This window comes from Henckelia pumila, unplaced genomic scaffold (assembly GCF_033568475.1).
Source record: "Henckelia pumila isolate YLH828 unplaced genomic scaffold, ASM3356847v2 CTG_80:::fragment_1, whole genome shotgun sequence".
In the NCBI taxonomy this organism is placed as follows: domain Eukaryota; kingdom Viridiplantae; phylum Streptophyta; class Magnoliopsida; order Lamiales; family Gesneriaceae; genus Henckelia; species Henckelia pumila.
The window spans coordinates 915,991-988,079 of NW_027331883.1; the positions used below are offsets into that span (position 1 = coordinate 915,991).

Sequence of the window (72,089 nt, forward strand, 5' to 3'; positions counted from 1 at the left end):
ATAATATATACACACATTCCACTCCATTCCAGAAAAAAAAGTGGCCAACACTCCATTAGATATTCCTCCAAGTTTTCTTTCAATTTTTGTGGAAGTAGAAAAGGAAAATCTCAATGCAAAATTCTCTAAATATTCTAGTGCATATTTAGAGCGGATCTAGATCGTCTAGTCGTAAACCTAATTCGGATGCTTGAAGTGTTGAATCCATTTTGAGCAAGGTGTGCTCTTGGAAGCTTGTAGATAGTGTCTACCACTTCAAGAGCCTAGTTGTTTATCAACTTGGTTGGAGCCATAAATCAATCTTTGAGATTGATAGGTAAAATTCTAAACACCCTATGGTTGTTTAATTTTTTAATACTACACAAGTGCTCGGATCTCTTTTTGTTAAATTTTTAAAATATCCGCTGTGTTTTCGGGTACGAGTTAACCGATCACCTTCAGATGGTCTACAAGTCAAAAATTGACCCAAAATATGGTCTACAATTCCAAATCATTCATAAACATGTGTCAACTACTAAAACATTCAAATGATGATCCAAAATATGTATCCACAAGTACAACCCAAAATTTTCACAAGGTACATATAAATAGTAGTATCTTCACTTCTTTGTCATAACTAGTATTTTACCCGTGCGATGCGTGCGATGCACAGAATATTATTTTAATAATTAACGATAAATATTAGTAAGTATGAAAGTTTGAAAAATAAATAAAATACAAATTGGCTAAATAGTTATGTATTGTACAATTAGAAAACAAATTCTTCCCACAAAGTATATGATAACTTATTGTTCTTGACAAAAAATAAATATAAAAAAAATAACTCACCGCCAATAAAATGAGAAAGATAAGAAAAATGGAATTTAAACTAAATCTTCAATGAAAAATTTAATAATTTTCTTAGTTAAATTATCTATTTTGGAGGGAATCTCTTGATACCATTTTTTCAATGTCTAGAAAAAAAATTAAAATGATAAGAAATGTGTTAGATTAATAAAACATAAGTAAAAAATTACAATTAATAAAAAACTAAAAAATAAAAAATATATATATAATGTGATATATTCATAAAGCAAGAAGAAAAAAACGTAATAAAAAGTTTTGTTTTATGGATGACATCCACATTTTTCAAATCTCTAAAAATCTTGAATTCAAACATCTTCGAAAGAAAAGATCATCAAAAATCTCGCATACATGTGTTTTAATTATATAAATTTGATTTTATATTTCAGTTTATTTTCTGCAACAATTATGTTTTTAATAGCAAAATAATGACTTTTTTTAGGATTGATTACACTTTCTCTATGAAACCATATTTTCATTGTTGCATGTATACGTGAATCCTATAAAATAGAAAAAAATATAAATTATACTCACATTTATAGATAGATAAATATCAATATGAACAATATATATGCACATCAACATCATGAAATATGTGTTTCAAAAAAAATATCATGAAATATGCATTACAACATGAGATCTCCCTTGTTTTGATCGAATATAGATCGTAACAACAAAAAAATCGTAGCTTAAACACCCAATTAAAGATTGAAGTGCCGACTTCAAGGATAACTCTAATCAAAATAAAGGGGTCATTTGTATATTTTGATTGAATTATTATATCATTGTTTTGTATTTGAACACTATTCATATATTACATGTGTGTTCAAATCAAATGATAATTTTCTTGTATATATGGTAGAATTTTCAAAATTTCATCAATAAAAATGGTAAATAGTGATATGATATGTACATAGACACACGCATAAAAATTATTAAACATTTCACACATATATATGGTAAACTAACAAAATTTTATTGGGTAGAATATTACATTATATATATCATTTATGGAATATTTTTCATATATATTATAAATATATCAAAATCTGAACTAAGCAAGTTTTCAGACGTATTTAGCTCAATAAAAAATGTGTATAGCGTTAATATCTATCTCTTTACTTTTTATAACATAATTATATTTTGAATTGAAAATTGTTATATTGTAATATTTATTTACACAAAAACTCCCGCGAGACGGTTTTACGGATCAATTTTGTGAAACGAATCTCCTATTTGGATTACCCATAAAAAAGTATTACTTTTTATGATAAAATATTACTTTTTATTGTAAATATGTGTAGGATTGACCCGTCTCACGAATAAAAACCGTCTCACAAAATTTTTACTCATTTATTTATAGTATTAATCATTATCTAGTTTTTATTATTACTTTTTTGGCTAATTAAATTTTTGTAAAGAAAGTAAATTTGAACCAATTATTTTTGCACATTATTATAGATATATATCTATTACTATTATTAATGTGAGAATAGTTGAAACTAGTGTCTCATCCGTGCGCTGCACGGTTTGAATTGTGTATAAAATGATTAAGAGTGAGAGAGAATGATAATTTGAATATGTAACTAAAATTAAACACAATAACCAAACTAACTCTAATTAAAATAAGAAATTGTGTAAAACATATTACAAAATTTGAAAAACTTACTTAAATACAACATTTGTAGTTGAGTTACTTAAATAAGAAATTGTGTAAAACATATTACAACATTTGTAGTTAAAACATCACATATTAAAATTTTAAGATATTTAGTATTTGTAAGTTGTAACTCTAGATACGGTGACTTACAACTGAACCAATTTTTTGTTCTTTTGATATTTATTTACTTATTTTTTCAGGTTTTTAAATTCAAGTATGCATAATCGTTGGATATGTGGAGATAAACATTTGTTTAGATATCAATATATTTTTCTCAAAGAAATGTTTTTTGAAACATAAATAAAAAATTTTAAGTTTTAAAATTTTTAATTGTATTTATCAGAAAAGATTGTATGAATCTTGTTGATTTTGAACCAGATCTGATAATTTATAATCTGATCTACAAATTTTTAAAATTTTATTCATATTTTTCTTTAATTTAAATGATGGCGGGATCATTTTATAATTGTGGTTTTGGAGTGGAGAATTTTAGTTTGTAATTAAATAGTAAATATAAAATCTAAATTAACACACTAAAATAATAAAAAGTGAAAAAAAAGTTTTATTACAAATTTTGGAAAACTTCCTTAAATACAACATTCGTAGTTGAGTTTTTTTCATTGCCATCGTCATCACAAATTAGAATTTTAAGACCCATGGGATTGGTAACTCTGGATACAGCGACGTACAACTGGCCATGACTGAAAACAGGCTTCCTCAAAAAAATCCCCACATGCGAGAATGATTGTCCTTGAATTTTGTTAATGGTCATTGCATATGAAACAATTAAGGGAAATTGTCTTCGTTGGAACTTGAAAGGAAGTCTTGAATCAGATGGAGTTAACGACATTCTTGGAATAAGCACTTTATGACCCACATTAATTCCGATAAGAATTTTTCCTTCCAAAACATGGTTTCCAAGCTTCGTGATAATCAATCTAGTACCATTGCATAATCCAAGAGAATGATCTATATTCCACAACAACATAACTGGAGTTCCAATCTTCAAATTTAGCTCGTGGTTCGGAACTCCAGAACATCTAATTCCATTTAAGAATTTTGGAGTATGCAAATCGTGAAACATATCAACATATTTCTCTGAATGACACGCCGAATCCGAACTTAAATACAGCCTTCCATCCGAATTGTTCATTGATATCATGCATTCATTTATGGACTAAACAACATCAAGAGTCGGTGCCAATACAGCTCTCTGTTGGAAGTATGATGTATCACTTACTGTGCTACCAAACAACGGATATGTACTCTCGACGATTGTTGCGATAGGGTCTTTGAAATTTTTAAGTAAAAATTCATCTGGAATATCAATCATCGTGCAGCCATCATTTGGTTCATTAATTTTTCCGTCTCCTATGTTTGCAATCCAATCCGAAAATCTCTTAATTTCATCGACTTCCTCATTAGAGACCAAATTATAAAGTCGCATATTCTTAGTCAATCTCAAAACTGTGCAATGTCTCCACAGAAACGATGAATTAATAGTGGCGTGAACAATGTATTGCCTACTACCCTTCGGAATAACAGGTAAAATATGTCGAAAATATCCGCCAAATACAACTGTTTTGCCTCCAAAAGGGAAGTGAAAGCTTGAAGGATTTGCAAATCTCATTATGTCATGCATGCTTCTATCTAGTGATTCAAAACAAAACTTGTGCATCATTGGAGCCTCGTCCCATATGATAAGTTTGGATTTCGCAATAAGCTCCGCGAGAAGACTCCCCTGTTTGATATTGCATGTTGAATCTTCGTTAGGATTGAAGGGAATTGCAAAGCGGGAATAAGCAGTTCTTCCACCAGGCAGAAGAAGAAATGCAATACCACTGGATGCCACGTTCAACACAATTTCTCTCTTTGATCTCAAGGCTGCCGAAAGAGTCTTCCATATGAATGTTTTTCCAGTACCTCCATAACCATACACAAAGAATACTCCACCGTGGTTTGAATTAACTGTCGTAATTATCGTGTTATATACATGATTTTGGTCACTATTTAATTTTTTTTGGGACGATCAAATTCTTGTAAGCAAACTCTCATATCAACCCTCAACTCATCGTGTATTAATCTGTTTCGCGAAAACTGGAAATATTTCTCACCGGGAAATGGCATTGATGGAAAATCATGTATACTCTTTCCTGATGTTTGCAAAATCTTCTCAATCTCCACGAATGCATAATTTCTAATTTCGTCATCATTTAATTGCAATTCTGTAGAATAAGGAATTTTTTTTATCAAATATAAAAAACTTAAAAACAAAGGCATATTATTACTTGATGTTTACCTTGGTGATTTAGCGTCACGTCTTTTGTACAAAATATCATCTGATAAATATTTCCAGCAAGACTCCCAAAATATTTCAGGCCGGCTAATGTTATCCGATGACAACAGAGTAGCAAAAAGAACTCTCATTGATTGTGTTGAAGGCCATTCACTTGCCTCGACAATACCGTCAATATACTCTTTGTCATCGTTTAACAATCCTAACCCATAGCAAGCATCGCGGAAGGACTGGTACTGAACACCATTAACAAAAAATATATCTTCATAGCAGGTGGCACCACGTTTGACATTCAGTAGACATCTTAGATGGTACAGATCACTACATCCTGGTGGGACAAAAAAAATACGTCCAATTGAAAATCCACGTTTTATGGGAGCCCATTCACGTGTATCTTGCTTCCAGACAAATTTCATTGGAAATTGGGCATACGTTAATTCTCTTGCCTCGGGATATTTTTTATTGGATTTGAACCAAGCTAGAAACATGCTTTGATTAACAGTAGTACGATGAAGAACATTATCGATTTGATCCAAATCCAAGAATACAACATTTTGTTCGTTCGGAAGATGAAAGCTCAATCGCTCAACTGGAGGATCTTTGTACTGAATATCGAATCCAAGAATTCTCCAAGCAGCCTCACATGGGGAAATTTATGTGCAATCGTAGTACATATTAACTTCGTCAACATGATTCCCTGAGTTCTGATCTGCCCCACTCTGATAAAATGATGCAGTCGCACGATCATGTCCCTTGTTTATATATTTGAACAGATACTTGATGGCTCTAGATTGGTTACACCATTCAACATTCATATGAGCACCATATCGAATAAACAGATAACGATTATGGGGAACGACATATCTATTATCGAGATGAACATCGTTCTTAAGAATAGTTCGCTCATTATCTCTACGTCTATAAATAGGGTATCCATTCTCTTCCATTGATGTGACATCGACAAACTTTTTCGAAAAATGCTTTGTGCATCGACCATCTAACATGCACGGAGAATTCTTTCTTGCATCACCACATGGACCATGAATCATGAAGTCGCGTACAGCTGCGTAATAAACTGGGTCCTCTTTCTCATCTGAAATTTCTGCAGAAATTAGTCCATCTATTGCCTCTGGTCCAGGAAATTTGTCTTCTTTGTGGAGGAACAACAGAATGTGCGCGTGAGGCAATCCCCGCTTTTGAAATTCTATCGTATATATAACTGCAATGTTGTTAAAAAAGAAAAATTTTTCTTATTAAATAAGTACAATATTTATAAATCAAGATAAAGGTACAACTATAAATAAAAGCATGAATAAAAATATTATTACCTGCTTGAACATTACCGAAGATTTTGTTCTTGCGAAGATCTTTGATCAAGCCATCTAACTTAACTTTGAATATTCTACACACAATATCAGGACGATATTCAGGCTTCAAACCCCTAGCCTCAACAAACTTTACAATTTCGGGCCATTTAGGATTACATGTAAAAGTTATAAACAAATCAGGGTATCCTGCCCATTTACATATAGCCATCGCATCTTGGTAGTTTTGTATCATATATCTAGCACCTCCAGTAAAAAAATATGGCAATATAATCCGTTTTCTCTGCGTAACTGCATCTTTTTCCCCACGCAAAAGAGCATCGTGGAGGCCTTTGTACATTTCACATCGAAGTTGCATCTGATGCATCCTAATATACGTCAACCTCGCAGATTCGATCATTGTGTATGCATTGACAATAAATTGCTGGAAAAGTCTTCTAGAAGACAGAATCATCGATGATTCACAATCCCTTTCATGTAGTCGATATGCGAAAAATTCTCTCATGCTAACTTTTTTTCTCCCCCCAGAACTTGAGCTAGAAGCAGACAAAAGAATATCTTCTCTGTATCCATCTTCACCGCATGGGAAAAGCAAAGGATATTGAAGTCCTAAATACGAAGCATGCAATTCATTGATGCGTTTAAGTTGCCCGATCTGGGTTTCTACTAAAATATCCCTATCGCCCAGAGATTCATCAAAATCTCCGACGACCAATGCAGAAACTTCGGAAGTAGATGGAAGATTGTATTTTCTTGCATCTCCACTTCTTCTACCAATCAAATTTAATCTCACATCAGATCGTCCTTCTTGCACCATTCTTTCCTTGACCATCCTAAAAGACTTGACCAAAACATTATTGTCATCTAACATTGACTTCAAATCACACACTATTTCTAAATGGAGGTCTTTCTTGTCATTATTCTGCCTGCGTGAATAAATAATGAATAAGCTATTTATTGTTACAATGTATACCATTTGAATAAAGGACATAGCTTTCCTCTACGTCTCGTCTATTAACAGCATATAGTAAGTATCTAAGTGAGTATTCCCATTTACGTAATTCGAGTTTATTTGATTTCTATTTGTTTTTTTTTGTAAATGCCTCAGGTATTTGTTGAATTGACCCAATGAATATATGTTATTGAAGTGATTGAATGGTAAAATTTTGAACTTTGAAGCTAGATTTGGTGTTTATGACATGGGTTTTCGGGATTTTTTATTTTTCGCACCAGTTGGTGGAGTTACAGTTAAATCTAGAGAAACATTGATGAATGATGTGAGATTGTTTCCGGTGTTCACCAATATGTATAGCCGGGTGATTCGAAAATGCATTTTTACATTACATAATCACATGCCACAAGTTCCAACCTTTTATGAAAACTGTAACTTTTAATTTTTCAAACTCGGCACTTTCTTGAGCATCCAACAGGAATTCGATCCTTGACATTTGTGTTGAAACATGTATTCTGGACTTATAAGTTTTAGTCACATTTATGCAATAGGCTACTTTCTGTTTTCGACGCCTAAACTGAATAAATAATTCAAAAATGATTTTTGTGTTGCATTCTTGTTGTCAATTAGGTATGGTTGGTTTGAGTGATTTGATTTTTTTGGTGACTCAGTCTATGTTTTTGGGATCAGCTTGATTTAAACCTATATAAATTATAAACTGTACATTCTGGGTGTTGTTACTCTGTACAATATCTTTTTATTCAGAAATTTTTTTACTATATTGTGGGTTTTGTTACCCTGTACAATAACTTTTTACTCAGAAAAGTTTTTACCACCTTCATATGGACAGTGTTAGTTTGTTCTGTGCTTGATATGGTCTTTTTATGAATCTACCGGAATTTAGCAGGATGAATTTGAGGAGTTTTGTGTTAGTGCTCATTTCCCCAGCAACACAAACTCTTTCTTTTTGCCCTTTGGTTAAATCTTTTTTCTTTCTCTGGAATTTTTTTATTGTATGTTTAGCACATAATCACTGATCCTAGGCTCATATTTTGGAAATTTTTTTTAAAATGCTGTTGTGTTGATTCTTGCAGGAAAAACTAGGAGTACATCAAAAAGGCGAGGCAATAGACGTATCAAAAGAAGATGAATCATTGTGCACATCAATGTAAAAATGCTCTATGTAACCTAGTTCAAGCCAATCCATGTATACCCGTTCAAAAGCTTTCTCCCCACCTTTTCCCTCTAGATAAAAGTAGCATTAAAGAAGAGTTCAACAAGTCTCTACATGTCATCTCGTCACTTGACATTAAATTCCGCCAAAACTCAGGCTACTGCCACCAAAAGTGGTGATGGTTCCTCAAATGGAGGGGCTCTTGGAGATGAAAAAGGTGTGGGTAAAAGAACAGACATAAAGAAGATCCTGATCTTGGAAGCAGGGCCTATTGTAATAGGGCAGGCCTGCGAGTTCGATTATCCAGGTACACAAGCCTGCAAGGCTCTTAGAGAAGAGGGATATAAGGTTATCCTTATTAATTCGAATCCGGCCACTATAATGACGGACCCTAAAATGGCGGATAGGACTTACATTGAGCCATTGACACCAGACTTGGTTGAGCAAGTGCTAGAAAATGAGAGACCTGATGCTGTGTTGCCCACTATGGGTGGTCAGACGACACTTAATCTTGTTGTGGCACTGGCAGAGAGTGGCGCACTTGAGAAATATGGTGTGGAGTTAATTGGTGCAAAGCTTGATGCAATCAAGAAGGCAGATGATAGGGATTTGTTTAAGCAGGCTATGAAGAATATTGGACTTAAGACGCCTCCTTCAGGGATTGGGACTACACTTGAGGAATGCTTTGATATTGCCAACTTGATTGGGGAGTTCCCCTTGATTATCAAAATTTCATAACATTACTTACAAAAAAAAAGTAATCATATTTTGTAACATGATTACAATTGGGGGAAATTTTATTTATTTATATATTTATTTTAAATCTTTTATACTTGTTCTTTTGTGATTTTCAATACATTTTTTTAAACTAACTATTTAAGAACTTAATACAATAATAAAAAAATCTATAATCACTTTTTTTAATATATATATATATATATGGGTTACATATACTATCAAAATTTGTAATCGATTTGTTATATTTAAGCTTTTTATTTAATACAAATGGATTTTGGGAAATGGTGATATAAAATATAAATCAAGCTTTTAAATACTTTTTTGAATTATTTTGAAATAAATTTTATCTAAAAAAAAAATCAGATGAAAAGAGAACAACCCAAAACCCTCGCCCAGAACTCCAACACTCGCGCACAAAGAGCAGCCAAGCCCCCTTCTTCGCCTTCCTCTACGTCTCGTCCATTAACAACATATAGTAAGAATCTAAGTGAGTATTCCCATTTACGTAATTCGAGTTTATTTGATTTCTATTTGTTTTTGTGTAAATGCCTCAGGTATTTTTTGAATTGACCCAATGAATATATGTTATTGAAGTGATTGAATGGTAAAATTTTGAACTTTGAAGCTAGATTTGGTGTTTATGACATGGGTTTTTGAGATTTTCTGTTTTCCGCACCAGTTGGTGGAGTTACAGTTAAATCTAGAGAAACATTGATGAATGGTGTGAGATTGTTTCCGGTGTTCACCAATATGTATAGTCGGGTGATTCGAAAATGCATTTTTACATTACATAATCACATGCCACAAGTTCCAACCTTTTATGAAAACTGTAACTTTTAATTTTTCAAACTCGGCACTTCCGTGAGCATCCAACAGGAATTTGATCCGTGACATTTGTGTTGAAACATGTATTCTAGACTTATAAGTTTTAGTCACATTTATGCAATAGGCTACTTTCTGTTTTCGACGCCTAAACTGAATAAATACTTCAAAAATGTTTTTTGTGTTGCATTCTTGTTGTCAATTAGGTATGGTTTGTTTGAGTGATTTGATTTTTTTGGTGACTCAGTCTATGTTTTTGGGATCAGCTTGATTTAAACCTATATAAATTATAAACTGTACATTCTGGGTGTTGTTACTCTGTACAGTATCTTTTTATTCAGAAATTTTTTTACTATATTGTGGGTTTTGTTACCCTGTAGAATAACTTTTTACTCAGAAAATTTTTTACCACCTTCATATGGACAGTGTGAGTTTGTTCTGTGCTTGATATGGTCTTTTTATGAATCTACCGGAATTTAGCAGGATGAATTTGAGGAGTTTTGTGTTAGTGCTCATTTCCCCAGCAACACAAACTCTTTCTTTTTGCCCTTTGGTTAAATCTTTCTTCTTTCTCTGGAATTTTTTATTGTATGTTTAGCACATAATCACTGATCCTAGGCTCATATTTTGGAATTTTTTTTTAAAATGTTGTTGTGTTGATTCTTGCAGGAAAAGCTAGGAGTACATCAAAAGGGCGAGGCAATAGACGTATCAAAAGAAGATGAATCATTGTGCACATCAATGTAAAAATGCTCTATGTAACCTAGTTCAAGCCAATCCATGTATACCCGTTCGAAAGCTTTCTCCCCACCTTCCCCCCCCCCCCCAGATAAAAGTAGCATTAAAGAAGAGTTCAACAAGTCTCTACCTGTCATCTCGTCACTTGACATTAAATTCCGCCAAAACTCAGGATACTGCCACCAAAAGTGGTGATGGTTCCTCAAATGGAGGGGCTCTTGGAGATGAAAAAGGTGTGGGTAAAAGAACAGACATAAAGAAGATCCTGATCTTGGGAGCAGGGCCTATTGTAATAGGGCAAGCCTGCGAGTTCGATTATCCAGGTACACAAGCCTGCAAGGCTCTTAGAGAAGAGGGATATAAGGTTATCCTTATTAATTCGAATCCGAACACTATAATGACGGACCCTAAAATGGTGGATAGGACTTACATTGAGCCATTGACACCAGACTTGGTTGAGCAAGTGCTAGAAAAGGAGAGACCTGATGCTGTGTTGCCCACTATGGGTGGCCAGACGACACTTAATCTTGCTATGGAACTGGCAGAGAGTGGCGCACTTGAGAAATATGGTGTGGAGTTAATTGGTGCAAAGATTGATGTAATCAAGAAGGCAGAGGATAGGGATTTGTTTAAGCAGGCTATGAAGAATATTGGACTTAAAACGCCTCCTTCAGGGATTGGGACTACACTTGAGGAATGCTTTGATATTGCCAACTTGATTGGGGAGTTCCCCTTGATTATCAAAATTTCATAACATTACTTACAAAAAAAAAAAATCATATTTTGTAACATGATTACAATTGGGGGAAATTTTATTTATTTATATATTTATTTTAAATCTTTTTTTTTTACCCTAAAAAAAATTTCATTCAACAAATAGTGGAGTTATTACAATCAGAAATAAGTGCATCAAAAATAAAGGTAGGAGAATCATAAAAAACACACAGACTAGCATGAGAATTGGTCGCCCGAGCAAGTAGATGAGCAACCATATTCGCTTATCTCCGTACAAATTGAACTTTGTAAGTTCGATGTCTTGAAAGATAGGAACAACATTCTGCAATGATTGTTCCAAACTCACCGCGATCTATCCGAGTTGAAAGTACCGCATCAGCTACCAGCTTGGAATCCGTCTCAAATATGACATATTGAATCTCCAATGAAACATCCTATATAATAGCTTTGAGCAATGCCTTTGCTTCGGCTTCACGTGTCTCTAATAGCCCATGATAAGTTTCCATCCGGCACATCATAAACTCTCCCATATTGTCCCTAATGGCAGCTGCAATTCCAATGGAATGAGTTTCCTTGAAAATGGCTGCGTCGACATTACATTTCATCTAACCCTCTTGTGGTTGCTGCCAGTGAACTCTGTTCTCATCTGCACTCGCGCACAAAGAGCAGCCAAGCCCCCTTCTTCGCCTTCCTCTACGTCTCATCCATTAACAGCATATAGTAAGTATCTAAGTGAGTATTCCCATTTACGTAATTTGAGTTTATTTGATTTCTATTTGTTTTTGTGTAAATGCCTCAGGTATTTGTTGAATTGACCCAATGAATATATGTTATTGAAGTGATTGAATGGTAAAATTTTGAAATTTGAAGCTAGATTTGGTGTTTATGACATGGGTTTTCGGGATTTTCTGTTTTCCGCACCAGTTGGTGGAGTTACAGTTAAATCTAGTGAAACATTGATGAATGGTGTGAGATTGTTTCCGGTGTTCACCAATATGTATAGCCGGGTGATTCGAAAATGCATTTTTACATTACATAATCACATTCCACAAGTTCCAACCTTTTATGAAAACTGTAACTTTTAATTTTTCAAACTCGGCACTTCCGTGAGCATCCAACAGGAATTCGATCCGTGACATTTGTGTTGAAACATGTATTCTGGACTTATAAGTTTTAGTCACATTTATGAAATAGGCTACTTTCTGTTTTCGACTCCTAAACTGAATAAATACTTCAAAAATGATTTTTGTGTTGCATTCTTGTTGTCAATTAGGTATGGTTGGTTTGAGTGATTTGATTTTTTTGGTGACTCAGTCTATGTTTTTTGGATCAGCTTGATTTAAACCTATATAAATTATAAAATGTACATTCTGGGTATTGTTACTCTGTACAGTATCTTTTTTATTCAGAAATTTTTTTATTATATTGTGGGTTTTGTTACCCTGTACAATAACTTTTTACTCAAAAATTTTTTTACCACCTTCATATGGACAGTGTGAGTTTGTTCTGTGCTTGATGTGGTCTTTTTATGAATCTACCGGAATTTAGCAGGATGAATTTGAGGAGTTTTGTGTTTGTGCTCATTTCCCCAGCAACACAAACTCTTTCTTTTTGCCCTTTGGTTAAATCTTTCGTCTTTCTCTGGAATTTTTTACTGTATGTTTAGCACATAATCACTGATCCTAGGCTCATATTTTGGAATTTTTTTCAAAATGCTGTTGTGTTGATTCTTGCAGGAAAATCTAGGAGTACATCAAAAGGGCGAGTCAATAGACGTATCAAAAGAAGATGAATCACTGTGCACATCAATGTAAAAATGCTCTATGTAACCTAGTTCAAGCCAATCCATGTATACCCGTTCGAAAGCTTTCTCCCCACCTTTTCCCCCAGATAAAAGTAGCATTAAAGAAGAGTTCAACAAGTCTCTACCTGTCATCTCGTCACTTGACATTAAATTCCGCCAAAACTCAGGCTACTGCCACCAAAAGTGGTGATGGTTCCTCAAATGGAGGGGCTCTTGGAGATGAAAAAGGTGTGGGTAAAAGAACAGACATAAAGAAGATCCTGATCTTGGGAGCAGGGCCTATTGTAATAGGGCAGGCCTGCGAGTTCGATTATTCAGGTACACAAGCTTGCAAGGCTCTTAGAGAAGAGGGATATAAGGTTATACTTATTAATTCAAATCCGGCCACTATAATGACGGACCCTGAAATGACGGATAAGGCTTACATTGAGCCATTGACACCAGACTTGGTTGAGCAAGTGCTAAAAAAGGAGAGACCTGATGCTTTGTTGCCCACTAAGTGGTCAGAAGTCACTTAATCTTGTTGTGGCACTGGCAGAGAGTGGCGCACTTGAGAAATATGGTGTGGAGTTAATTGGTGCAAAGCTTGATGCAATCAAGAAGGTAGAGGATAGGGATTTGTTTAAGAAGACTATGAAGAATATTGGACTTAAGACGCCTCCTTCAGGGATTGGGACTACACTTGAGGAATGCTTTGATATTGCCAACTTGATTGGGGAGTTCCCCTTGATTAACTTAACCACTGGAGAGAAAATTTCGGTGTTATCAATGTCTTCTCTTTGTTGAAAGCCTTTTACAACAAGTCTTGCCTTATATCGTTTGCTGCCATCAACTTTTTCTTTGATCCGGTACACCCACTTGTTGTGTAATGCCTTCTTGCCTTCCGGAAGTTCCGTCAACTTCCACGTCTGATTGGATGACAGTGAATTCATCTCATCTTCCATGGCTAACTCCCACTTGGTTGAATCATCATTTTGCATTGCTTCTTCAAAGGTTTCCGGTTTACCTTTATCTGTCAGCAAAATATAATGAAGTGCAGGGGAGTATTTTTGAGGTGGTCTGATTGTTCTAGAAGATCTCCTGAGTTCAATCACCGGAGTTTGTGGATCAGCTTCTTGTGCAGTTTCTTCTTCCTGGTTACTGTCCTCCGACTCATTCATAGGAATATCTATCAATGGCACTTCATTTGTCTTTTTAACTTCAGGACATTTATCTTCAGCTGGAATGTCTGATTTGTCCTTGTACAAAACTTGCTCATTGAAAATGACATCTTTGCTCCGAATGATCTTTCGATTTTGGTCATCCCAGAACCGATAACCAAAATCATTATCCCCATAACCAATAAAGAAACACTTCTTTGATTTCGGATCAAGTTTCGTTCTGCTAGCTGAATCGATGTGAGCATATGAGAGACAACCAAACACTTTCAAGAATGAAAGGTTTACTCCTTTGCCTCTCCAGTCCTCCTCTGGTATTCTGCAATCAAGTGGTACCGAAGGTCCTCTGTTAATCAGATACGCTGTAGTGTTAACTGCATCAGCCCAGAATTATTTCGGCAGTCCATCGTGCAATCTCATGCTCCTGGAACGTTCATTCAGGGTCTTGTTCATCCTTTCAGCTACACCATTCTGTTGAGGAGTACCAGGAATGGTTTTCTCCATCTTGATCTCGTTCTGTGCACAATACTTCTTAAACTCAAAATCTTCATATTCACCACCATTATCAGACCGTAAACACTTCACTTTCAAGTTGGTCTCATTTTCAACCATGGTTTTCCACCTCTTAAAGGTTTCGTAAACATCAGATTTATTTTTCAAAAAATAAACTCAAACCTTCCTGCTCGAATCATCAATAAATGTGACATAATATCGTGAGATGCCAAGGGATGTCACAGGAGATGGTCCCCATACATCAGTATGAATCAACTCCAACTTTGCTGATTTCGGTTCTCTACCGCCTTTCGAAAATCTCCCCCTTTTTTGTTTTCCAAGAACACAACTTTCACACAATTTGCGTTCGACAGTTTTTAACTCCGGTAGCTTCCCTTTTGATATCAGCATCTTCATTCCCTTCTCACTCATATGTCCAAGTCTACAGTGCCATAGACTTGAGTTAGCTCCAGCATCCACAGCTGCTAACATGTCTCTGCAACTGGAAGTCATGTAAAGGGTTCCAGTTTTTTGTCCTCGAGCAACAATCATGGCTTCTTTACTCACTTTCCAAGAGCCATCCCCAAAGGTCACTTTATGGCCTTCGTCATCGAGCTGTCCTACTGAGATTAGATTTCGGGTCAACTTTGGTACATGCCTCACTTTGTTGAGTTTTCAGATAGACCCGTTTGACATTTTCAAACTGATATCACCCATACCAGCTATTTCCAAAGATTTTCCATCTTCCATGAAAACTTTTTCGTAATTACCAGCAATGTAATTACTGAATACCTCCCGATTTCCAATGGTATGAAATGAAGTTCCCGAATCCATAACCCAAGAATCAACCGGGCTTTCCATAGATAGTACTAAGGCATCATTTACATCCTCAGTAACAGCATTTGCATTATTCTTGGGTGATCTGCAGTCATTTTTCATGTGACCAGTTTCACCACAGCTCCAACACTTCAATTTCTTTTCGAATGTGTTTTTGTCTTTTTCACTCCTTGATTTTGATCTGTCACGCCATCGGTTAGAACCTTTTTTGCTACTCCTGCCTCTACTTCTGTTTTTGAGATTTAGGACAGATCTCGATGATGTTGCTTCTCCTGAATCCCTTCTGCGAACTTCTTCACCAAGTATTCGATCTCTGACATCATTGAATTGTAACTTTCCTTTTCCAGCAGAATTGCTAAACGCTGCCCGCATTGGCTCCCTAACATTTGGTAAAGACGCCAAAAGAATAAGTGCACGAATCTCATCATCAAATTTGATTTCAACCGATGTTAGCTGGGAAACAATCGTGTTGAATTCATTGATATGTGCTGTCACCGAAGCACCTTCCTCCATCTTCAAGTTGAATAACTTTTTCATGAGGAACACTTCATTATTTGCTGATGGCTTCTCGTACATGTCCGACAAAATGGACATCATCTCCTCCGTGGTTTTTGCTTCCGCCACGTTGTGTGCCACGTTTTTTGTTAGGGTCAATCGTATTACCTCTAGCACATGTCGATCAAGGAGCTCCCACTCATCATCCTCCATCTTTTTCTGGCTTCATCCCGGATAGAGGTTGATGTAGCTTCTTGCTATACAGATAATCTTTAATCTGTAACCGCCAGAATGTGAAATCTGTACCGTCGAACCTATTTATTCCAGGTCCCGATCCGTCATTTCCGACCATCGCTTCTACCGCCTTAATAAAAATTTCAAAAAATCTTTTTTGATGTGGAAGATCAGACAAGGCTGCAACCACAGCGCATACTCAGAATTTTAAGAAATGTTTCACCAAGGCTCCCAAACACCGTAACAGCTCTGATACCAGTTGTTGTGGATCAGACCGAAGTGAACATGACGATAATAAAATTGCGAAATAAAATAATCTACAAGAACACCAAAGATTTACGTGGTTCACCCAATATAGGCTACGTCCACGGAGCTGCTGCAAATCTTTATAACCGGAGAAATATTACAAGTGTATACAAAACACTATATCTCACCACACCCAAACCTCGAGTATTACCGAGAAAATATTTCTCTAACTCACACAAAAGATCACCGAAAAAAAACAACTATTTTTTTTCTCTCTTTATTTTCTTATCTAATGTTAATACAAAATAAAAGAATGAGATACAATAATCGAATAAGAGAGCTTTATTTATATGGGATCTTGTCATTCAGTTTCGATAATATTCCGATGTGAGATTTTTTTTTTTTTTAATATTTTATTTAATGTGGGCCACACCCCATTAAATCTCACATGCCTAACAACAATAACATCTGCTTTCTAGCCACGGAGATTGGTGTAGGGAGAATAGAGGCATGTCAGAAATAGTGCTGGAGTATTTTGAATCATTCTTTACTTCATCTTGCCCATCCAGAACTGAGATTGACAGGGTTTTGGAATCAGTAGAACCGAAAGTTGATACGACAATGAACAATATTCTTTGTGCTAGCTTCTTTCACGGCAGTTGAGATCAAAAAAGCTCTTTTTGATATGAATCCTGATAAACCCCCAGGCCTGGATGGTTTGTCACCTCTCTTCTATCAAAAATTCTGGGATATTATTGGGCAGGATGCATGTTACGGATGTAGTGCTACGAGTGCTCAATGATGGTGAATCTGTAGAGGTATGGAATGAAACCTTGGTTACTCTCATACCCAAAATAAAGGATCCTATGCTTGTGAAAGATTTCAGGCCGATTAGTCTTTGTAATGTATGCTATAAAATTATTTCTGGGTCCATCACTAATCGACTCCGGCTGATTCTTACCAAGCTTGTTGAAGAATCTCAGAGTGCATTCATTTTGGGCCGTCTGATTACAGATAATATTATAGTGGGGTTTGAGATCTTGCACTGGTTGAGGAGCAAAAAAACTGGTCGAAGTGGTTATGCTGCCCTCAAGCTGGATATGAGTAAGGCATATGATCGGGTGGAATGGGATTTCCTGCATTTGATGATGGCTCGGTTGGGTTTTCATGATAGCTGGATCTCTAAAATAATGAAATGTATGAAATCAGTTTCGTACTACTTCAGAGTGAACCAGGAAGTAGCTGGACCTATCAAACCGAGCAAAGGTCTACGGCAGGGTGATCCTCTATCTCCATATCTCTTTGTTTTATGTGCTCATGGTTTATCCACCTTATTTAATGTGTATGAGTCCAGGGGATTGTTCAGAGGGGTAAATATCGCGCCAACCAGCCCTTCAGTGTCTCACCTATTTTTTGCAGATGATAGTCTGGTATTTTTTCGGGCAACAATGGAGGAAGGGCAAGGGTGCGTGAATGTTTGTCATTGTATGAGAAGGCTTCGGGGCAATTAATAAACTATGATAAGTCAGCGCTTTTGTTTAGGCCCAACACTAATAGTCTTCTAATGGATACAGTTAAAAATATTCTGACTATTCCGGTTGTTCAGAGACATGATCTGTATTTGGGATTACTGACAGTATCAATGAGAAGTAAGAGACTACAGTTTAAATACTTGGTGGAACGGGTGTCGAATCGGATACAAGGATGGAGCAATAAGTGGCTTACTGCAGGGGGCAAGGAGGTTATGATCAAATCAGTTTTACAGCCAATCCCTACTTATGCGATGTCAGTGTTTTAAATTTCATATTACGATTTGTGAAGATATAGAAAGAGAATGTGTGAATTTCTAGTGGGGAGTGGAGAATGGTAAAAGAAAGATGCACCGGAGATCGTGGGATTTTCTTTGTAAGCCCAAAGATAGGGGTGGCCTGGGATTCAGAAAATTACATGAATTTAACCGAGCCTTACTAGCAAAACAGCTTTGGCGACTAGTGCGTCATCCGGAGTCTCTAGCTGACCGAGTTCTAAAGGGCAGATATTTCAGACATGGGTCGGTAATGACGGCAGACTTAGGCAGTATTCCTTCTTAGACCTGGAGATCGATTACGTGAAGCAAGGATATTCTGGTGAGTGGTCTGGTATGAAGAATTGGAGATGGAAAATCTATAAAATTATTTGAGGATAATTGGGTACCGAGTATGCAGAGAAAAATTGGTGAGCCAGGGAAACCTTAGGAGAGAGGGGACATAGTTGACACTCTGATCAAGGATGGAGCATGGGATGTGGAGCTCATTTCCAATAGCTTTAACCCTTATGTAGCTGGAGAAATCTTAAAAATTCATCTCCTAGAGTCTAGGGTGAGCGACTCCTTATTCTGGAAGTATGATACCAAAGGGCAGTATACAGAGAGGGATGGATGTCGATTACAGAATTGGCTATTCTCCAGTCCGAGTCACCAGTCGGTACACCCTAATGAAGGATGGTGGGATTTTATTTGGGGTCTTTTTATTCCTCCAAAAGTCCGCCTATTTTGGTGGAGTGTCTCACATGATTGTATTCCCACTAACCAGAATCTAGCGAGTCATCATGTTCCGGTTAGTGCATGTTGTAGCCTGTGAAATTTTTCGTGGGACTCCACTTGCCATGCCTTATTTCACTGTAATGCAGTCAATCACTTATGGAAGCAGACATCATTTGAACACATGATCAAAAGGGCTAACCCGAACGGTACCTTAGAGTTCTGTTGGTGGCTAAAGGAGAATATGTCTTAAGGAATAATTTGAGTTTGCAGTTCATACCTGGGCAGTATGGAAAGCTAAGCAGAAGTATCTACATGAGGAGAGGGGAAAGCCTATGGTGGATAATGTTACATGGAGTGCTGCCCTATTAACTGATTTCTGAAAAGCACGAAAAATGGAGAAAATCACAAATGCTGGAGAGAGGGGACGACCAGAACTTAGATGGATGCCACCGAGTTCGTGTTTACTCAAACTTAATGTGGATGCGGCTGTCAATGAGGACATGCATCTCTACAGTATCAGTGGTGTAGTAAGGGATAATCAAGGCAGATTGTTGTTGGCATTTGGAAAGCAGCTTAATCAGCCTATTTCATTGGTACATGGAGAACTTCTGGCAATCGGGGAAGGTATTAAGTTACTTTATGATAGGGGTTTTTCTGATATCCAAGTAGCAACAGATTCTCTTCTAGCAGTGCAGGCAGTCACATCTGGACAAGAGGATATTGGGTATATCGGCCTTTTTGCTGCAGAAATTCGTGAGCGGCAGCAGAGACATGTGATCTTTGGATTAATACATGTTCGTAATTCAGCTAATAGAGTAGCTCACTATTTGGCTCGTTTTGTTTTTTTTTTTCCCTTTATTTTTGTTTAGATGAATGACGAATTTCCTTTTTGGTTGGTTAGACTTGTAATAGAAGATGTTGATCAATAAAATTACGAGTTTTACCGTCAAAAAAAAAACTTAATATATTCAAAATTAATTTATCCGATTAGAAATTTTTGGATATTTAAATTACTTAACTTTAATTATAAATGAATATATTAATTTAAACAAAGCTAAGCAATCATTATTTGCAACGACCTTAGATTTTTCCAAGTATTTTTTATTTCATCGTCTTTTCATTATATTGCTACTAATATTTCATTTTCTAGAATGTTTTCCAGGCAACTTTCTCGTTAAAAAACTCTAGATGATAAAACTGTAAAACTCAATCCGACTAATGAAAAAAAAATTATTTTTTTATGTCAATGTATTATTTTTCACTGCACATATATGACTTGGGTCAACCCGTTTCACGGATATAGATCGGTGAGATCATATCAATATGCCTACTTTATTTAAATATGTTAAAATAGTTATTTAATTAAATATTAAAAAAATATAACACATTGAAAATTTTTGTATAAAAACATAATACGAAGGTTTTAAATAATATAAGGTACATATATTTTTTTATTGTTTGTTATTTTATACTTTATTTGTATATAATTTTATATAATTTTTAATAATAACTTGTGACACATTTTTAAAATATTAAACTTTTTATTTTAAGTTGACCTGTAAAACTTTCAATTTTTTATTCAAAAAAAAAAACTTTCTAATTTTTATTTTTATGGAAATTCACAATTTTATAATATAAATAAAGAAACTAAATGTATGGGTAACTTTAAATTAACTACATAAATGGAGTGTTATTAACTTAAATTAATAGTATTTTACACCCGTTGCTTATAGAAATAAGGTATAAACCCTAAGTTGTATTCACGGGCACTTCATAGGATCACAAAATCTGAAAAGAATTGACTAAGGCACCGTTTGATATAAATATATTATTAATCTATATATAATTTATCTTATTTAATTTCGCGTCCTTCTCGTCATAATATTTATCTATCTATTAATTATTTATTTTACATCAATCAAATCATTAATTATTTATCTTACATCAATCAAATCATTAAATTTAAATTCCTATTACCTTTATAAATAATAATATTCATATTTTATATACTATTTAAAAAAAAATGATAATTTATCATTTTTATATAAAATTTAATCAATCAAATCAAATAAATTATAATCTATCAATCAAATAAAATATTATATTAACTATCATTTCTTATTTATTTTTTATTACATTATATTAATTATCTATGTATTATTTATCCTATCACTCAAACCAAATGAAGATCCATATGCAAAATAGCATAAGATTAAGAAAACACAGCAGGCATAGTTATGGCTCCCAGAGCCTACGATATACAAGTCCAACAAGAACTTACAGAAAAGGTAAAATCGATGGCAAGACATCGCTTATAAGTGTGATCTTTCTTAAGAATGAGATGAAATCGACTGTAACGTTCCGCTTCTCTCTTTTTTCTTGTCGATGTCGAAGTAATCTTGCAGAGCTATCATCTCAATCTTGCTGCTTTTTAAACTTTTAATGGCTTCAGCAGTAGCCAAAGCTCCAGCAACAGTAGTAATTATAGGAATCTTGTAAGCCAGAGCCATCCTTCGCAGCTGTCTTCCATCGATTTGGTCAAGTTGGTCACCCGAACTTGTGATCACCATCATCTGAATTTGCCTGTTAGCAATCATATCACCGGCATGAGGCCGTCCCTCGTGCATCTTCAACACTCGCTCGACTGGAAAACCTTTGGAATCAAGGACATGGGCTGTGCCAGAAGTTGCAACAATCTTGAAACCAAGTTCAAGAAAGGCTCGGGCAATTGTTGCAAGGTGGGACTTGGTCAAGTCGTTTAAGCTGAGAAAGAGGGTACCAGAAAGAGGTGGCTTCTGTCCAGCAGCTATTAACGCCTTTGCGAATGCAATTGAGTACTCATAGTAGATGCCCATAACCTCACCAGTACTACGCATCTCTGGACCTAGAATAACATCAGCTCCTTGGAATTTCTCGAATGGGAGAACGGCTTCTTTAACAGACACGTGCTTTGGAATAACCTCTTTTGTGAACTGCAAGTCCTGGAGAGATTTCCCTGACATAACGAGAGCAGCATACTTGGCCAGTGGATGACCAATAGCCTTGGATACGAACGGGACTGTCCTAGATGCACGAGGGTTAGCCTCAAGCAAGAAAACTTCCCCTGAAGCCGTAATTGCATACTGACAGTTCATTAATCCAATCACATTCAACCGCTTTGCCAATTTTGTTGTCCAGTTCCTAATTGTTTTTAAGCATGAAGATGACACAGTTTTTGTGGGAAGTAAGCATGCTGAATCCCCGGAGTGGACTCCAGCCTGCTCAATGTGCTCCATTATTCCACCAATCACTACGTTACCATGTGAGTCAGTGAGCGAATCGACATCAATCTCTATAGCATCAGATAAGTACCTGTCAACAAGAACAGGACGCTCGGGATCCACCTCAACTGCAGTCTCAAGATAAGTTACAAGTTTTTCATCACTGTAAACAATTTCCATTGCCCTGCCTCCTAAAACATAGGAAGGTCGAACAACAACAGGGTAACCAATGTCTGCCGCAATAGCTAGTGCATCTTTTTCACTCTTGGCTATTCCTCCTTTTGGCTGCTCTATCTGTAATTCCTTCAAAATTGCATTAAATCTCTCCCTATCCTCAGCAGCATCAATAGAATCAGGGGATGTGCCCCAGATGCTAACAAATCCAGCACCACTTCGAGACTTGGGCTTGTGCTCATCTAAATAATGCTGAATAGGAAGAGCCAGTTTTAGAGGAGTTTGACCGCCAAATTGGACGATGATGCCATCAGGTCCTTCCAAGTCAATGACATTGAGAACATCCTCCACTGTGAGAGGTTCGAAGTATAGCCGATCACTGGTGTCGTAATCTGTGGATACTGTTTCTGGGTTTGAATTCATCATGATTGTTTCATAACCTGCATCCTACACAGAGAGAATTCCAAGATTAGAAGATGACAGAAAAGTAATAGCTAAACTATCTACAATCTGATGGAACAAAAATTTAACAATAAGATACATGTCCCTGAATATATTTTCACACGCAATTTCCTATAACATACATTGACTTGTAAATTGGCATTTCTTCACTCTTGCCCAAAAAGAAATTATAGCTCAACAAGTTTATAAACAAGCATCTTTTGATAAGGGGAGAAACTTATATAGAGCACCAATCAATTAAGATGCACAAACCTGAAGGGCAAATGATGTATGACAGCAGCAATAATCAAATTCAATCCCTTGTCCAATCCGATTTGGTCCTCCACCTAAAATCAAAATCTTTTTCCTTCGAGAGGGAGCTGATTCACACTCAAAGTCATAGGATGAATACATGTAAGGGGTATCAGCTTCAAACTCCGCGGCACAAGTATCAACCCTTTTATATACTGGTTTAACCCCAAAAGATAATCTCTTCAATCGAACTTCTTTCTCGGTGGACTTTATGGCATAAGCAATCTGTTTATCACTAAACCCTCTTTTCTTCACTTCCCAGAAGTCATCAACGGTCATTTGTGACAAATTCCGAGCCAAAATATACTGTTCCACATCTACAAGTTCTTTAAGCTGAGTGAGGAACCATTTATCAATAAAACTCAGTTCATGGATATCATCCACCTTCATCCCCCTCTTCATTGCAGCATATATAGAATGGATGCGATCTGGGCTGGGCACCCGTAAATTGTATTTTAGTTTCTCCAAATCCCAGTCAAGTTCCTTGACTTGTGCACAACCCCATCCAGAATACCCACATTCAAGTGATCGCACAGCTTTTTGAAAAGATTCTTGGAATGTTCGGCCCACTGCCATGGATTCACCAACAGACTTCATCTGGGTCGTTAGAATCGGCTCTGATCCAGGAAATTTCTCAAATGCAAACCTAGGTATCTGCATTTGCACAAAAAAAATTAGATGATATTAAAATTAATGAAGGAAAACAAGAAGTAATAACAAGTGCATATGCCAGATATCAATGAAAAATAAGAACGTCACCTTAGTAACAACATAGTCTATTGAAGGTTCAAAACTTGCTGGGGTTTTCTTTGTGATATCATTAGGAATCTGATCCAATGAGTAACCGACTGATAACTTGGCGGCCATCTTGGCTATTGGGAAACCAGTTGCTTTTGAGGCCAAAGCTGATGATCTTGAAACTCTAGGATTCATCTCAATCACCATTACCTCTCCATCTTCAGGATTAACAGCAAATTGAACATTTGAACCTCCACATTCAACACCAATTTCCCTAATAATAGCAATAGAATAATCTCTAAGTCGCTGGTACTCCTTATCTGTCAAGGTTTGTGCAGGGGCCACAGTGATGGAGTCCCCAGTGTGAACTCCCATTGGATCGATATTTTCAATCGAGCAAATAATCACCACATTATCTGCTAAATCTCTCATAACCTCAAGCTCATACTCTTTCCACCCCAACAAGGACTTCTCAACCAAAACCTGAGATGTCACACTAGCAGCGAGCCCTGACTTACATATGGCCTCGAATTCCTCCCTGTTATAAGCAATCCCGCCCCCTGTCCCACCTAATGTGAATGCAGGACGGATAATCAAGGGGAACTCCCCAATCAAGTTGGCAATATCAAAGCATTCATCAAGTGTAGTCCCAATCCCTGAAGGAGGCGTCTTAAGTCCAATATTCTTCATAGCCTGCTTAAACAAATCCCTATCCTCTGCCTTCTTGATTGCATCAAGCTTTGCACCAATTAACTCCACACCATATTTCTCAAGTGCGCCACTCTCTGCCAGTGCCACAGCAAGATTAAGTGCCGTCTGACCACCCATAGTGGGCAACAAAGCATCAGGTCTCTCCTTTTCTAGGACTTGCTCAACCAAGTCTGGTGTCAATGGCTCAATGTAAGTCCTATCCGCCATTTCAGGGTCCGTCATTATAGTGGCCGGATTCGAATTAATAAGGATAACCTTATATCCCTCTTCTCTAAGAGCTTTGCAGGCTTGTGTACCTGAATAATCGAACTCGCAGGCCTGCCCTATTACAATAGGCCCTGCTCCCAAGATCAGGATCTTCTTTATGTCTGTTCTTTTACCCACACCTTTTATGTCTGTTCTTTTACCCACACCTTTTTCATCTCCAAGAGCCCCTTCATTTGAGGAATCATCACTACTTTTGGTGGCAGTAGCCTGAGTTTTGGCGGAATTTAATGTCAAGTGACGAGATGACAGGTAGAAACTTGTTGAACTCTTCTTTAATGCTACTTTTATCTGGGGTAAAAGGTGGGGAGAAAGCTTTCGAACGGGTATACATGGATTGGCTTGAACTAGGTTACATAGAGCATTTTTACATTGATGTGCACAATGATTCATCTTCTTTTGATACGTCTATTGTCTCGCCCTTTTGATGTACTCCTAGATTTTCCTGCAAGAATCAACACAACAGCATTTAAAAAAAAAAATCCAAAATATGAGCCTAGGATCAGTAAAGATTTAACCAAAGGGCAAAAAGAAAGAGTTTGTGTTGCTGGGAAATGAGCACTAACACAAAACTCCTCAAATTCATCCTGCTAAATTCCGGTAGATTCATAAAAATACCATATCAAACACAGAACAAACTCACACACAGGGTAACAAAACCCACAATATATTAAAAAAATTTCTGAATAAAAAAATACTGACAACAAGAATGCAACACAAAAATCATTTTTGAAGTATTTATTCAGTTTAGGCGTCAAAAACAGAAAGTAGCCTATTGCATAAATGTGACTAAAACTTATAAGTCCAAAATACATGTTTCAACACAAATGTCACGGATCGAATTCCTGTTGGATGCTCACGGAAGTGCCGAGTTTGAAAAATTAAAAGTTACAGTTTTCATAAAAGGTTGGAACTTGTGGCATGTGATTATGTAAAAATGCATTTTCGAATCACCCGGCTATACATATTGGTGAACACCGGAAACAATCTCACACCATTCATCAATGTTTCTCTAGATTTAACTGTAACTCCACAAAATCCCGAAAACCCATGTCATAAAACACCAAATCTAGCTTCAAAGTTCAAAATTTTACCATTCAATCACTTCAATAACATATATTCATTGGGTCAATTCAACAAATACCTGAGGCAGCAAGTGAAAAACTTAAAACTAAAACAGAATCACCAAGTTCAATGTAATTGTAAAGCAAAAACGATACCCTTACATATTCACCGAACAAAATGACGCTGAACATCAAACGACCGACGTTATTTTTTTCTTAAGCAAGCCAAAACTTAGATCTACAAACACAAAAAGCATATCTACGAACCGCATATGAAAACAAGAAATAAAGAGTCCTAAAATGAAGCAGAGTAGCCCAAACCTGTAGCGAAAGCGGTCGAAGATCTGCAAACCAGTGAATAGACCAAACACAAAACAGATCTGAAAATATTTCGAAATATATGTAAGTAAAACAAAGAGAAAAATAAATAAAAACAAAATCGTTACCTTTTCGTAGTGTTTAAATCAAATAAGGGGAAAAAAACACAGACAAAATCGATACCCTTATGCAGTTTCGGAGTCGGGAAGCCGGTGGAACAGGGATCGATCAGCCGGTAATGAGGAAAACGGCAACAGAAGCGACGGGGAGAAGAACGCGAAAAACGTAACAAGTTGCAGAGATAGGAAGAATAATCGACGAGGCGAAGAGATTGCCGTTTGGTTTCAAAAGTCCGGCCAAAAAAACATTTTTTTAAGTGTTTTTTAGTTAACAAAGTGTTTGGTTGACCAAAAAAGTGTTTAAATAAGCACTTTTTAAAGTTAAAATTAGAGTTTTTTTAAAAGCCAAAAATTGTAGCTTTTAAAAGCACTTATTTTAAAAAATCTCTACAAAATCCAAACGGGCTCAAAGGCAAAACCTAAAAGAAAACAAATTAGGCTGGAACTTGGAACGATAAAATTTCAACTTTTGAATCGAAAATTATTGTATTAATGTATAAGAATATGAAAATTTTCACATATATATAAAAAATTAAATGAAATTAAATATTAATTATAACATTCAAAAGTTTATATAGTGTATTTATGGAAATTTTCAAATATATATAAACATAACGAATTAACTGAAATTAAAATTTATTGATAACAACTAATTAAATTTCAAATTTTTAACTGAAAATTGGTATGTTACTATGTATATCATTTATGAAAATTTTCACAAATATATGAACACAAAAAATTAATTGAAATTAAAACAGTGATGACACAAGATCAATATTCAAAATGTGAACGGAATATTGATATATTATCATATATAGCGTTTATGGAAATTTCCACACACATACATTATGGACAAAAAAAAATTAACTAAAATTAAAAATAGTGATAAATCCGATGAAATTTCAAATTTTGAACAAAAAAATTGGTACATTATCATATATTTTATTTATGAAAATTTTCACTATGGACATAAAAAAAAATTAACTGAAATTTGAGACATTATTATATATATAACATTATGGATATTTTCACATATATTTGGATACAAAAAAATTAAATGATTTTTTTCTAAATATTATCAAAATTTGAACCGAAAATTATTATATTGTCATATATGGTATTTATTGATATTTTTACACAAAAGAAACTAATTGAAATTCAAAATAATGAAAATATCCGATTAAATTTTAAATTTTGAATAAATAATCATTATCATCATCCTCAATATATATATATATATATAGCATTAATTAACATGTTTCCTTTTTTAGTAAATACATTTTGGCGGAAAATTACTATATTTAATAAAAACTCAGCTTTTATATATTACTAGTATTCCACCCGTGCGATGCACGGTGTGTTATTTTTATTAATTAGTTGTAAAAATTAGTAAAAATGAGTGTTTGAATAAATAATTAAAATACAAATAAATTAAGGTTGAGTTTGGATAAAATGATTTGAAATCTTTGGATTTAATTTTATTTTCATTGTTTAGATAACTTGCACAAAAAAAAAAAATTCAAAGGCATTTTATATTTATTTACACCAATGTTTTCATAACCGAACGTTGTTCAAACCGATCTTCTTTAAAAAAATGGTCCAACGGATCGCTTGCTATAATTGATTTAATCACAACGGATTTCAAATTCTTAGAATATTAGAATCATTTGAAATTCATTGTGGTTAGAGGGTGTTTGAGAGATCTTATAAGCTCTTTAAATTTTTTTTGGTAAATTTTTTTTATAAAAAAAAAAACAGTTTATAAGATGTCGAAATAAGTTGTTTGACATCTTATAAGATGATTTTTTTAAAAAAAAATTGTTTCACCCCTACTTTTTAAGAAAGGTCTTATTTTAATATTTACTTCTCCATATTATCTTTGTATATTTTGTTAAATGTCCTCCACCCATTTTTCACATTAGCCTAAAAAATTAACAATCACCCATTTTTCACATTAACCTAATATAATAATAATAATTTTATTTTTAATATAGACATTTATGATAAAATTATAAAATTATTTTTGTGTATATGTAATTACTTACATTACCTTCATAGTATTATATATTTTTTGGTAATTTTGACAATAAAAAGATCTCACAATATTAAACATATCAACAACTTTAAGTTGTTTAAAAGAAGTTCATCCAAACATCTTAAAAGTTTATTTTTAAAAAAATAATACCTAACTGTATAGACGCTCCTATAATAGCTTATAAGATTTTACAATAAGTTTGATACATGCAATACTTGTATTATATAAAACAATTAAAGAAATTTTTTTTTAAATGTTAAAATGAATTTTTTTTAGTTTTTAAACTTTAAATACCAAGATAGAAAAATAAAATATAAAAAAATGCTAATATAATTATATCACGTAAAAATTTGATAAGATGATACAATAGTATAAAATGTTCTTATATTACTATAATAAAAAATTAATAAAATATTATTTTATCAAATTTTTAATTTAATCATAACAATGTAATTATATCAAAATAACCACCCTATTGAAAGTAAAAATTGAAATTTGTTTGATCATGAAAAAGATTATTTTAAATTTTGTTTAAACGCAATTATATTTTTTTCTGTAATTAGATTAAATAGTCTATCACTTGTAATATTGTCTTTTTTGAATCTCTGTTAGCAAAACAACGCACCTATTAAAAGTCACAAAAAAATTATTTTTACTTTTTTTTAAATTCAATCATATTTTTATCTATATTTTAAAATATTTATATAAAATAGTCTATCACTAATAATATCATCTATTTTTTAAAATATCTGCTACGTAGATCTATATATGCATCAAAACAACCACTTTATTGAAAGAAAAAATTAAATTTTTTTTTATAAATAAAAATACTATTTTAAATTTTGTTTAAATTTCATCGTATTTATATATATATTTTAAATTTTTTAGATTAAATAGTCTATCACTAATAATATCATCTTATTTTTTAAAAAAAATAAGTATTATCATAATATGTAATTTTAAATTCAACATTATCTTTATTTGTATTTTTAAATTAAATAATAATGTCTCTACTATCTTTAGAAAGTTCTATTTTTAACAGATTTGTATGCTTTTGTATAGATAGATTATAAAAAAAATTCATAAATTGTTTATCACACATAATATCATTTTTTTTATATTTGTTGCGTATATATATATATATGGTCAAAACAACCACCCTATTAAAAATAAAAAAATAAATTTTGTTTGATTACAAAAAATACTATTTAAATTTTTTTAAATACAATCGTATTTTTATATAAAATATTTAATCTAAAAATTTTACAATATCACTCATAATATCATCTTTGTTTTTGAATATGTGCTGCCCATATGTATATCTACATATAAGCAAAACAACCATCATATTAAAAACAAAAATTAAATTTTGTTTGATCACGAAAAATACTATTTAAATTTTTTTTAAAAGTTAATTGTATTTTTATCTATCATTTAAAATTTTTAAATTCAATAATCTATGTTTCATAATATCATTTTTTATATGTATATATACTAAACAACCGTCTTATTAACCAAAAACTAAATTTTGATTGATTATGAAAAATACTATTTTAATTTTTGTTTAAATTAAACCGTATTTTAATATATATTTTAAATAAAAAATTTAATTTTTTTCATTATGAAAAAACTATTTTAAATTTTGTTTAAATTTAATAGTAATGTTATCTGTATTTTAAAATCTTTAGATAAAAATTTCTGTCAATTGTAATATCATTTTTTTATTTCAATATTATATTTATCTATAATTTTAAATTTAATATTATATTTATTTGTATTTATCCATTTACTATTTTTTGAATGAAATTTTATGCGGAAAAATTATATTTTTCTTTTTTTTAAGTATATTTTTCTGTTTATATATATATATATATATATATATATATATATATATATAGATTTTTATTTTCAATGTCAATACATGAAAAAATAAAAAATATCTTTTAGCATTGAAAAGATAATAAGGAAACAATTGTATTGTTGAATTGGCAAGATTATCTTGAAAACGTGTATAAGCCTTATTTTGACATATATCTTTTAATATTAAATCAATTATTTTTAATTTTAAAAAAAATTATTACAACTTGTATTTCCTTTTATAACCAAACATTTTGGCGGGAACTTTCTAATTTTGGCAACAACTCTGTTTTTATATATACTAGTATTCCACCCGTGCGATGCACGGTGTGTTATTTTTATTAATTAGTTGTAAAAATTAGTAAGAATGAGTGTTTGAATAAATAATTAAATACAAATAAATTAAGGTTGAGTTTTGATAAAATGATTTGAAATCTTTGGATTTAATTTTATTTTCATTGTTTAGATAACTTGCACAAAAAAAAAAATTCAAAGTCATTTTATATTTATTTACACCAATGTTTTCATAACCGAACGTTGTTCAAACCGATCTTCTTTAAAAAAATGGTCCAACCGATCGCACGCTATAATTGATTTAATCACTAAGGATTTCAAATTCTTAGAATATTGGAATCATTTGAAATTCATTATGGTTAGAGGGTGTTTGGGAGATCTTATAAGCTCTTTAAATTTTTTTTGGTAAATTTTTTTTATTAAAAAAACAGTTTATAAGATGTCGAAATAAGTTGTTTGACATCTTATAAGATGATTTTTTAAAAAAAAAATTGCTTCACCCCTACTTTTTAAGAAAGGTCTTATTTTAATATTTACTTCTCCATATTATCTTTGTATATTTTGTTAAATGTCCTCCACCCATTTTTCACATTAGCCTAAAAAATTAACAATCACCCATTTTTCGCATTAACCTAATATAATAATAATAATTTTATTTTTAATATAGACATTTATGATAAAATTATAAAATTATTTTTGTGTATATGTAATTACTTACATTACCTTCATAGTATTATATATTTTTTGATAATTTTGACAATAAAAAGATCTCACAATATTAAACATATCAACAACTTTAAGTTGTTTAAAAGAAGTTCATCCAAACATCTTAAAAGTTTATTTTTTAAAAAATAATACCTAACTGTATAGACGCTCCTAGAATAGCATATAAAATGTTACAATAAGTTTGATACATGCAATACTTGTATTATATAAAACAATTAAAGAGAAATTTTTTTAAATGTTAAACTGAATTTTTTTTAGTTTTTAAACTTTAAATACCAAGATAGAAAAATAAAATATAAAAAAAATGCTAATATAATGTATATCACGAAAAAATTTGATAAGATGATACAATAGTATAAAATGTTCTTATATTACTATAATAAAAAATTAATAAAATATTATTTTATCAAATTTTTAATTTAATCATAACAATGTAATTATATCAAAATAACCAAAATTAAGAATTCGTGATAAATTTCTATCAAATTTTTAATTTTGAAACAAAAAATTGATACATTACAATATATATAGTATTTATGAAAATTTTCATATATGTACACAACAAAAAATTGAAATTAAATTAAAAAGTATTGATAATATCTTGTCAAATTTAAAATTTGAATAAAAAATTGGTACTGCATCATATATTGCATTTATAAAAAATTTCAAATATACATAGACATAAAAAATTTAACTAAAACTAAAAAGTAGCAATAAATTCCGATCAAATTTCATTTTTTTAAATTGAAAAATGTTACATCGTCATATATAATATTTATCGAAATTTACACATATACATGATTACAAAAAAATCAGAAGAAATTATAAAGTATTAATAGCATCCTTTGAAATTTTAATGTTTAAACCGAAAATTGGTACATTATTATATATATAATTTACAAATTTTTTTTTTACATATTTAACCAAAAATTAATTGAAATTATAAAGTATTGATAACATACTAACATCCAATCAAATTTCAAATTTGAACAAAAAAATTGGTATATTATCATATATAACATTTATGAAAATTTTCACATATATATATGAACATAAAATTTAACTGAAATAAAAAATAGCGATAATATACGATCAAATTTCAAATTTTGAACCGTACATTGGTACATTAAAAAATTTCAAATTTTGAATCAAAAATTTTAAAATTTTGAAACATCGGATAAATTTTGAACAAAAAATCATGATATAAAAAAATTTGAAACCTAAAATATTGAAACAATCAATAAAATTTTAAAATTTGAAATATCCAATCAAATATCAAATTTTGAACCGAAAATTATCATATATATACAATTAATCAGAATTTTCACACACGTACATAATTGACTGAAATTAAATTAATAATATTTCAAATAAGTATTTTAAATTTTATTTATAATACTTATTTTATTTAATGAATTATAAAAATTCTTAAAGACGGATCAAATTATTTAATACAATTTTGTTATTATTTTTTGTATAGCTGGTAGTTATTATTGATAACATGTATATGTTGATCACGATTCACACATGCAAATATATTAATATTTTTTTGTTTAATATTATTTCAAAACCAATATATTCACATAAATATATGAGAAATAATTATGAATGTTATTATTTTTTAAAAAAATACATCAATTAAATAATAATAATAATAATAATAATAATAATAATAATAATAATAATAAGAAAACAATCGATAAACCTAAAATAAAAAAATTAATGAAATATTATAATCGATGCAGATATTTAAAGTTATTTTATATTTTCAATGTTCTTAATTTCAATCTCAATATGAATTTGGAAAGTTTTGAAATTAATTTTATATTTGGTTGGTGAATATCTCTTACTATTATATTAAAGATGTGAGTCTCATACTAATTTTTTTTGGTAAGTTGGTATGAACTTTTCTAATTTTCAAATAATTCCTTACTATTTTACAGAAAAAAAACAATGAAAAAGTAGATAATATTCATCGGTAAAATCCACATTTCAAAAAATAACTTCCCACATCCATTTTTTTTGTATATGCAGTTATTTTTTCTCTCTTCTATTACTTAGCCTTATATTTCTCTTTCTTATGCAAAACAAAAAGAGAAAACCAAAACTAACTCAAGTTTTGAAACACTATATCAAATATGTTTAAATTAAGCACAAACGCATTTATCACATTTTTTGTTACACACGTGTGTGCCAATGTTGCTAGTAATTAATGGAAAATTTTGCATATATATAGGCATAAAAAATTAGCAAAACTCTAAATATATATATATATATCATTTATGAAAACTATATGCAAGCATATATAAATGTTTTAGGTTGTGTCGTAAGTTTTTTATTATTAATTGGACATATATATACACGATATTTAAATTATTTACGATATTTTTGGTAAGATTAATTTGTATATGGACACAATAAATCAATTGAAATTAAAAAACAAACATTGATAAAAGTAGTAAATATAAATTTATTTTTACAAATTTAACCAATAATATTATTAGTATTATTTGAACCGAATACATTATCTATAACCTTAATCATCATATTATTATTATTATTTGAACCAAAAACATTATCTATAGTTTTAACAAAATTTCATCCATAATTTTCATTTATAGTAAGTATGTTTTGGCGGGAAACTACTATATTTAGTAAAAACTCTGCTTTTATATATATATAGGCTAGTATTTGACCTGTGCGATGCACAGAGTATTCTTTTTATGTATTTTTTGACAAAATTAGTAAATATGATTGTTTGAATAAATAATTAAAATACAAATAAATTAAGGTTGAATTGAATTAAATGATTTGAAATCTACCAATATAAATGTATTTTCATTGTTTAGATATCTTTAAAAAATAAAATAAAATTCATCTTGATATTTATTACACTATAATTTAGCTAATCACAACGGATTTCAAATCCTTAGAGTATTTAAATCAATTTAAATTCATTGTGGTTGGAGGAACGTTTGAAAGAGTTTATAAAGTTTGTAAATTTGTTTGGAAAACTATTAGAAAACCGTTTTAAACGCTTTAAATAAGTTATTTGATATCTTTAAGATGTTTTTATAAAAAAATTTGTTACACCCTATTTTTTAAAAAATATATTATTTTAATATTTTACTTCTTCATATTATCTTTGTATATTTAAAATTTTATTATTTTTTAAGGAATTTATTTATCCAATATTTATTATTTTCTCTGTTCATCACCTCTTACTCTAGTGTTATTTGTCGTTGATCATCGTTCCACATTTCCCTTCTGTGATCACGATTTTCCTAGCCCCGAGTCCTTAGATTGAGTTGTTTGGGATATTTTTTTATCTGTCTCTGGTTATGCTAAAATTTGATTTATGAGGCGTTCAATTAAATTTTAATTTCATGTTAGATGTTAATTAATATTTGTTGTTAATTTCATGTAGGGATTGAAAATTCATGGATTGGAAGCATAATTTTTTAAAATTATTTTGTTTTAGTTTAATTTTGAATAGCTAAATTAACTATTTATAAATTGAATTTGCACCTAATTGTAAGTGTCAATAATTTGTTGTGATTTTTTTATGAGCTAATTCATGATTATGAAAATAAAGGATAATTTAGTATAATTCAATTATATTTGACTTTTCAAATCCCTGATTTCAAATGAATCAATCCAAATACAACCTAAAAATTGATTATAAACCATATATATATAGTAAAAATACAATTATTTTTTAAAAAAATTTAATATTATTTTATCTTTATTTTAAAATTTTTAGATCAAATAATTTATCACTAATAATATAAATTTTTTAATCTCTACTATATGTGTATACTGCTTGGTAAAACAACCAGCTCTTAAAAACTAAAAATAATTTTTTTTAATTAGGAAAAAGGCTATTTTATTTTTTTAAAAAATCAATCGTATTTTTTTCTATATTTAAAATTTTTTGGGTAAAATAGTCTATCACTTATTAAATCATCTTTATTTTTTTTAATATCTGTAGCGTACATATATATATATATATGTATACAGGCAAAACAACTACATTATTAAAAGCAAAAAAATTAATTTTTGTTTGCTCACGAAAAAAACTATTTGAAATTTTTTGTAAATTCAATTGTATTTTTTATCTTTAATTTAAAATTTTTAGATAAAATAATCTAAAACTCTCATATATTTTTTCTTAAATCTTCAATATTTCATTTATCTATAATTTGAAATTCAGCCATATATTTATTTGTATTTTTAAATATAATGCTAATGTATATACTCTCTTTAGAACCAAATTTTTAGCTGGATAATGTTAGTTTTAGCATAATTTTCTGCTCTTATGCATAGATATATAGATAGATATACAAAACAACCACATTATTAAAAAAAAAATATTTGTTTGATCAATATAAATAGTAATTTAATTTTTTAAAATTAAATCGGATTTTTATATATATTTTAAAATTTTTAGATCAAATATTTTATCACTCATAATATTATTTTTTTAATCTTCAGTATTATCTCTATCTATAATTTTAAATTTAACCATATCTTATTTTTAAATTTAATGATTAATGATAATATCTTTACTATTTTTAGAAATTACTTTTGGGCGGGAAACTATTTTTAGCAGACTTTTTTGTTTCTATATATATATAGATATAGATATAGACTAGTATTCCACCTGTGCGATGCACATAGTGTTATTTTTGTTGGGATCGGTTCAGAGGGTAGAGGGGGGGGGGGTGAATACACTCTGAAACTTATTTTCTTTCTTTTCAAAATGATCAAGTGAAGTTTAGTTCACTTAATCTGTTTTCTCAACTTCTAAAACGGTTTGAACAACTAAAATAGTGCGAAAATAGTTCAGAGGTTTTAGTGATGCAAAGGCAAGTTATAACACGATGTATGAGCAATATATAAGATAAATATGCAGCAAAGACTAAGGCACGATTTATGGAAGTTCGAAGGCTTAATCCTTCTACGTCTCCCCTTATTCCACTTAGGAAGGAATTCACTAGAAGACTTTGGTTATTACAACGTCTTGCAATACACCCACTTCAGACTTAGGACTTATCCAATGCCTAATCCGAAACTCCTAGATTTACACAGATAAGATTCTCAGTTCTTATCAGACTGGTGGAAGCTTTCAGAGTAGCTTCAAGTCTCTTCAATAATGAATACAGTCCGGTTGAGCTTCTCAAACTGCAGAGCGGTCGAGAGGCTTGGAAACCCTAGGATGATCCTTGAAGATCAGATATGTAAACTGTAGGCGAGGGTTTATTTGAGCAGCAAGTGAATGATCTTGTAAGTGTGCTCAAGTATTGCTTCAGTATATCAGATGAGGACTTCTGATAGTATTCAAGTGATTGAGTTGATTGAGATTTTTCGTGTCGCTTGTCTTCTTGTCACTTCTTGAGCAATCTTCCCTTTATATAGGTCAATCAACAACGTCTTTATTTTGAACGTTCTGATGCTGCATTGAATGCACATTTAATGCTTCATAAATGCATTGATGATTCTGCATGCAGATCGTACACTTCTTTAAATGCAGACAACTTCCAGGGTCCAAAACTGGTATAAACGGTCGAATGCTTTATCTGTAGCCATTCTGCGTTTTTGCCATTTTAGTGCAACCTGTTGTCTCGATGCAAGAGTCAACAGATCTTCTGATACGCCGGTTCTTCTTTTGATAAAAGATCTTGCAATGAACGTCTTGTCTCAAGTATTTGTCTTGAGATATCTTGATAAGCAGTTGACATTCTACCGGTAGATAGATTTATCCTCTGCTGGTTTGAATAACCAGTCGATAGGCTTGTGACTGCAACCGGTCGAGAGACAAAGGCGGTTGACAAGCTTCCGGTAGATAACTTGAAGGGTTTAGACGGTTGCGGTAGGAGTTGTAGTAGATTCCTGAAATACAAAAGATTGGCAGCACATTCCTATACAATGAGTTGTTGTTTGTTATCACCAAAATGTCGGATTCAACAATTTTTATGTTTTTTTTTGAAAAATTAATAAATATGATTGTTTGAATAAATAATTAAAATACAAATAAATTAAGGTTGAATTGGATTAGATGATTTAAAATCTATCAATATAAATGTGTTTTCATTGTTGAGATAAATTTTTAAAAATAAAATAAAATTTATCTTGATATTTATTACACTACAATTAAGGTGATCACAACGGCTTTCAAATTCTTAGAATATTGGAATCAATTTAAATTTATTATAATTGGAGGGGTGTTTGACGGAGTATATAAGTTTTATAAATTTCTTTGGAAAACTATTAGAAAACAGTTTTAAATAGTTGAATCCTTGAGATAAGCTATTTAATATCCTTTAAAATATTTATATATATAAAAAATTTTTTACACCCCTAGTTTTTAAAAAAATGTCTTATTTTAATATTTTACTTTTTCATATTAACTTTGTATATTTAAAAATTTATTATTTCCTAAATAATTTATTTATCCAATAATTATAAATTTGATGTATGCAATATTTGTGTTCTATACAAAAACAAAATAGAAATTTTTTAAATTTTAAAAATTTTAAATTTGAAATAGCAAAATAGAAAAAAATAAAAAATAAAAATAAAATAAAATAAAATATAGATACATAATATTTGGATAAGATAAGTTACATTAAACTCTGTAAAATTAGTATAAAATGTTCTTTATTTTAACAAAAATTAATATTTAAATTATATAAAATTAAATAAACAAAAACAACTATAAGTATGATAATAAAGAAAATTTAAAAATTAAATTTTATATTTATCTATATTTTAAAAAAAATTAGATCAACAATTATATCACTTAAATCATATATTATATTTTTTTGAATATCATATGTTATCTCTATCTATATTTTTTAATTCAATAATATCTTATTTGAATTTTTTAATTTGATAATAATAATATCTTCACTATTTTTCAGAAATTATTTTTCGGTTGAAATATATATATATATAATTTTTTAGATAAATAATATTATCTTTTTTTGAATATTCAATGTTATGATTATTTATAATTTAAATTCGATCACATATTATTGTATTTTTTAATTTAATGATAATTTTTTACTATTTTTCGAAAACATTTTTGAACGGAAAAATTTTTTGTTTCTATTATTAGTACATTTTTCTGCTTATATATATATATATATATATATATATATATATATATATATATATATATATATATATATATGCATTGTTTAACTTCAATCGTATTTTTATCTACATTCTAAAATTTTTATACTAAATAATATATCGCTTGTAACATCATCGTTTTTTGAATATTTGTTGCGTATATCTATATATGCATATAGAAAATTCAATCATCCTATTAAAATTAAATGTTAAATTTAATTGATAAAAAAAGACTATTTAAACTTTTTACAATCTTATTTTTATGTATATTTAAAATTTCTTAATTAAATAGCATATCACTAATAATATTATTATTTTTTTGAATATTTGTTTACTGTTATATATATATATATAAAATAAACAAAACACCTTTAAATTAAATTTTGTTTCATAATGAAAAATATTTTTTAAAAAAACTCTATCGTATTTTTATAAAAAAAATAAAATGTTGTAAAAAGATTATTTTGATTTGTTTTTTAATTCAATCATATTTTTGTAGCTCTAACATGCTCATGTTTAAGACACTCAACAACATCATGACAGCTCACACAACCATCTACACTCGGATCATCACGCTATCTTCTTATCCTTTGTTCTTCACGTTCGCTTTTGCCCGGTTCCACTCACTCCTATTGCAATGAAACATACAACAAAACAATAGCCGGATAACTCCGGTGAGAAATAGATTTTCCAGTAAAAGCAACTAAACATGCATACAAACATATATCAAGATCATGATATAAAGAACATAACTTCAATGCATGTTTTAAAACAAGGTTCATCTCTTCATTCGTCGGTTGGGATCTCGAGAAGTAGATATCATAACTAATCCACCGACTCTCCCGATCGAGGTGGAGCTACTTATCTCACTTCTCTAGACCTTGAAGCCATTATATATGTAAATCAGACGCTAGGCTAAACAACCACCCAGGCCATACATATACAATACCTCAAATCGTCTATTCGAACGTTTCCGTTCATTTCGAAATCAAAGAACAAGTCTTACAAGATGAATGCAATATATATCATTCAAACCACATTCATTAACATCAAGACTTATTCAACAACTCAAAGGAAAGCACATAAGAGCAATTAAGCAAACAAGTATATGATTTAGGGGAACTCGATACAAACCATCTCGAGTTGTAATCCCAATCAAATAGTAGTCCACTTTTACCTTTCAAATGTGATGTTTAGGATGTCTTTTAGCTTGTCCAAATCTGTACAAGTTAACCACCAAACCTATCTCAAAATCTGCTCAAGTTTCAACCCAAACGTCAAAGCAAAACGCTACCAACCTTGTGCGTTCTTGTATCGATATCGGAGTCAAGATCAATGAGTTGAAATGCCCTGTTTACACACTAAAATCACAGCATAACAAGCAAGGAATCATCAGCTAATAATTCAGCAACTTCTTAGTCCAAGAACAATAGCAAATCACTTCAAATCATGAGTTCGACGGCATATCGGTATAACTCGGCGATTCCGAACACATCTATAACCAATCTAACATTCATATCAGTTGTATATCAACTCAAACCCAACATATCAGCAGGTATATAGATCAAATCATTGCTGGGAAATCATAAGAACATGATACAACAATCAATCCTCAACCTAACTTCAATATTACAAAAGATAGAAGCTCATCAACAACAATTCAAACACAAGTATGATCTCTGTCCATTTCGAATTCTCAAACCTTGATGAACTAAGAGAAAACTTACATCAATTCGAAGGTTTCATTGCGAGGATTCCAGAACATCTTTCGGAATCGAAAACGGATACCCGTAACTCAAGATATCTCAATTGGAAAATGAAGAAAAAGATTGGAGTTCTTTGAAGGTTTTGCTCTCGGTTCTTGACTCTGGAAATCTGATGAAATATTGATACTACACGTGAGTCAACTTAACAATAACAAGTGTCTTGCTCATTTTCAGAATTTTGCACTTTAGCCCCTCAAGACTTCAATAATTGCAATTCAGTCCTCAACTTCTCATTTTATTCAATTTCAATCCTAAATAATTTAAGAATATTAGAATTTAAATCAAAACTCCAAATATTCCCAAATTAAATATTCTTGGATCAAAATTAAATAATTCCGGGCGTTACAGTATTTCTCATATTCCTTATTTTATGTGCGTATCGATTGCAAGAGATTTCGAGGACGAAATCCAATCTTATAGGGGGAGAATTGTAAGGCCGGGATTAATTGATTTAATCCGCAATATTATTTAATTTTAATCCGAGTATATTTAATTTGGGAATATTTAGAGTTTTGATTTAAATTCTAATATTCTTAAATTATTTAGGATTGAAATTGAATTAAAAAGATTTGCCGAGGACCGATTTGCAAATAATGAAGAGTTGAGGGGCCAAAGTGCAAATATGAGGTTTTGACTTGGACACTTGCTATATTTAGAGTCTTAAACGTGTATTCACCATAATTCTTCAGAATTTGAGCTGCAACTTCAGAAAGGGATCGAGAACCCCATCTCCAAGTCCATTCTCCATTTTCAATCTTTCATAACTTTTGCTCCGGTTGTCCGAATTCAATTCCGAAAATAGTTCTGGACTCCTTGCGAGAAGGGCTATCATTTGATGTAAGTCTTGATGAGCTTTATAATGATTTCAAAATGTTGATATGGGGCAGAAATCAGATTGATCATGTATTGATGTTTTTGAGCTTTTATGTTTGATTATATTGATGGTAGTGAAAGAGTGGGTGCCCGGTTAGCCAACTTGTGGCTAAGGACTTTTATGACTCTATGTAAAACAATTTTTTGTTTAATATAATTTACACTTTTATAATGGCATTGACTTTATCTTTCTTCATATTGTTATATTATGATATACTATTGTTGTTTTGATAAAGACCTTGAATATACTATAGTGTATGTAAGATGTGGTAGCAAATGGGGATGGCTATCATGAAACACATCTTATAGTCACTGTATATTCTAAACTGTTTCTAGTCAATTGAGCCGTCCGCAAATAAGGATAATGATCGCTCGAGATTGAGACTAGCATTTGCGATGCCGAGTACCACGTTTCATTGGTATGGAACATAGAGATGTTCAAAGCATGCAAATGGATATTCATATGATGAATGATCGAACTACCCTATTCGGACTTTCCAAGTGGTTATCACTTATCGAGTGAATAAAGTCCGCGGTTTTGGTTGTACACCATTAGTCCTTATTACTTGAAACATCATTGAGACTCTATATGCTAGTACTGTACTTTGACTCGTTTACCGACTCTATTGGGGTCATCAGGTGTCGGGATTGGGTACAGTTACGACACATATAGGAGTCGATGCTTTGTTGTCGAGGATTCACCACATACTTGCGAGTGTGGATATCCTATGCGATCTGAGGAGATATTAGTGTGACGAATCTCTGGCCAGAGTACATGATGTGTTTTAGGTTACTTGGTGTTCCTAGTAACACATACGATGTCACTAATAGATCTCCAAGATGTTATGCATAGTTATCGAATCTCGAACGACTCTCGATGCACCAATGGTTGTTGATTCGATCGGGATATTTGGTTGAAGGGACCGTACTGTACGCTAACCAAAATCTACTACTTCTTGCAGGCACTATCAGTAATACCTAGGGAATCATGGGGCGATGTTGCTAGGCGCTCTTACCATGATTTGATGGGTAAGTTGGAAATTGTTGTTCCGAGTCACAAGGAGTTGTGAGCCCACGGCTAGCTGTATTTCTGAACCATTGAGGGTTACACAAGTAATGGATTACTAAAACCCCGTAGAGATAGTTAAATTTAAAGAGTTAAATTTAATGAAAGAGAAGTTGGACTTCTTAACTAAAGGGAGTGGAATTTCCTAAAATGACATAGGGATGGACATTTTTGGAAATCACTGAATTCGGATTCAGAAAAATTATCTTGACTCTAAAAGATGCAGAAATGGTTTCTATGCACATTGGTGAAATCAGTTTATCAATCGGAGTCACGATGAATTTTATATTAATTTCTATAACAACAGGCTTGGCTTGTTGGGCTTAAGTTATGAATTGTGGGCTTTAAGGAGATAGAGTCCTGATACAATTATAACTAGAAATTATCTATAAATAGGACTGCAGTGTTCGAAAATCATATAGCTTTCAGTCTTGAATTTTCGAAAATCAGTCTAGATTATTCAAGAGGATTTTCGAAATCCTCTGTCCCTTTCGGAGAAAATTCGGCTTGTTATTTTTATTAAAAATTACAATCTGAATTAACAGATCATATCTGTTTATTCTCTACGCAAACTTCTGATTGATTTCTAGTGCAGTCAATCAGAGGGTTTTGTTTTCTATTCGTGTACCTGATTGAAGAAACGTTCGTTCATCAGTTCCGGGGATATACAACAAGAGCAGATTAAATTCTGTTGGTGTCCATAATCTTGCTTCGAGATTTCAAGGTAAAATATTTAATAGTGATTATTTGTTTTACTTACACAAATTTAATCGTAAAGTTTTGATACCCAGATATGGAATCGTGCCATATTAATAAAATAAATTTTTAAATTTCCGCTGCACCGGGTATCAATTCTAATTGATCTGAACACCGATTTCCAACAGGTAGATTGAAGAATGAGCGTCGTTTGCTTTCTATATGAATGTCCAGCCATTATTTTGAAATTTTCAGTTCTGATGTGTTGATTTATGGCTGGTATACATGCTGATATGTGTGTGTTACGTGAAGAGGATTGATATATATTTGACGATATCAAAGTTGAACCGAAGAACAAGCATCGTTCGCAAGTGCTATGATTTTTCAGAAGTTGGATTCGATCTTATGCTTTTGATTGAGTTGATATATGATGATATGCAGCTGTTATAATATGTATATGAATTTGATAAGAATGATAGAATGGTTGGAAATGAATTACGGTTGTCGAAATTATATCGTTAATGCCGTAGAGTCAAGAATTGAGTTGATTTGTGATATCTTTGAGTTAGCTGGACATTGATGAGTGTCTTGCTGATGTTTTTGAATATATATGATGTGTTTTCAGATTGAAAACATGGGACATCAAGCTTGGAAAGTTCGGCGTCGAATCGAGAAAGAATTGGACAAGGTTTGCTTTGAAGATTAGCTTGCAAGACCTAGATTGTTGAGCAGATTTTTATTGAGCTTTGTATGTGCAGATTTTGAAGAGTTGAAGAGTTATAAACCAAGATTGAAAGGTATAAGAAAACCTTTAAAGAAAGGGCTTGCACACTCAATATGAATCTATTGAGTATTCCTTTCTAAAATCACATACTTTGTGCTTTTATTGTTAATAGATGCTTATATGATTACTTACTTGATCTAGTTCGTATTGTTGGTCTTGACTTGATGCGTTTGAGTTTGTTGCATTCATATTGGGCCAACTTTCTTTCGAGTTTTGAGGGCTGAGTTGCCCAGATATAATGGTAGGACGTTTGGACGTATATTGAGGAGTTTAGGTGATTGAGTTGTCCCTATCATTTGACGGCTAGGTGATTGAGTTATCCCTTCCGTTTGACGCTCAATATAGCGGACCAAAGTCCGGGAATAAGCACTCAACATCACCTCGAAGGGAGAGTAGGTGGATGGGTTGATGTGTTTCTTTCCTAGGGATCCCAAAACGAGAACCGATACCGATATGATAACCGATTTTAAATCATGCATTGCTTTTGAATTTAATAGATGAGTTTCTATTATTTGTTTAAGCTGAAATATATTGCATGATGGTTTGAAGAGTTGATATTGGATTATTGATTTGATATGAGTTTGTAGATGTTAATAACATGTCTTGCTTGAATAAAACATTGCAACTTGATTTATAGCATGTTGAGTTAATATGCCTTAAGTTGCTTTGAGTCTTATTTGCTGAATGAATGTTAATATGCTTCAAGTTGAATTACTTGAGTTTATGCATGTTTATGTTGTTTTATACTGAGATTAAATTCTCACCGGAGTCTCTCCGGCTATTGTCTTGTTTGTATGTGTACATGAAGGTGGGACTGGAACGAGTCCGAGAAGATCATGAAGAATAGAGATCGAGAGAAAGTAGAGTGGTGATCCGGGTTTAGATATGAGTTGCTGTCAAGTTGCACCAATTTGATTTGTAGTTGGGATTTGGCTTGTATGCTATGACCTTAGCTTGTGTTGTACTAAATTTTAGTTTATGAATTCTAGTTGACATCTTTATATAGATGTTATGTTAGTGATAAAGCTAGTAGTAACTTGTTGAGATGTTGTGAATTGAACTTAGCATGAGTATGCTAGATGAATATGAAATGGAACATGTTGAAACTCATGTTGTGAATCTTAGTATTACCTTGATTCTTCTTAGACTTGAGATAGCATGTATATTATGTTGTAGCTTATACAAGACTAGATGGTTTATTATTCCACCTTTGACAGCAATCTTTGCGTAGCAGAATTTTCAGAGTTAAGAGCCCGCTCGATTGGCTGAAGTTCACCGATCGAGCGAGGCCTGTAATTGTGCAAACAGATAATTCAATTTTTTTGGCCGCTCGATCGGTTGAAGTTCACCGATCGAGCGAGGCCAAATTGTGCAGACCCGAGAGCTTGATTATTCTAGCTCGCTCGTCGGCTGAGTTTGCCCGATCGAGCGAGGCTCTTGAAGTTTTAAAAAAAAAAAATTTTTTTTTAGCTCTTGGTTCTTAATTGCTTAGTTTTAATTCATGATCTTGGATTAAATGTTTGATTTGAGAGATTAGCGCCCGGGTCGTCACATGGACCATTTTTGGTTTCGGTCCTATATGTAATAAAAGTTTGGTAATAGTCCAAAAACTTTTATTTATTGGCTATTTTAGTCCTATTGTCACCAGAGAGTCTAATTTCACCGAAAATCACTGATAAGACATCGGAACAGGATGACGTGTCATTTACATTTAGTGATATTTGAATTTTTGGCAAACGTTCGTATAAAATTTGCAACTCATTTCAGTGCATGATTTGATTGAAGCCATTATTATTAAATTTTATTGGAGCTCATTTTCGTGCATAAGAACTATTCTTTTCCAGGCTTTCTGCTCCAATGCCTTGGAACCAATATAATTAGATTTTATTGATGATAAAATATAAAATGTTGAATTAATAAAGAGAGAAATACAGAAGGGAGAAATATCTTCCAAAAAATTTGGAATTCAGAACAAATTTATATCGTCGTCTAATCTGAAGCCAAATTCTTTATTCAATATTATTGATTATATATAAATATATTTTATTTTAAATAATTATACAAAATATTACTGTTCAAACAAAGAAAATAAACTGAATAATAAAATATTTTTCATAATGAAAAAGTTTATATTTTTTTTGCAAACTAATGGGAAAGGAAAAAAATTAGATTCAAGATTCTATTACAAATGTTCTACACGATGCTTCAATGGAGACTTAAATCTCAATTGTGAGGTCGTGAAATAGAAAGAAGACATCTTCTACATGGACATGTGACTTCCAGACATTGCTTTTGTGTGTAGAGGTTTCTTATGCAATGCGGCTTTTTCTCATATTTATTTATTTGAAGGGAAATGAGAGAGTTTTCCCTCCCATTTCTATTTATATATTGATCTGTCTTTCCTTTTCATTTTTAAATTTAATTATGTGTAATTAAATAATGTGGCAAATGTTTGCCAAAAATTCAAATATCACCAAATGTAAATGACATGTCATCCTATTCCGATGCCTTGTCAGCGATTTTTGGTGAAATTAGACTCTCCGGTGGCAATAGGACTAAAATAGCCAAAAAATAAAATTTATTAGACTATTACCAAACTTTTACTACTTATAGGACCGAAACCAAATGTGGTCTAAGTTATAGGACCAAAATGACAATTTTCCCCACTCAAAATAATAACATAAATTGAATAAAATGATACATCATTGTATATATTTTAATGCATCCTATATTTTTCAGGTGGGTCCAGCCATAACATCGATTATCTTAAGCAAAACCTAATTATCATTTATATCATTTATGCAAATTTTATCATATATAGGGGTCAAAAAATTTAACTGAAATTAATTAAAATATAATGATATATAATCAAAATTTGAATCGAAATTGATACATTATTATAAATAACATTTTTGAAATTTTTTACATATATATAACACAAAAAGTCAACCAGAATTAAGAATTCGTGATAACTTTATATCAAATTTCAAATTTTGAAACAAAAAATTGGTACATTAAAATATATATAGTATTTATGAAAATTTTTATATATGTACACAACAAAAAATTGAAATTAAATTAAAAATTATTGATAATATCTTGTCAAATTTAAAATTTGAATAAAAAATTGGTATTGTATCATATATTGCATTTATGAAAATTTTCAAATATACATAGACATAAAAAATTTAACTAAAACTAAAAAGTAGCGATAACTTTCGATCAAATTTCATTTTTCAAATTGAAAAATGTTACATCGTCATATATAATATTTATCGAAATTCACACATATACATGGTTACAAAAAAATTAGCAGAAATTAAAAATTATTAATAGCATCCTTTGAAATTTCAATGTTTAAACCGAAAATTGGTACATTATTATATATAACATTTACAATTTTTTTTTTACATATTTGACCAAAAATTAATTGAAATTATAAAGTATTGATAACATACTAACATCCAATCAAATTTCAAATTTGAACAAAAAAATTGGTATATTATCATATATAACATTTATGAAAATTTTCACACACATATATATATGAAAATAAAATTTAACTGAAATAAAAAAAAACAGCGATAATATACAATCAAATTTCAAATTTTGAACCGTACATTGGTACATTAAAAAAATTCAAATTTTGAATCAAAAATTTTAAAATTTTGAAACATCGGATATATTTTGAACAAAAAATCATGATATAAAAAAAATTTTGAAACCTAAAATATTGAAACATTCAATAAAATTTTAAAATTTGAAATATCAAATCAAATATCAAATCTTGAACCGAAAATTATCATATATATACAATTAATGAGAATTTTCACACACGTACATAATTGACTAAAATTAAATTAATAATATTTCAAATAAGTATTTTAAATTTTATTGATAATAATTATTTATTTAATGAATTATAAAAATTCTTGTTGAATCCGATATTTTGGTGATAACAAACAACAACTCATTGTATAGGAATGTGCTGCCAACCATTGTATTTCAGGAACCTACTACAACTTCTACCGAAAGCTTGTCAACCGCCTTTGCTCTCGACCGGCTGAAGTCACAAGCCTATCAACTGGCTATCAAGACCAGCAGAGGATAAATCTATCTACCGAAAGCTTGTCAACCGCCTTTGCTCTCGACCGGCTGAAGTCACAAGCCTATCAACTGGCTATCAAGACCAGCAGAGGATAAATCTATCTACCGAAAGCTTGTCAACCGCCTTTATCTCTCGACCGGTTGAAGTCACAAGCTTATCGACTGGTTATTCAAACCAGCAGAGGACAAATATCTCTACCGGTAGAATGCCAACTGCCTATCTAGATATCTCGAGACAAGTACCTATGACAAGATGTTCTTTGCAGGATCTTTTAAAAGAAGAACCGGCGTTTCAGAAGATTTGTTGACTCCTGCAAATCAAGACAACAGGTTGTACCAAAATGGCAAAAACACAGAATGACTGCAGATAAAGCATTCGACCGTTTATTCCAGTTTTGGACCCTGGAAGTTGTCTGCAGTGTACGATCCTCATGCAGAATCATCAATGCATTTATGAGCATTAAATGTGCATTCAATGCAGCATCAGAACGTTCAAAATAAAGACGTTGATGATTGACCTATATAAAGGGAAGATTGCTCAAACAACAACAAAAAAGTGATACGAGACAACGAAGAGAGACAAGCAACTCAGAAAAATTTCAATCACTTGACTAATATCAGAAGTCCTCATCTGATATACTTGAGCACACTTACAAGATCAATCATCTGCTGCTCTCAAATAAACCCTCGCCTACAGTTCACATATCTGATCGTCAAGGATCATTCTAGGGTTTTCAAGCCTCTCGACCGCTCTGCAGTCTGAGAAGCTCAACTCAACTATACTCAGTGTTGAAGAGACTTGAAGCTGCTCTGAAAGCTTCCACCAGTCCGATAAGAACTGAGAATCTTATCTGTGTAAATCTAGGAGTTTCGGATTAGGCATTGGATAAGTCCTAAGTCTGAAGTGGGTGTATTACAAGACGTTGTAATAACCAAAGTCTTCTAGTGAATTCCTTCCTAAGTGGAAGAAGGGGAGACGTAGAAGGATTAAGCCTTCGAACTTCCATAAAATCGTGCTTTAGCATTTACTGCCATTTATCTTACATCCTGCTCATACATTGCATTATAAACTTTGCATCACTAAAACCTCTGAACTATTTCCGCACTATTTAAGTTGTTCAAAACGTTTTAGAAGTTGAGAAAACTGATTAAGTGAACTAAACCTCACTTGATCATTTTAAAGAAGAAAAAGAAAAGTTTCAGAGTGTATTCACCCCCCCTCTACCCTCTGAACCGATCCCAACAAGTGGTATCAGAGCGGGTTCTTTTCTCAACTGCTGATCTGAAGTTTTCAAATCATGACTTCTTTCAACAGAATTCCTATGTTTTCTAAAGAAGAGTATGATGATTGGAAAATTCGCATGCAGGCACATCTTGCAGCACAGGATGATGACATGCTATATGTCATAACAGACGGTCCTATCAAAATTATGAAGGTCAACCCAGCTCTAGCGATGGTGCAGGACAAATGATTGAGAAACCAAGAGCTGAGTGGACCACTGAGGACAAAAAGAAGGCCAATCTTGACAATGTGGCCCGGGACATCCTATACAAAACACTGGACAAGAATATGTTCAGCAAAATCAAGTCATGTTCCACAGCAAAGGAGATTTGGGAGAAGCTCACTCAGCTGTGTGAAGGAAATGACCAGACAAAGGAAAACAAGCTCACTCTGGCCATTCAAAAATATGACAACGCCAAAATGAAGCCAGGGGAAACCATGGCTGAATTTGATGAACGGTTCAGTAGTATCATCTGTGATCTTACTGCTTTAGGTAAAACTTATACTAACCGAGAAATTGCTGTGAAGGTTATGAGAGCTCTGCCCAAAGAATGGGAGATCAAGACAGTGGCCATGAGAGAGTCAAAAGACTTGAGCAAGGTTGAACTGCATGATCTCTTTGCTGATCTCAAAGCCTACGAGTTCGAGCTCAACATGAGAACAGAAGATGAACCATCCACATCTCAACCAACCAAGGCCTTAACCTCAACCGTGATACGTCCACCGGTCGAGGAACCTCCAAAGAGATCAGCTGAGCAAATCAGCAATGAAGCCATGACACTCTTTGTCAAGAAATTTGGTAAATTTATGCGTAAAAAACAATTCTAAATTTAAAAATTATCATAAATCGGACCATACAAACGATGGTCCTACTTGTTTTAACTGTGGAAAGCCAGGCCATTTCATTGCAGACTGCACCAAGCCTAAGAACAATGATCAGAAGCAATTCTCCGAAAGAAGAAGGGGTAAGGAGGATAAAAGGACGTTTAGAAAAGGAAAAGACCAAAGGGTTCTAGTAGCAGATGAAAGCAAAAGCAAGTGGGCTGAGTCTGACTCTGACAACTCCAATACCGGAAGCTCTTCAGATGACAGCGATGATGAAAAAGTGGAATGCCTTATGGCCGACATCGAAGAAGAAGCTGAGGAGGTACTAAAAGTCCAAACGGGCGAGAAAACCACTTCTATCAAGGACACTACCTGGTATTTAGATAGCGGTTGCTCACGACACATGACAGGGAATCCAGAACTTCTAACAGAAGTGGTGTTGTGCAAAGGACCAAAGATCAGCTTTGGAGACAACTCCAAAGGTAAAACCGTGGGTAAGGGTAAGATCATCCATGGTAACATCATTATTAAAGATGTGTTACTTGTTGACAAACTATGCTATAATTTGATAAGTATTAGTCAACTATGTGACAATGATCATTCGGTCGAGTTTCACAAACACACTTGCCTCATAAAAAATGACAAAGGTGAGACTCTTATGACCGGTGTACGAGACCTAAACACCTACAAGGTAAACTGGTCTTGCTCACATATTTCTTCACCCACTTGTCTTACTGCTCATCATGATAAACATTGGTTGTGGCATAAGCGGTTAAATCATCTAAATTTTAAGTCCATTTTTAACTTGAGGAAGCATGATTTGGTTTCTGGTCTGCCCGAAGGAGATTTTATAAAAGACAAAGTTTGTCCTGCTTGTCAACTAGGAAAGCAGGTGAGAGCAACTTTTAAAAATAAAGGGTGTATGTCTTCTTCCAAATGTTTAGACTTACTTCACATGGACCTATTTGGTCCTATACCAGTAAGAAGCATAGGGGGAATGAGATATGCTCTTGTTGTTATAGATGACTTTTCTCGATTTACTTGGGTCATCTTTCTCTCTTCAAAAGATCAAACTGCACCTCACCTGATTAAGCTTTTTAAACGCTTGCAAAATGAACAATCTACTGTGATAGATAGAATCAGGAGTGATAGAGGGACTGAATTTTTAAACACCACTCTTATGACTTATCTAGATGATCAGGGAATCAAGCATGAGTTGTCAGCTGCTAGATCCCCACAGCAAAATGGGGTGGCTGAAAGAAGGAACCGTACTTTAAAAGAAGCAGCCAGAACTATGATTGCTGATTCAAATGTTTCTCAAAGACTTTGGGCAGAAGCAGTTAACACAGCTTGCTATACTCAAAACAGATCTATGATTAATAAACGATTTAACAAAACTCCATATGAGATCTGGAATGGCACAAAACCTGACATTTCTTATTTCAAAATTTTTGGGTGCAAATGCTTTATCCACAACAATGGCAAAAACCATTTGACAGCCTTCGATGCCAAAGCAGACGAAGGAACTTTTATTGGTTACTCAGCCGTTAGCAGAGCTTATCGAGTGTTCAATCAAAGATCACTAACGGTCGAGGAAACCATTCATGTTGTTTTTGATGAATCTACTCTATGTACAGAACAAACTCAAGGGAGCATAAATGATCTGAGTCACAGACTGGAAAACACAAATCTACAGGAAGAGAATGACAGTGATCTATATCCTCCAAAGAAGGATGATCCAGTTCCCTCTACCGGGTGTGATCAAACAAGGCCAGAAGTGGATCCACCGGTTGATAACAATCCTCCAGCCAATGATGATCCAGTAAACGAGGACGTTCATCAACCAATTGATGACAACCCTTTAGGGAATTATTTTAGGTGGAACAAAGATCATCCACCTGGGTTGGTCATAGGTGACCCTTCTGCTCCTCGAAAAACACGTGGTCAAATGATTAATGAATTCTTGCATGCAGCTTTCATATCTCAGGTAGAGCCCAAGAAAATAGATGAAGCTCTATCAGATGCCAGCTGGATTGAAGCTATGCAAGAAGAGTTGAATCAATTCACCCGCAACAATGTTTGGCATCTAGTTCCTCGACCGAAAAATCAAAATGTGATTGGAACTAGATGGGTGTTTCGTAACAAGCTCGATGAACATGGCACTGTTGTGCGTAACAAAGCTCGACTTGTTGCTCAAGGATTCAGACAAGAAGAAGGCATAGACTTTGAGGAATCTTTCGCGCCAGTTGCAAGACTAGAAGCAATCCGCATCTTTCTTGCTTATGCAGCCTTCAAGAATTTTAAAGTTTATCAAATGGATGTGAAGTCTGCATTCCTCAATGGTCTACTTCAAGAAGAGGTGTACGTTGAACAACCACCAGGTTTTGTCAATCCTACTCATCCTCAATATATCTATAAACTTGACAAAGCTCTCTATGGATTAAAACAAGCACCGCGTGCTTGGTATGACACTTTGCTAAAATTTTTACTGGAACATGATTTCCAAATTGGAACGGTCGATAAGACCCTGTTTAAATTTGTAAAAGGTGATCATGTGTTACTAGTACAAATTTATGTTGATGACATTATATTTGGGTCAACTAACCCCAAGTTGTGCTCAAAGTTCTCTAAACTGATGAAGGAGAAGTTTGAAATGAGCATGATGGGCGAGCTAAACTTCTTTCTTGGACTTCAAGTAAAGCAACTTGAAACTGGAATATTCATCAATCAGTCCAAGTATGCCAAGGAATTGGTAAAGAAGTTTGGAATGGAACAATGCTCAACTGTATCTACCCCCATGAGTACATCAATTAAGCTTGATAAAGATGAAGGGGGAATTCCGGTTGAGGTAACCATGTATCGAGGCCTTATTGGTTCACTGCTCTATTTGACTGCCAGTCGACCGGATATCATGTATTCAGTTTGTTTATGTGCTAGATTTCAAGCCGCACCTAAGCAATCTCATTTCATTGCTACCAAACGAATACTTAAATATATTAAAGGAACTACTAATGTGGGTCTTTGGTATCCCAAAGATTCAAATCTTAATCTTATTGGCTATTCAGATGCAGATTATGCAGGTTGTAGAATTGATCGCAAAAGTACAAGTGGCACATGTCAATTCCTTGGAGATAGACTAATCTCGTGGTCAAGTAAGAAGCAGACATCAATTGCTACCTCGACCGCCGAAGCAGAATACCTTGCTGCTGGCAGCTGTTGTGCTCAAATACTCTGGATTCAACAGCAGCTTAATGATTATGGGATTCGGTCGAGTGAAGCTCCAATCTACTGTGACAATACAAGTGCCATAGCCATCACTCACAATCCAGTGATGCACTCTCGGACAAAGCACATTGATGTCAGGCATCACTTTATCCGAGATCATGTCTTAAAGAAGGAAATTAGGCTGGAATACATCTCTACCGATCAGCAAGCAGCAGACATATTCACCAAGCCTCTACCGGACGCTAAGTTTTCATATTTTCGAAATATTCTTGGCTTAGTAGATTTAAGTTAGTATGCATGTGTTTAGGGGGAATAATTGTCAATATGACATTAATAGATTAGCTGTTACGTTGCCATTAATATTGGCATATCATCTGCCTTTAACTAGTCTCTGACAGGCTTCGTACTAGCAGCTTGGTGCTTTGAACCAAATGACATTAATTGGGCGCCGTGATTATGCTCTTCAAAACTTTTTGAATTTCAAAAATACTTTTCATGACATCACCCTATGGCCCATAGGTTCCTATATATACTTCTTTACACTCGTATATCAATTTTTCACCTTTGCTAAAAACTTTCATATTGTATTAAACGCTCCATCGAATTACTCTCAAGCTTTTGCTTACTCTTTGCTCGAGTTCTTATCTATAGATATCATGTCGATCCAGAAGACTTGCCTCGCCATCAACTTTGATTCCGTTGTTAAGGCAAACAACGCAGGAATAACTGAGGTCTTCACCATGCTTGAAGCCTCTGGACTGAGGAAATTTCTGGAATGCAGCGCCATCTGCGATTTGCCTGTTTTGAAGGAGTTCTTCGCAACCGCTCAAATCGAGCATGGGACTATCAAATGCTTGATCAAGACAGAGGTCTACTCCTTCAATCAGAAGTTCTTCGCTAGCACATTTGATCTGCCCTCCAGGGGTTTGACAAAATGCACGGATCTTCCAGATGGTAACTGCTCTTATTGGTTGAAGGAGTTCTCAACTACTGATGCTCCGATCAAACTGCCGGCCCAGAAGACATCTCTCAAAGCTCCATTCAGGCTACTGACTAATATCGTGGCCAAGAATCTTCTGGCCAAGGCTGGATCTTACGACAAGGTGACGCTGGAGAAATTTCAATACATGGCTTGTATTGCCTCCAAGATCAACATAAACTGGTCAGACATTCTGTTCAACATTCTATGTGAAATGATCAGGGGCAAAGGGCAATCCGAGGGATTTGCTTTGCAAATCTGCCACATCTTGGGCGTCCTTGGAGTGGACTTTTCCAAGACTGAGCCTCTGCATCCCACCAAATGGCTCAACAAGTCTACGATTCTCAAATTCCTGAACAAGAAAGAGACTGCGGTCGACACCTTGCCCTCAACCGCAAAGGTTATTGCTATCCCTCAACCGCTTTCAACGGTTCCGGTCGTGGCCAAACCAGTCCATACCAAAAAGTCTGCCAAGCGTCAACTGATCATCGAATCTGACTCTGAAGATGAATCACGTGAGAATGTTCCACTGATTCAAGCTTTCAGCAAGTCATCCCCTTCAGTCTCCAAAGCAGCTGTGTCATCCACGCCTGCAGGCGAGAAGAAGAGGCAGCACAAGAAGCTAAAGTCTCTTTCTGGACTTGCTCCTACCCTGCCAACGGTCGAGACTACTACCGTTGTTGCTTCTACTGCTCCTCGTCCTACAAAGGGTGTGATAATCCGGGAAGGTGCCTCATCAGCTCCTGAGGTCACTCTAGCTGATCCCAAAGACAAAGGGAAAGGTGTGATGATCTACACACCCAAGGCTCAACCAGCAGCTACGGTAGAACTCAATTTGATCATCTCTCACGTGCTCCATACTGTCAAGCGTCATCTACAACGTTTTGACAGATGGCATCACTCCCGCACTCACTTGACACTCGCTCAAATATTTCCTAAATGGAAATCTCTAAACGTCATTGAGCAGAAGATGCTTCTATTTGCTGATACTGAAGACATCGTGGAGGCTCTGGAAGAAGACATCTCATAGACTTGAAGCTTCGAGGAAGCCTGCTATCACTGCTAATTAATGAGCGTGTCAAGAATTTCAAATCCAAGAGTCCTACCGCTGCCGATGACTTTGTGATTTTGACTGGACTACAGGATAGTCTACGTCAAATCACTCAACTACTTCAGCACTTCCAAGCTCTCAACAATGTCAAAACACCAGCTTCAGCAGCCTGTTTGCAAGCTTATGTGCTGGAAGCACAAGTGATGATGAAAACCTTTCTCACTCAAGATCAGGGTGAAGAAGACGTCTATGCTCTTCCTTCTTCAGATGGGATTCTGACCGATCTCATCACTGCTGACCTCTTTCAATCATATGCTCTAAGATCGAGTGTAGCAGCATCTTCATCGGTCGACCCCTCCTCAACCGCAGTCCAAGTAGTTACTCCACCGGAAGCAGTTGTGATTGCTCGCTCCTCTCCCGTGACGACCGCTCACACTTCTCCCGGACATTCACAAGATGTTTTAGAAGTGGCTGCACAAGAGATACCTGTCACCTCTGTGACAGAGGCTCCTTGCAGTAGTGAAGCAACAGTGCCCCCAACGGAGATATCAAGCACTATTGTATCTCCTGCATCTCCAGAACAGCAAGTGACTGATGCTGATCCAGCACTTCAACCGTCTCCATCTACTGAAAAGTTTATGGAAGATCTCATTATGGATGAACCAAGTGCTGATCCTGGTACTCCACCAACCATATTGGCTGCAGTCGAAACTATTACATCTCCAACTGTACCATTATTGGAAGGTCCATCGGGTAGCTCTCCAGCAAGTTCACCCGCGCCACATCATCGTGAGTCTAGCCCTGTTTCACCAAGAAATGACTCAGAAGGGCAAATGATTCAGACTGATGATTCTTTAATTGAAGCCATGGCCGCAGCTCTAGATCATACCTTGATAAATCGGCTTCATGAGCTCATGCAAACGGTTAGGTCCTTCTCTCAAGACATAACAAACTCATCCTTATCGGTCGATAATTCACGCCAGACGATGATTCGGCATTTCGAGACCGTGTCTCGAGACCTCGCTCGTCTGTCCACAGAGATCACTAATCATCATCGCACTCAAATCAACACGCTCTCTACCGTCTCCGAACAAGTTATCCGATCCGAAAATCGCCTTCATAAGCAGTTGAATGATCGGATGGACACTATGCAAGCCACTCTACTTGCTCAAATCGATGCAAAAATAGACACTATGCAAGCCTGCCTTGGCACTCAACTCACTGAGGTCATCCTTCGGCTTAACCAAGGTGATGCCAAAAAGGGGGAAGAAGAGCAACGTAGAGCAGCAGAGGCAAGAAGACGTGAAGAAGAGTCCAGAAGAAAAGAAGAAGCCGACAGAAGAAGAAGAGAAGGCGATAGGTCAGGAGGAGCCAGTTGGTTCAAAAGATGAACAACTTATCTCTTCTTTACTTATCGCAGCCGCATCTTTTTTCTGTAGGTGTAATAAAAATGCTTATTGTACTTAATGAAATTCATTCTCTCAATGAAGTTCATTTTAATGCTTTCATATTGTTCTTGGAGCACTTAAGTTTTGTCATCACCAAAAAGGGGGAAATTGTTGAATCCGATATTTTGGTGATAACAAACAACAACTCATTGTATAGGAATGTGCTGCCAACCATTGTATTTCAGGAACCTACTACAACTTCTACCGAAAGCTTGTCAACCGCCTTTGCTCTCGACCGGCTGAAGTCACAAGCCTATCAACTGGCTATCAAGACCAGCAGAGGATAAATCTATCTACCGAAAGCTTGTCAACCGCCTTTGCTCTCGACCGGCTGAAGTCACAAGCCTATCAACTGGCTATCAAGACCAGCAGAGGATAAATCTATCTACCGAAAGCTTGTCAACCGCCTTTATCTCTCGACCGGTTGAAGTCACAAGCTTATCGACTGGTTATTCAAACCAGCAGAGGACAAATATCTCTACCGGTAGAATGCCAACTGCCTATCTAGATATCTCGAGACAAGTACCTATGACAAGATGTTCTTTGCAGGATCTTTTATTAAAAGAAGAACCGGCGTTTCAGAAGATTTGTTGACTCCTGCAAATCAAGACAACAGGTTGTACCAAAATGGCAAAAACACAGAATGACTGCAGATAAAGCATTCGACCGTTTATTCCAGTTTTGGACCCTGGAAGTTGTCTGCAGTGTACGATCCTCATGCAGAATCATCAATGCATTTATGAGCATTAAATGTGCATTCAATGCAGCATCAGAACGTTCAAAATAAAGACGTTGATGATTGACCTATATAAAGGGAAGATTGCTCAAACAACAACAAAAAAGTGATACGAGACAACGAAGAGAGACAAGCAACTCAGAAAAATTTCAATCACTTGACTAATATCAGAAGTCCTCATCTGATATACTTGAGCACACTTACAAGATCAATCATCTGCTGCTCAAATAAACCCTCGCCTACAGTTCACATATCTGATCGTCAAGGATCATTCTAGGGTTTTCAAGCCTCTCGACCGCTCTGCAGTCTGAGAAGCTCAACTCAACTATACTCAGTGTTGAAGAGACTTGAAGCTGCTCTGAAAGCTTCCACCAGTCCGATAAGAACTGAGAATCTTATCTGTGTAAATCTAGGAGTTTCGGATTAGGCATTGGATAAGTCCTAAGTCTGAAGTGGGTGTATTACAAGACGTTGTAATAACCAAAGTCTTCTAGTGAATTCCTTCCTAAGTGGAAGAAGGGGAGACGTAGAAGGATTAAGCCTTCGAACTTCCATAAAATCGTGCTTTAGCATTTACTGCCATTTATCTTACATCCTGCTCATACATTGCATTATAAACTTTGCATCACTAAAACCTCTGAACTATTTCCGCACTATTTAAGTTGTTCAAAACGTTTTAGAAGTTGAGAAAACTGATTAAGTGAACTAAACCTCACTTGATCATTTTAAAGAAGAAAAAGAAAAGTTTCAGAGTGTATTCACCCCCCCTCTACCCTCTGAACCGATCCCAACAATTCTTAAAGACGGATCAAATTATTTATTACAATTTTGTTATTATTTGTTGTATAGCTGGTAGTTATTATTGATAACATGTATATACTGATCACGATTCACACATGCAAATATATTAATATTATTTTGTTTAATATTATTTCAAAATCAATATATTCACATAAATATATGAGAAATAATTATGAATGTTATTATTTTTTTAAAAAATACATCAATTAAATAATAATAATAATAATAATAATAATAATAATAATAATAATAATAATAAGAAGAAGAAGAAGAAAAAGAAGAAGAAGAAGAAGAAAACAATCGATAAACCTAAAATAAAAAAATTAATGAAATATTATAATCGATGCAGATATTTAAAGTTATTTTATATTTTCAATGTTCTTAATTTCAATCTCAATATGAATTTGGAAAGTTTTGAAATTAATTTTATATTTGGTAGGTGAATATAATTAATGAAAAATTTTGCATATATATAGGCATAAAAAATTAACAAAAATTATCATATTAAACTATAACACACAAATATATATATATATATATATATAGTTCTTTTATGGTGCCCAACACTATATGTCCACTTTATGCCCACCATGTACAATAGATGAGTTGACCGGTATAATATATGATTTGACTTGTACATGGTGGGCATGAAGTGGACATATAGTGTTGGGCACCATAAAAGAACTATATATATATATATATATATATATATATATATATATATATATATATATATATATAGAGTTTTGTTATGCTGCCCACCAACCATGCCCAACTCTGTGCCCACCATGTACAATAGGTGAGTTGACCAATACAATAGGTGAGTTGACTTGTACATGGTGGGCACGGAGTTGGGCATGATAGATGGGCAACATAACAAAACTCTATATATATATATATATATATATATATATATATATATCATTTATGAAAACTATATGTAAGCATATATAAATGTTTTAGGTTGTGTCGTAAGTTTTTTATTATTAATTTGACATATATATACACGATATTTAAATTATTTACGATATTTTTGGTAAGATTAATTTGTATATGGACACAATAAATCAATTGAAATTAAAAAAAAACATTGATAAAAGTAGTAAATATAAAGTTATTTTTACAAATTTAACCAAAAATATTATTAGTATTATTTGAACCGAATACATTATCTATAACCTTAATCATCATATTATTATTATTATTTGAACCGAAAACATTATCTATAGTTTTAACAAAATTTCATCCATAATTTTCATTTATAGTAAGTATGTTTTGGCGGGAAACTACTATATTTAGTAAAAACTCTCATTTATATATATATAAACTAGTATTTCACCCTTACGATACACAAAACATTATTTTATATAATTAACTATTGATATTAGTAAGTATTTTGAACGATTAAAATAAATAAAAATTGGTTAAATGGATTATATATTGTACAATTAGAAAAAAAAAATTGTTCACATAAAGTATATGGTAACTTATTGTTCCTGACAAAAAATAAATATAGATAAAAAAAGCTCACCATAAATGAAATGAGAAATTTAATAAAAATTAAATTAACACTAAATCTTCAATGACAAAATCAATAAGTTTCATAACACGATATTAATTTATCTATTTTGGAGGGAGTCTCTTGATATCATTTTGTCAATGAAGTCTAAAAAATTAAAATGATAAAAAATGTGTTAGATTAATAAAACATAAGTAAAAAATTAAAGGTAATAAAAAATTTATAATTAAACAAAAAAGATATAAAATGATATGTATTCATAAAGCAAGAAGAAGAGAAATAAACGTAACAAAAAATTTTGTTGAATTAATAACATTCACATTTTTCAGATATCTAAAGTTCTTGAATTCAAATATTTTCGAAAGAAAAAGTATAATTAAAAATTTCGCATACATTTGCTTGTTATAAATTTTATTTTATATTTCAATATATTTTATGCAATAATTATGTTTTTAATAGCAAAATGATGATTTTTTTTTATGATTGGTTTTACTTCTCTATGAAATCATATTTTATTGTTGTATGTACGTGAACCCTATAAAATAGTTATATTTTATTATTGTATGTATGCGTGAACTCAATAAAATAAAAAAAAATATAAATTACACTCACGTTTATAAATAGATAAATATCAATAAGAAAAAATATATATACACACCAAAATCAGTAAATATGCATTATAACCTGGAATCTACCTTGTTTTCATACGAAGGTAGATTATAATAACGAACTAATTATAGGTTAAACACCAAATGCAAGATTGAAGTGTCAATCAAGGATAACTCTAATCTTATCAAAATAAATGAGTCATATGTGTATCTTGATTGACTTATTATATCATGGTTTTGTATTTGAACACTATTTATATATTTCGTGTGTGTTCAAATCAAATTATATTTTTTTTTGTATATATGGTAGAGTTTTCAAATTTTCATCAGTAAAAATGGTAAATTGTGATATGATACACACACATAAAAATTATTGAATATTTCACACACATATATATGATAATGTTGTCCACATATCGTGCCACCTAATGTGCCCACACACACACATATAATATTATTTGATTGAATTATTATTTTATGGTTTTGTATTTGCATTGTTTATATATTTCAATTGTGTTCAATTTGAAATAGTAATTTTTATGTATATATGGTAAATCTAATAAATTTAAACCGAAACAAACTTTTAAGCGTTTATTGCTCCGTATAAAATGTGTATATAATTAATATTGATATATTTCTATTTTATAACATGATTATTTTAAAAAAAATTATACTTTCTAATTTATGTCAATGACACATCAAATTTTTAATCGAAAATTGCTATATTATTATATTTACAATATTAATTATTATCTATTTTTTATTATTAATTTTTTGGCAAATCAAATTTCTATTAAGAAAGTAAATCTAAAATTAGTATTTTTGTACGATATATATATATATATATATATATATATATATATATATATATATATATATATATATATATATATATATATATATATATATAGTTTTGTTATGCTGACCACCCACCGTACCCACTTAATGTGCCCACCATGAGGTGTCACTCAACTATTGTATGTGTTGAATTATGCATCCAATAGTTGAGTGTCACCTCATGGTATGTTTGTGTGTGTGCATGAAAATGTGAATCAATCTAAAAGAAGCAAAATTTAAAATGCATTTATGTAACTTAATTATATATATATATATATATATATATAATCAAATATTGGTATGCTATCATTTATAACATTTATGGAGTTTATTGAAATTTTAGCATATATACCAAATCTCGAATTTTTATATATAAAAAAAATCGGCACATTATCATATATATATATATATAATTTATAGTAAATTTTACATATACATGGATAAAAAAATAAATTACAAATTCGTAAATCGTACATAATCATATATATCATTTATGGAAAATTTACATATAGATAGATTAAAAAATTAAACTTCATTAAATTTAGTGATAACATCGGATTAAATTTCAAATAAATTAGTGATTACGTATAATTAAATTTCAAATTTTGCATTGAACGTTAGTACTTTCATGTATAGTATTTGCGGAAATTTTCACAAATATATGAACAAAAAATATTAACTGAAATACCATAAAAAATTAAATGAAATTAAAAATGTTGATAACATGATATAAAATTTAAAAGTAGAACAAAATATTGTTATATTATTATATATATTGTTTATGGAAATTTTCACACATATATGGACAAAAAAATTAACTAAAATAAAAAATACTGATAACATCCGATTAAATTTAAAAATTTTAACCAAAAATTGATACATTATCATATATTTTATTTATGATAATTTTCAGATATAAAAAAATTTTAACTGAAATTTGAGACAACATTATATATATAACATTTAATTTTCACATATATTTTGAGAAACAAAAATGAATTGAATTTTTTAAAAAAATATAAATTTTATCCAATTTTGAATCGAAAATTGGTATATTATCATATATAGTATTTATGTATTTTTTACACTCAAAACAACTAATTGAAATTTAAAATAATGATAATATCATATTAAATTTCAAATTTTGACTAAAAAATCATCATCATTATCCTCATTATTAATTATTAATATATATAACATTAATTAACATGGTTTCTTGTTTTACTAATTACATTTTGTCAAAAAACTACTATATTTAGTAAAAACTTTGCTTTTATATATACTAGTATTTTATCCGTGCGATGCACGGATTATATCTTGTGTATAATATAATTAAATTGGATTAAATTTATATTTCGAATATAAAAGTAAAATATAAACAAATTTAAAAAATTAATTATTTGTATGTACTAAAAGGTATTAATTATCATCACAAGATAAGAAATATATAAAACATTATATTTAAAAAAATGTTACACCTGCTTTAACATTTCCAAATATTGTATTCTTTCGAACATCTTTAATCAAGGCATCCAAATTCATTTTAAAGATTATGGAGACAATATCTGGACGGTCTTCGTCTCTCAATCCTCGAGCCTCGATAAATCTCATAATTTATGGCCATTTTGGATTACACGTAAATGTAATGAACAAATATGGATATCCAGCCCACTTACATATAGCTTTGACATCTTGGTAATTCTGAATTATATATCTTGCACTCCCAGTAAAAGAAGAAGGCAAGATAATACGTTTTCTTTGAGTAGATGCATTTGTTTCACCACGCAAAAGTGCATCATGAAGACCTTTGTGCATTTCACATCTCAATTGTTTTTTATGCATCCGAACATATGTCAACCTTCCAGATTCAACCATTGTGTATGCATCAACAATAAATTGTTGAAAAAGTTTTCTCGAAGACAAAATACTTGAAAATTCGATGTCCCTATCATGCAGTCGATAGGCAAAAATTCTCTTATACTCACTTTTTTTCTACCTCCAACACTTGACTTGGATTCTGAGAATGGAATATCTTCTCGATAACCATCCTCACCATAGGGAGAAAAGTATAGGATACTGGAGAGATATATGCAGGATTCAACTCATTGATATGTTTTAGTTGACCAATTTGTGTTTCTACTAAAATATCTCTGTCTCCCAAAGCCTCATTAAAATATCCCACGATTAATGCATCAACCTCGGAAATAGAAGGAAGATTATATCGTTTTCCATCCTTATCTATTCACCCAATCAGCTGTAATTTAATATCGGATTGTACTTCTACCATCATTCTTTCTTTGATCATCCAAAAAGACTTGACCAAAACATTATTTTCATCTAACATGATCTTCAAATCAGAGACTATCTCCAGATGCAGATTATCTGTGTCGCTGTTTTTTCTGAAAAATATTTTTATTCGATATAAATGAATATTTTCTAATAAATTGACAAATACGATAAATACAAAATAAGACATATTTTAAGGCATATCTGACAGTAGAAATTCGATTAGTAATTTTATTTTCTGTGTAGTAAATATATAACTGCGCAAACTTCGAAGATGCACCTTCACATGGAAGTATGCTTCCAATTAAATGATAATTTTGACCATGAAGTTTAAACACTGAAGCGGAGCCACCTTGATTTAAACTTGAATCTATCTTCCCTCCCATCGACGTGAAATAAAACATACTAATGTACGATATGATATTCTCAAGAAAATGTTTGCTTTTATCATCCACTTCATTTAAAAAATCATGCAATACTTCATGATGTTTTTTTTAAGGAGGAAGTTGTATTTTTCCTTGCATACAACACATGGAGTATTTAGGATTTTGAGATTTTTTAAAGGAGGAAGTTGTATTTTCCCTTGCATAACCTTTCTTCATACCAGAATATCGCACCACAAAAATCACATCTATATATTGGATTTCCTATATCCCAGTAATCTATATAAAAAAGGACGTTGTTAACACACACATATTCCCAAAAAAAAAAATGAAAAATACGTAACATAAAAAAATTAAATATGTTATAACTGAAAAAAAAAAATCTTTTATAAATTTGAATAAAACAACATAAACTTGTTTTAAACTAAAACAACATAAAATCAATATAATATAATTTTACCAATGGATGATTTTGAGATATTTTTGTCGAGATTGTCATGACTATGTTGAATGTCCAATATGTTAACTTAATTATTTGAATTGAATCAAATTCAACTGCAAAAAAAAAAAAAACGTTATTAATTGATGATTATACTTATATCTTAAATATAATATCTTAAAATTAGGAAAAAAAACACGTGTAGTTATTAAAAAATTATATTGATAAACAAACGACAGTTTGTCGCCAGTATTAACAGCAGAGAGAGAAATCATCATCAATCGTTAGATCAATCATATCTGATTTATTTTTAGTTGAGCTGCTAGGCATTTAAGAAGAAGAATCTATATCAACTAAGCTCGATGAAGTAGCTGCACGTATACCGATGTTAAAAGAAAACAAATATAATAATTTGAGTAGACAAATAACAAAAAAATAACGCATGAAAAAAATATCATACCATTTGTGATCTCACTTAATGGATATTTTGATGTTGTCAATACCATCTTAATTTATGTTGGCTGAAAACAGTTTTATTATATGTTAATTCTTTATATTGATCATTTGCATCATGTTATGTATGTTACATCTTGATTTATCAACACTTTGAGATGTTGCTTTTAATTATAAACGATTTTAGGTAATTATTAATTTTATAGATGTTCTCTTAGAAGGATTCGATATATGCATATATTGAAAATGATTTAAAGTGATTGTTAGCTTAGAATATTAGATTAGTTAATATAATCATCTGCATAAGTATAATATTAATTCAACAATGTTTTGTTTATTTGCAGGTTATCAATTTAGAAGGACTACTTATATCGTATCAAGAAAGTTAATTCTATGGTAGATAATGCATTTTTATTAGAAATTTATTGATAAACATCTAGATATCATTTTAAGTTGATGTTTGTCCATCTATATATCAATTTCAGATGCATATAAGCAGAAGGAGTTCGATTGAAAAATGATGCGTAAGGACAATTTTTTCAACTTGTATTTCAAACATTAAATATGCGGTATGAATAACTCAAAAATTCAATCCCAAAAAGTAAATTAAAAGTATACTTAATTATCTTTTGCTTGATTGTTAGTTTTCCGTCTCTTGTTGCCTATCCGTAGATTTTGTCAGTCGCTCCATAGTAATTTTGATTCTTCAAAATTCAGCAGCCTTTCATATGTTTGAATGTTCTTCGCTATATCATTGTGGGAACCTTATAGCCGATCTTGAATTTTTTTTTTATGATTATGTGATAATTGCTTATGAAAATATGTGAGTTTGAATTTGAGCTTGTGTTTTGAATTTCTCGAAATTGTGATTCGATGGTAAATGTTTTCAAGAATAATGTGAGAAGAGTGATTTAACTATATATGCTCTATATTTGAGAATCATGACTTATGGGATTGACTCAATAACGGATAACCTATGTTTTCATTTTTTTTAAAAAAAATTTATTTTGATTTAAATATATTACAATTTTATTATAAATTTTTAAACTTAAATTTTTTTAATATAAATTTGGAATATATCCTAGTTGCTGTTATTTGATTGAAATTAAATCTGGCATTTAGTTAGATTTAAGTTACGAATTATTTTGATTGATTTGAAAAATCTTTAAATGATATACTGTTGAATCCGACATTTTGGTGATAACAAACAACAACTCATTGTATAGGAATGTGCTACCAATCTTTTGTATTTCAGGAATCTACTACAACTCCTACCGCAACCGTCTAAACCCTTCAAGTTATCTACCGGAAGCTTGTCAACCGCCTTTGTCTCTCGACCGGTTACAGTCACAAGCCTATCAACTGGTTATTCAAACCAGCAGAGGATAAATCTATCTACCGGTAGAGTGCCAACTGCTTATCAAGATATCTCAAGACAAGTACTTGTGACAAGACGTTCATTGCAAAATCTTTATCAAAAGCAGAACCGGCGTATCAGAAGATCTGTTGACTCTTGCATCGAGACAACAGGTTGCACTAAAATGGCAAAAACGCAGAATGGCTACAGATAAAGCATTCGACCGTTTATACCAGTTTTGGACCCTGGAAGTTCTCTGCATTTAAAGAAGTGTACGATCTTCATGCAGAATCATCAATGCATTTATGAAGCATTAAATGTGCATTCAATGCAGCATCAGAACGTTCAAAATAAAGACGTTGATGATTGACCTATATAAAGGGAAGATTGCTCAAGAAGTGACAAGAAGACAAGCAACACGAAAAATCTCAATCAACTCAATCACTTGAATACTATCAGAAGTCCTCATCTGATATACTGAAGCAATACTTGAGCACACTTACAAGATCATTCACTTGCTGCTCAAATAAACCCTCGCCTACAGTTTACATATCTGATCTTCAAGGATCATCCTAGGGTTTCCAAGACTCTCGACCGCTCTGCAGTTTGAGAAGCTCAACCGAACTATACTCATTATTGAAGAGACTTGAAGCTACTCTGAAAGCTTCCACCAGTCTGATAAGAACTGAGAATCTTATCTGTGTAAATCTAGGAGTTTCGGATTAGGCATTGGATAAGTCCTAAGTCTGAAGTGGGTGTATTGCAAGACGTTGTAATAACCAAAGTCTTCTAGTGAATTCCTTCCTAAGTGGAAGAAGGGAAGACGTAGAAGGATTAAGCCTTCGAACTTCCAAAAATCGTGCCTTAGTCTTTACTGCTATTTATCTTACATATTGCTCATACATTGTGTTCTAAACTTTGCATCACTAAAACCTCTGAACTATTTCCGCACTATTTAAGTTGTTCAAACCGTTTTAGAAGTTGAGAAAACAGATTAAGTGAACTAAACTTCACTTGATCATTTTGAAAAGAAAGAAGAAAAGTTTCAGAGTGTATTCACCCCCCCCTCTACCCTCTGAACCGATCCCAACAAGTGGTATCAGAGCAGGGTTCCTTTCTCAACTGCTGATCTAAAGTTTTAAAATCATGACTTCTTTCAACAAAATTCCTATGTTTTCTAAAGAAGATTATGATGACTGAAAAATTCGCATGCAGGCACATCTTGCAGCACAGGACGATGACATGCTATATGTCATAACAGACGGTCCCATCAAAATCATGAAGGTCAACCCAGCTCTAACCGATGGTGCAGGACAAATGATTGAGAAACCAAGAGCTTAGTGGACTACTGAGGACAAAAAGAAGGCCAATCTTGACAATGTGGCCCGGGACATCCTATACGAAACACTGGACAAGAACATGTTCAGCAAAATCAAGTCATGCTCCACAACAAAGGAGATTTGGGAGAAGCTCACTCAGCTGTGTGAAGGAAATGACCAGACCAAGGAAAACAAGCTCACCATGGCCATTCAAAAATATGACAATGCCAAAATGAAGCCAGGGGAAACCATGGCTGAATTTGATGAACGGTTTAGTAGTATCATTTGTGACCTTATTGCTTTAGGAAAAACTTATACTAACCGTGAAATTGCTGTGAAGGTTATGAGAGCTTTGCCCAAAGAATGGGAAATCAAGACAGTGGCCATGAGGGAGTCAAAAGACTTAAGCAAGGTTGAACTGCATGATCTCTTTGCAGATCTCAAAGCCTACGAGTTCGAGCTCAACATGAGGACAGAAGATGAACCATCTAACTCTCAACCAACCAAGGCCTTAACCTCAACGGTGATGCGTCCACCGGTCGAGGAAGCTCCAAAGAGATCAGCTGAGCAAATCAGCAACGAAGTCATGACACTCTTTGTCAAGAAATTTGGTAGATTTATGCGTAAAAACAATTCTAAATTTAAAAATTATCATAAATCGGACCATACAGATGATGATCCCACTTGTTTTAACTGTGGCAAGCCAGGCCATTTCATTGCAGATTGCACCAAGCCTAAGAGCAATAATCAGAAGCAAGTCTTCGAAAGAAGAAGGGGCAAGGAGGACAAGAGGACGTTTAGAAAAGGTAGAGACCAAAGGGTTCTAGTAGCAGACGAAAGCAAAAGCAAGTGGGCTGAATCTGACTCAGACAACCCCGATACCGGAAGCTCTTCAGATGACAGCGAAGATGAAAAGGTGGAATGCCTCATGGCTGACATCGAAGAAGAAGCTGAGGAGGTATTTGACTTTGGTTCACCTGAATTTACTCACAGTGATCTAGTTACTGCTTTACACAAAATGGCTAATGAATACAAAGCATTATCCAAGGAATTCGAGGAGGTAAAGGCAGAAAGAGCTGACCTAAAAGATAAGTCAAGCGAATCAAGCTGCATGCAGCGAAAAAAGCTTGATGGTCTTAAGGTCAAGCTAAGTCTGCTGGCTACTGAGAATGACACCTTGAAAAGAGTGTTCCAAGCAACCTTGACTGAGAACAAAAAACTACTTGAAATAATTAAGGCTTGGAATAAATCTTCTGTAACCATTGACAAGATTCAGGAAATCCAAAGACCGGCACATGACAAAACCGGTCTAGGGTTTGGAACAAATGAACAGTCTATGGAATCTTGTATTCAGTCAAGCCTGGACAAAGGCAATCTTAACAAAATAAGATTTGTCAGGTCCAGCATGATATATGAACATGATGAGTGCAGCTTTGACAAAAATCAGAAAGTATCTAACGAACGAAGCTCTAAGCATAGAGGGCTGGGATATGTGGATCCCCAGATCTCCAATCAAAGAGGAACTTGGGTCAAACCAAAACCTAATGAAAGAAGAAAGGGAAACCAATCTAATTTCAAAAGGCCATGGAATGAGTCTAACTACTCTAAGAGAAGATGGTCAAAGGAGAAGCCTTACCAGTACTTTAATTGCAGGCCAGTTCAAAAGAGGTACAGACTAACTGATAAAGATCAAAAAGGCAAGCAGCACACAGCAACCTCACAAGCACACACATTTACTGCTTATCGACCGCACAGATTTCTGGACACACACACGGGCAAACCTGTAAGGGTGTTTCAGGTGTGGGTCCCGAAAGGGCTAATCCAACCTGGACCCTACTAGATATGGGTACCAAAAGTTCTTCACTTTTTGCAGGTACTAAAAGTCCAAACGGGCGAGAAGACCACTTCTATCAAGGACACTACCTGGTACTTAGATAGTGGTTGCTCACGGCACATGACAGGGAATCCAGAACTTCTAACAGAAGTGGTGTTGTGCAAAGGACCAAAGATCAGCTTTGGAGACAACTCCAAAGGTAAAACCGTGGGTAAGGGTAAGATTATCCATGGTAACATCATTATTAAAGATGTGTTGCTTGTTGACAAACTGTGCTATAATTTGATAAGTATTAGTCAACTATGTGACAATGATCATTCGGTCGAGTTTCACAAACACACTTGCATCATCAAAAATAGCAAAGGTGAGACTCTTATGACCGGTGTAAAAGACCTAAACACCTACAAGGTAAACTGGTCTTGCTCACATATTTCTTCACCTACTTGTCTTACTGCTCATCATGATAAACATTGGTTGTGGCATAAGCGGTTAAACCATCTAAATTTTAAGTCCATTTCTAACTTGAGGAAGCATGATTTGGTTTCTGGTCTGCCTGAAGGAGATTTTATAAAAGACAAAGTTTGTCCTGCTTGTCAACTAGGAAAGCAGGTGAGAGCAACCTTTAAAAATAAAGGGTGTATGTCTTCTTCCAAATGTTTAGATTTACTTCACATGGACCTATTTGGTCCTATACCAGTAAGAAGCATAGGGGGAATGAGATATGCTCTTGTTGTTTTAGATGACTTTTCTCGATTTACCTGGGTCATCTTTCTCTCTTCAAAAGATCAAACTGCACCTCACCTGATTAAGCTTTTTAAACGCTTGCAAAATGAACAATCTACTGTGATAGATAGAATCAGGAGTGATAGAGGGACTGAGTTTTTAAACACCACTCTTATGACTTATCTAGATGATCAGGGAATCAAGCATGAGCTGTCAGCTGCTAGATCCCCACAGCAAAATGGGGTGGCTGAAAGAAGGAACCGTACTTTAAAAGAAGCAGCCAGAACTATGATTGCTGATTCAAATGTTTCTCAAAGGCTTTGGGCAGAAGCAGTTAACACAGCTTGTTATACTCAAAACAGATCTATGATTAATAAACGATTTAACAAAACTCCATATGAGATCTGGAATGGCACAAAACCTGATATTTCTTACTTCAAAATTTTTGGGTGCAAATGCTTTATCCACAACAATGACAAAAATCATTTGACAGCCTTCGATGCCAAAGCAGACGAAGGAACTTTTATTGGTTACTCAGCCGTTAGCAGAGCTTATCGAGTGTTCAATCAAAGATCACTAACGGTCGAGGAAACCATTCATGTTGTTTTTGATGAATCTACTCTTTGTACAGAACAAACTCAAGGGAGCATAAATGATCTGAGTCATAGACTGGAAAACACAAATCTACAGGAAGAGAGTGACAGTGATCCATATCCTCCAAAGAAGGATGATCCAGTTCCCTCTACCGTGTGTGATCAAACAAGGCCAGAAGAGGATCCATCAGTTGATAACGATCCTCCTGCCAATAATGATCCAATAAACGAGGACGTTCATCAACCAATTGATGACAACCCTTTAGGGAATTATTTTAGGTGGAACAAAGATCATCCACCTGGGTTGGTCATAGGTGACCCTTCTGCTCCTCGAAAAACACGTGGTCAAATGATTAATGAATTCCTGCATGTAGCTTTCATATCTCAGGTAGAGCCCAAGAAGATAGATGAAGCTCTATCAGATGCCAGCTGGATTGAAGCTATGCAAGAAGAGTTGAATCAATTCACCCGCAACAATGTTTGGCATCTAGTTTCTCGACCGAAAAATCAAAATATGATTGGAACTAGATGGGTGTTTCGTAACAAGCTCGATGAACATGGCACTGTTGTGCGTAACAAAGCTCGACTTGTTGCCCAAGGATTCAGACAAGAAGAAGGCATAGACTTTGAGGAATCCTTCGCGCCAGTTGCAAGACTAGAAGCAATCCGCATCTTTCTTGCCTATGCAGCTTTCAAGGACTTTAAAGTTTATCAAATGGATGTCAAGTCTGCATTCCTCAATGGTCTACTTCAAGAAGAGGTGTACGTTGAACAACCACCAGGTTTTGTCAGTCCTACTCATCCTCAATATATCTATAAACTTGACAAAGCCCTCTATGGATTAAAACAAGCACCGCGTGCATGGTATGATACATTACTAAAATTTTTACTGAAACATGATTTCCAAATTGGAACGGTCGATAAGACCTTGTTTAAATTTGTAAAAGGTAATCATGTGTTACTAGTACAAATTTATGTTGATGACATTATATTTGGGTCAACTAACCCCAAGTTGTGCTCAAAGTTCTCTAAGATGATGCAGGAGAAATTTGAAATGAGCATGATGGGCGAGCTAAACTTCTTTCTTGGATTGCAAGTAAAGCAACTTGAAACTAGAATATTTATCAATCAATCCAAGTATGCCAAGGAATTGGTAAAGAAGTTTGGAATGGAACAATGCTCAACTGTATCTACCCCCATGAGTACATCAATCAAGCTTGATAAAGATGAAGGGGAAATCCCGGTCGAGGTAACAATGTATCGAGGCCTTATTGGCTCATTGCTTTATTTGACTGCCAGTCGACCGGATATCATGTATTCAGTTTGTTTATGTGCTAGATTTCAAGCAGCACCTAAGCAATCTCATTTCATTGCCGACAAACGAATAATTAAATATATTAAAGGAACTACTAATGTGGGTCTTTGGTATCCCAAAGATTCAAATCTTAATCTTATTGGCTATTCAGATGCAGATTATGCAGGTTGTAGAATTGATCGCAAAAGTACAAGTGGCACATGTCAATTCCTTGGAGATAGACTAATTTCGTGGTCAAGTAAGAAGCAGACATCAATTGCTACCT

The 72,089-nt window shown here is 33.0% G+C and overlaps 4 protein-coding genes, 1 long non-coding RNA gene and 1 pseudogene across 6 annotated transcripts; 4 read left to right on the forward strand and 2 right to left on the reverse strand.

Annotated features, from left to right (window-relative positions):
* Positions 1-3,068: 3,068 nt before the first annotated feature.
* On the reverse strand, positions 3,069-7,100 carry LOC140873688 (uncharacterized; annotated as a pseudogene).
* Positions 7,101-8,364: 1,264 nt separating this feature from the next.
* Positions 8,365-8,988, forward strand: LOC140873689 (carbamoyl phosphate synthase arginine-specific large chain, chloroplastic-like). The gene has a single exon (XM_073276894.1). It carries the CDS (start codon positions 8,365-8,367, stop codon positions 8,986-8,988), a length of 624 nt encoding a protein of 207 aa, XP_073132995.1.
* A 1,957-nt stretch (positions 8,989-10,945) lies between these two features.
* On the forward strand, positions 10,946-11,302 carry LOC140873691 (carbamoyl phosphate synthase arginine-specific large chain, chloroplastic-like). The gene has a single exon (XM_073276895.1). It carries the CDS (start codon positions 10,946-10,948, stop codon positions 11,300-11,302), a length of 357 nt encoding a protein of 118 aa, XP_073132996.1.
* Positions 11,303-19,461: 8,159 nt separating this feature from the next.
* Positions 19,462-19,998, forward strand: LOC140873692 (uncharacterized). The gene is made up of 2 exons (XM_073276897.1): positions 19,462-19,842; positions 19,939-19,998. Exons 1-2 carry the CDS (start codon positions 19,462-19,464, stop codon positions 19,996-19,998), a joined length of 441 nt encoding a protein of 146 aa, XP_073132998.1.
* Positions 19,999-21,264: 1,266 nt separating this feature from the next.
* LOC140873632 (carbamoyl phosphate synthase arginine-specific large chain, chloroplastic) lies at positions 21,265-26,692 on the reverse strand. Of its 2 annotated transcripts, none has more exons than XM_073276821.1 (5): positions 26,535-26,692; positions 26,355-26,413; positions 24,016-25,414; positions 23,218-23,910; positions 21,265-22,950 (listed from the first exon to the last, which is right to left on the reverse strand). In XM_073276821.1, exons 3-5 carry the CDS (start codon positions 25,360-25,362, stop codon positions 21,400-21,402), a joined length of 3,591 nt encoding a protein of 1,196 aa, XP_073132922.1. In that variant the 5' UTR covers positions 25,363-25,414; positions 26,355-26,413; positions 26,535-26,692; the 3' UTR covers positions 21,265-21,399. The 2 variants fall into 2 exon arrangements, with proteins under 2 accessions (XP_073132922.1, XP_073132923.1); XM_073276822.1 differs by having other exon boundaries at positions 26,301-26,413.
* A 16,855-nt stretch (positions 26,693-43,547) lies between these two features.
* On the forward strand, positions 43,548-44,939 carry LOC140873597 (uncharacterized). Its single transcript, XR_012148085.1, has 3 exons — positions 43,548-43,608; positions 43,679-43,717; positions 44,513-44,939. It is a non-coding gene; the product is annotated as an uncharacterized lncRNA (long non-coding RNA).
* The last annotated feature ends 27,150 nt before the right edge of the window (positions 44,940-72,089 follow it).

Bases quoted from the DNA above. Each gene is read 5' to 3' on its own strand.
- LOC140873689 (XM_073276894.1), top strand. From the start codon at position 8,365: ATGTCATCTCGTCACTTGACATTAAATTCCGCCAAAACTCAGGCTACT.
- LOC140873691 (XM_073276895.1), top strand. From the start codon at position 10,946: ATGACGGACCCTAAAATGGTGGATAGGACTTACATTGAGCCATTGACA.
- LOC140873692 (XM_073276897.1), top strand. From the start codon at position 19,462: ATGGAGAAAATCACAAATGCTGGAGAGAGGGGACGACCAGAACTTAGA. The intron at 19,843-19,938 runs GTGATCTTTGGA...ATTTTTGTTTAG, and splicing joins GTGAGCGGCAGCAGAGACAT to ATGAATGACGAATTTCCTTT.
- LOC140873632 (XM_073276821.1), bottom strand. From the start codon at position 25,362: ATGAATCATTGTGCACATCAATGTAAAAATGCTCTATGTAACCTAGTT. The intron at 23,911-24,015 runs GTGACGTTCTTA...GTGCAAATGCAG, and splicing joins TAGACTATGTTGTTACTAAG to ATACCTAGGTTTGCATTTGA. The intron at 22,951-23,217 runs GTTTGTGCATCT...CTCTCTGTGTAG, and splicing joins ATACATCATTTGCCCTTCAG to GATGCAGGTTATGAAACAAT.